A 72089-nucleotide genomic window follows, 5' to 3' on the forward strand; every position below is an offset into this window, starting at 1 on the left:
TGGAATGCTCTGTCTTCTCTCCTCTGAATCTTGGTTTCTTCTGTTTCCTCTGAGACTCATCTTTTATGTCCCTCAAGTTTGTACAAGGAGCCTTTTCTAGGGTTTGGGCTACTAGTGCCTTCTTCTCTCAGAATAGCTTTAGTTTGCATTGTTTTCATCATTTAGTATGCATTGTTGTGTGCACTTAGGTACTTAATATATCCTTATTGACTGGCTAAATAAAATCTCCAGATTTTTCTCAGATGAATTACTTTCAAACCATGTCTATCTCAAGTGGCATTTGTTAAACTGATTTTTGGAACACAAGTGTTAGACCTGGAGTCAGGAAGACCTGGATTTGAATACCTCCTCTGATACTAGCTATGCAACTTTGTGTGTCACTATGACTATTTCGAATTTCAATTTTGTAATCTGCAAAATGGGAATATGTGAAGTGTATATCTTATGGGGTTATTGTGAAGCTCAGAAGATGTGATATACATGATTGCTTTTTAAACCTTAAGGAGCTCTATTAATGTCAGCCTTTATTAGACAACAGATTTAGATCTGGAAGATATCTTGGAGATCCAGTCCTATCATTTTACAAATGAGGAAAATGGAACTTAGCAAAGATAAATGACTTGTCATTAGTTAGAGCAATAATAAAATGATCGAGGTAGGATTCATACCCAGGTCTATGTTACTCTAAGTTCAACATACTATCCACTATGCCACACAGCCTCTCAGACAATGCTTGCTTTTAGCAAAAATTTGAAGTAGTTGAAGGCTTACATAATGATTTCCTCTTCTTTTTTCTATTACTATTTCCCTACTATATTTAATTTCATCCTTGATGGTGTTTAGGTTTCAAGTGTTCTGATGTTTTCTTTACCTTCCCATTAAACCTGATTTTAGGCAGTGTTTAATAATCAACCAACAAGCATTTAAGTGCCTACTACATGTCAGGTGCCCTGTATGAAAGCAAAAATGAAATGATCCCTGCCCTCAAGAAACTTACATTCTATTATTAGTTTATGTCAACTTGTATGTGAATGAATGATAAAGCTACATATATTCTAATTGTGAAATTATAGGCATTAGTGTCAAGTATGGGAGGTGTGGGATGCAGATGGGGACAAGTAAATCTTACTATTTCCCATTAAAAATTAAGTTCGTCTTGATGACTGGACTCTAGGAAGTGAATAATTTCTGTTCCCATTATTGGGAATAGGAAGACCATTGGAAAGGTGTTGCAAAGACTATTGCCCTCATTTCTACCATGATGGAAAAAATGTAGGTGTTTATTACTACTGTCACATCTTTTCCAATGCTCACAGTCACCTATCTATGTGTGTTTTTGTCCCAATGCAAGGGAAGGGAAGACAGTCTTATTGTAGGTTCTTGATCCCACACATTGGTAGATGTGAATTAAACTTGTTGAAAAAGAGAATGTCAGTAATTTCTTGGTCAGCAGGAGTCAACCACTACAGAAGATTCACCTTTCATTTTTTCTTTGAATTGTGCCAAAAAATTCTCCATTTGACTAATTAATAGGAATAATTGGTACTTATTAATCTTACATGTTACTTTCAATGATCCATGAAATATGCACAATGTATCTTCATTATTTCTAAATAGCAAGTTATCTTCTGCTATTCTCTTTCCACTTATACTTTGTTCATTATCAGTTTCAGATGCTTAATTAGTGCTCTGTAAGAATAAAAAGGGCAGGTAGGTGGTAAAGTGGATAGCCCCTGGGCCTGGAGTTGGGAAGATCTGAGTTCAAGTTTGACCTCAGACTCATACTGCTGTGTGACCCTGGACATGTCACTTAACTCCTGTTTCATCATCTGTAAATTGGGAACACACTGGAAAAAGAAACGGCAACTCACTCTAGTATCTTTGCCAAGAAAATGTCATGGAAAAATGTCCATGGGTTCACATGGAGTTAGATACAGCTGAATGAGCAACAACAACAATAAAAAAGAATAAAAAGGGTAAGAATTCTTAGTGAAAAACAATAGCTGTTTAATAATACCCCTCAGATTTGCCTCAAAAAGAACATGATAACTGAATGGAGGGTCTTCCACTAGCTGACATTTTGGTTCTTGGTGTATCTGGATCTCATTAAAGAAGGAAGCAAAGGCGCTTTGGTTATGGAGAAGTAATTGTTCAAGCTAAATGTGGGTTTCACCATCTGCATGAGGGGAGGATACCAAGTTATTTTTTAAAGGCTCTTTAAGGTTTGATTGATCCATATCTATTCCTCCATTATTAGAAAGTCCGGTCTTGTTTTCTTGATATTTTTTCTTCATAGCAATGAATAAGAAGATATAACAGATAATCCCTGATGCTCTTAGTCCCCCAGTCAAGCCAAAGAATCTGTTTCTATAAAAGGAAATTTAGAAAAATATTTTAATGCTAAGAAACCATTATAGACTACTTAAAAGCATTCTTTTAAACTGTATATGTGATAAAAACAATTAGAATCATTTATTCCCCTTTGAATATAAATTTCACCACCAGCAACACATGAAAGAGAAGATTTTTTTAAACCAATGTATGAATTCCTGGGCTTGTCAACTAAACATATTCATTTGAACAAATTTTTAAGGAATTGGCTATAAATATTGTGAACTAGAACTCTTAATGAAGGAGATATATCTGATGATGAGATCTTTTTCCCCTTCCTTCTCTTTCTTCCATATGAGTGAAATGACCATTCATTAAACATTTCTCATTTGAATTTCAATCCAATTCAGGCTGTCCTCAGGAGTTTCACAGCCTGTATGAAGCCAGAAGGCTGCAAATTTACTATATCTGGTGTATTCAATGTTCTAGGAGACCTGGAATAAGAAGGTAAAGAAGAAGGTCTCCCTTAGTTGTGGCCTTCCTTCTTCCCATCAGCTTCAGGAAGACCTGCAAGATGGCAGCCTTCCATCTTGCCCTTTCTTTTCCCCTCCCATGATGCCTGGGTCACCCAAACCTAGAGGGAACAATAATTCTAATGGAAGATGGAGAACCATCAGGCCTTACTATCTGCCACTCTGCCCTAGTGTTCTCCAGGCCTTATCATCTCATCTATTCACTCCATAGTCTCCACCCCTACTCTGTCATTGGGCTTGCTGATGAATTCTGAAATCTGTACCTTGCCATTCACTCTGTCATTGTACCCTTTGGATTTCAAGAACTATCCATCCATCCTGTAGATAAACTTTCTTTTATGTGTTGTCTCCCTTAGTTAGAGTATGTGCTTTATATCTTCACCACTTATCTCAGTGCTTGACACATAAATAGCACCCAATTCTTGTTCATTCATACATTCAGTCATTCAGTTCACCACCTGCCATGCCTGGATCACCAGTCTCTGCTCACTGAAATCATTCACCTCTACCAAGGTTCAGCTCCAGCTCTACTTCCTTCTGTTCATCTCAGCTATGATTAACTGTTCCTTCCCTATCACTTAATTTGACTTTTGTGTACTTCACTTTCTTACTTTGCTATAGTGATTTGTTTAGCCATCTCAACCTTCTTCCTAGTCTATACCAACTATAAGGGCAAGGACTTGTCGTTTATCATCTTTACATCCCCAGAACTTAGTACAGTTTCTTGCATACATGAGATAGTTAGAAATTATTTATTGAATTAATTTGATTCATTAGCAATGCCCTAAGTTATGTGGAGCAGACACATCCGTTTTCAATGATGAGGAAACCTAGACATGGAGAGGTTAAGTAACTTGTTCAAGGTCATATAGTTGGTAGAATTCAGAACAAAACTCAGATGCTTTTGTTACTAGTCTCTTTCTAGGGTTTTTAAATGAGATGATGTATCTAATGTGAAAGTACTTAACATGCTATTTTTTCCATCGGAAGATATTATCTCTTTAAGTCATAGAAAAAATAAGATATTAATCTTTGCTTTTTACAGATCAGTGGCTTTGAGGAATGAATGTTAAAATGGAGTGCTCTATTTACAGCATTTTGTAAATGCTTTCTCCTTTTATCTATGATTCTGGGACAGGGTGCAGGCTAGGCTCAACCTGGTCATTTATCAAGGCTTCAAGAGAATCTATTGATTGAACATGGCTTTCAGTATTAAAAGATAATGTCATTTCATTCTTTTGCTATCAGAATAGTCAATGGAAAAAATCATTTTATGAAATTGCATATCAACTTACCTGAATGAAGCAGGGTCATACATTCTACAAGCTCCTTGATCCCCACAATTATCGGTGTCCCATTTTAGGCATGTTACATCTATTGCTGCTCCATAATAAATAGGAGCTAAAATTCCTCCTGTAATATCAATCAACTAAATGTCAAATTAAAGGAGGAGTTATTAAGCCTTTTTTGTTTCATAGACTTCCTTAGCAGCCTAGTGAAACCTATGGATTTCTTTTTAGAATAACATTTTTAAAAACAGAAAAAAGTACCTAGTATTATAAAGGAAACTAATTATATTGAAAAACATTTATCAAAATTTAAAAAAAAATTCACAGACCTCTGGTTAAGAACCTCTGATTAAATGACAAATTATAGAACCAACTGGATTATATACAAAATGGATAAATTTTAATAAAAAACAAACAGGTTTCTTGCTTCTCACTCCCAAATGGAATCAAAAGGATGAGAAAACTAGAACAACTCATTTTACATTGAAAGTATCTGGAAGTGTAACTAGACTTATTGCATGTGTGATGTAAATAATACTTAGCTAGCTCCCCTATCAAAAATAGCCCACTACCCTGTTATTATGCCTTCATAAAACAGTATTCATGAAAAAAGAAATGAAAGAAAGAAGCAAAGAGAGGATTAAGGAGGGAGAGAGAGAGAGAGAGAGAGAGAGAGAGAGAGAGAGAGAGAGAGAGAGAGAGATTGAGAATATACAGATGGAGAAAGACACTGATGAGTGATTTAAGCAAAGGATGATGGAGATGGAGAGACCACTCACTTTTTCTATTGTGATCAATGACTTCTAAAGGATATTGACATCACTCAGGGTAGAACCAACAAAGACTGTGGCTGATCTAGTTTGCCTGGGATGATGCTGGTGATGATATACATCCAATCCCCTTTTCATCTTTCATTTCTGCTTCTCCTAAGAAGAGCAAGGTCTTATCCAAAGCTTATCTCTGTTTTGTAAGTTATATTTATAATTTCTATTTAATTATCTGTATGTTTCATTTTTTATGAACAGGGTACTGAAAAAAGAGGCAATGAAAAAAAAAAAGAAGCAATGATAATGAAGGACAAAGTATTCAGATGACAACAAGAGGAGTCTGAATAGGGGATTTGAGCTATTGAGAATCTTATTGGCTGGTATTTTTTAATCAGCTTTCCAAAGTAAGTTGAAAAAGAAATGAATCCATTCTCTTTTTTCCCCTAGATTAAAGAAAACAAAAGTTTGAAAACAGCAGTTGGCTTCATGATAGAGGTTTAGGCCATTAGATCAAGTAGCCTCATGCCCAGAGAAATCCTTGTGTAGAAATGGAAGTTGAGACTATATTGTAGTCATACTAGGTAAAAGGATAAAACAGTGGCAAGAAAAGACCTATGATTCTCATACTCCAAGGGTGGTATTTATTGAAAAGAGAGTAGCTAGCATTCCTCCTCTTAATCTTATACAACTAAACTGTATAGATACCAAGTACACCCCCCACATGTTTATTATGCATAATATAGATAGACAGACAGATAGCTAATACAGATGGATAGATATAGCCTCTTATACAATATAAATATCTTGAGCTCATACACTTTCATTTCTTTTCATTGTATCCTTATTGACCGACAGAGTGCCTACAACAATAATTCATTCGTGAAAGACACAAAGATTTCCTGATACTTCAGAAAAGAAGTTAGATCTTCCACTTTCTCAGGTATGGAAGACAAGTTTCTGTAGGATGCTATTAATATGTAAGAAATTATGTAAGTGGGATTTTTCTTAAATTAAAAAACTGACTTTTTCAGACTAATAAACCCATGATCATTAATTTTCATCAAATTAATGTTAACAAAAAGAAGCAGTAATAATATAATGAATATGAAGCTGTTTTGGAGGCAGGATGACCTTTGTTTAAGCCCTGATTTTGATGCATAATAGCTGTGTGACCCTGTGCAAATGATTTAACCTCTTAGTGCTCTAGATAATGTTACAAGGCTGTAAATTGTAGAGTAGGACAATCTTGATTGGTAGAGAGAAATCACAGGTCCTGTCTCTCTTTCTATAATACTAACAAAACTAAAAATAATCTCTCCCCATATCTATTTTAGTTCAATCACTTTATTACCTTAAATTTCATTTATTTGAATCACTAAGAATAGATATCACATTCTATTAGCTTTATTTTTTTATGCCTTTTTTTATAGTCAAAACTATCTGGTATTGGAAAGAATAGTAATATAAAATGTTCATTATTTTTTTCTGAAATGCTTGACATAATGTAAAGAGCACTGGGTTTCAACTAAAAATTTTCTTTCCAAAATATGCTTTATGATCTTAACTGTATGTTCTTGTGCAATTAAATTAATCTCCTAGATTTGCTCCTCATGTAATCAGTGAATTGATAGAGAGATAATGATGCAAACTGTAAACAAACATTTTTAGTAGCAATTTTTGCAATAGCAAACAACTGGGGAAAGATTGGGGAATAGTAAAACAAATAGTGGTGCATTAATGTAATGGAAGATAGTTGTGGTGCAAGAAATTAAGAATATGATAAATTCAGATTAACATTAGGCAGACTTGCATGTAATGATTCATTGCTAAGTAAACGGAACCAGAACAATTTATACAATTACTGAAATAACATAAAGGAAAAAGGAAACATAGAAAAACCTTAGAATTCTGATCAATTCAATGACCAATTATGATTTCAGAACCTGGGGATATTTAGTCTGAGGTCAAAGGGGAGAAGTATTCTATTACTCTGGGAAGAGATTAGACTTGTTCTTTTTGTCTGCAAAGGGCAGAATTGAGAGTAAAGAGCAGAAATTGCAAAGATGGTAATTGAGGCTTGATGTAATGGAAAATTAGATAACAATTCAAGCTAAACTAAATTAAAATAGACCACCAATAATGGTTCCCCCCTTCACTGGATATCTTGAAGTAGATGAAAACTTCAAAAAGTGTAATGTTATAAGGGTAGTTCTTTGAGTATAGGTTAGATTAGTGGCCACTGAGGTCCCTTCAAACTAAGAAATTCTAAGATTAAATAAATCTGCAACTTCACACCTTTCCTCCCTCAGAAGAGAAGCAATGGAGCATGGATGCAGAAGTAGCCATATATTTTCATACATGGTCAATGCATTGCTTTCATTTATCTGTACTTCTTTGTTACAAGGTTATTGTTGTTGTTGTTAGTGATAGGAAAAAGTCATTGGGAAGTGTAAAAAAAGAATATTAAAATATTCATTTTTCAGAAATAGAGACTCATCCAAATGATTCCTCTGGTCCATGTTAGCTCTGACATTCTATAATTGTTTAAACCGCTATTTCACTATTTCTGTTATAATGTTATAATCATCTCTGAGTTATCCAGGTACAATTTTTTTTATCTTTCATTCTCCTCTTTCCATCAATCTGACTTCCAATCAGCTGAGAGCCTTGTTGACTTGACCTCCACATCACTCACATCACACTTTTATCATCTATTGCCTGGATTATTATAATAATCTCCTAATTGGTCTCCTTGCCTCCAGACTCTTCTCCCTAGAACATCCTTCAAATAAATGCTAAAACTAAACCTCCCACTGCATAGATATGACTATGTTAATACCACACTAAAAAAAAACACAAAAAACCCCCAAAACTTTAGAGGCTTTTTGTAGGAGAAAATGCAGTTTTAAGTCTAAGTTTTAAGGCAGTTCATGATATGACCTGAAGCCAACTTTCCATCCTTATTTACACTGCCCCTCTTTGCACTTTTTTGTTTTAGTTAAGTTAGATCACTACCTCTTCTCCTTAATTTTCTTTCTCCAACCTCCATGTATTCAGTAGGTTATCCTCTATGTTTGCAAATTAAATTTCTCTTCATAAAACTATTAAATCATGCTTCAAGACTAAGCCCAAATACCATCTCTTTCACACAGCCCTCATTGAGTTCCCCAGATAAAAAGAGTAGTTTCCCAAACTCTTTGATTTTCCCAGAACACTTTTGAAGCAACATTTTACATTCCATCCCACGCCATTCTATTTTTTATGACATTTATGTACATGAACCACCCTCCCCATATTAATTTATATGTTCCTTAAGGGCAGACAGTATGCCATTTTAAGTCCTATTACCTCTTATTCCTAACACAGTTTCGATCACTTAATGGATATTTCTTGCATTCAGTTTCATAAATATATTAACTAACAAGTTTTTAGTAAAAATAAAAACAAACAAAAAAAACCCCTTCTTACCTAGTGTTCGTATAACCACTGAATTAAAACCCATTGCCAGTGATTTCCGTTCAGGCTCAACAAACCTGAAATAAAGGCAAAGAGCATTGAGACACCTCCAGATTGTCACATTATATAGCAAACATCATTCTTAGTACTTTTCATATGCTTTTAATACTGGCAAATCTTCTGAACATGTAATGTTTTCAAATACTGTAATTTCATTAGCATTTGTAAGATGTGCCTTTAAGCATTTCACAAAGTTTAAGAATGTCTAACGTTTAAAGAAATTGAGAGCTATATCAATATATAGCAATATCAACATAAAACTGGCAGTATTACCAAACTGTAAAGATTTTGAATATGGACAAGGAGATGTGCTATCATATAAAGATAGGATTACCTAAAAATAGATGTGATTGTTATAAAAAATGAATTAGTCTTGTCTTAGTAATTCTTGAAAATATCTACTAAGATAGGGAAAGATTGCAATCTGCTTCAGGGAAGGCAAATGATGAAATATTTCCCTCCTCTTAGTAAAGATGGAAGATTGTGTGAGCAGAATACTGCATATATTGTCTGATAAAGTTATTTTATGGGCATATTTTACTTAACTGTTTTTATTAGAAAAGTTCAGTGAAAAAGACAATTCTAATTACTATAGAATAAGACCAAATAAAAACATCAGAGAAGGAGATGTTATTAGGTACATGGTTGTTGTTGTTGTGTTTGTTCTTTTTTCTTGAAGAGGATTATGACATCAGGGAGATGATAACCTGACTTGCAATTGATTTTGTTTTGAGTGAGGGAGTGCTGTGCAAGGTCACTAGCCTCACTTTTCCCCCCAGAGCCATCTGGATCTAGTGGCCAGAAATTTAGCAGGACAACTGGAGATAGCTCAGAATGCAAGGGGAGACCTGGGCCTTTTTCAACTAATTTCTTTTCAGGTTCTCACTTGGAGTGAGGCAACAGGCATTCAGTGAATAGACCTCCTTAAGAAGTGAGTGAAGGGATGGCCCCTTTAATAATAATAATGATAATGATAATAAAATCAAACTGTGAAGAGAAGACCTTAAGTGATGCTGGCCAAAAGAGAAACCGTTATGATTTATATTCACTCTGAGGCAGAAGGGCCCCAAAATAACCATTAAGTGGTGCTTGGGCAGGGACCTATTGTTGTCCAATCTATAAGTTGCAGAGCAAATTGTGTTTAAGGCTTGGTCTTTGAGGGAGAAATTTAGCCAGTAGTTATAAATAATTCTTTCATTTTTATTTTATTTTATTTTGCATTCAAGTTCAGGGAGAGCAAGAATCCTGGAAAGGGGAAATTTTAAGGAGTATTTTGCAATAAGAATCAGAGACTTCTTCCCCCCCCCACCTTTCTTTTTCTTTTTCTTTTTTTGCTAGGTAATGGGGTTAAGTGACTTGCCTAGGGTCACACAGCTAGTAAGTGTCAAATGTCTGAGGCTGGATTTGCATTTAACTCCTCCTGACTCAAGGGCCAGTGCTCTATCTACTGCACCACTTAGCTGCCCCGATAATTCTTTTGAGCAGTAAATTTACTATAAGTTTCCTGGTTGTTCAACTAAAAAGAGACACATTGACATATTGTAGGCACTGACAAAACCACAATCCACAAGGTTTCAATAAATGCCTATTATGTGCTAAAGACTGTGTTACACATGAGGGATACAAATGAAAAGGATAAAACAATTCCTAATTCCCAAGACCTTATATTTCAATGGAGGTGACCACAATTACTTATATTTTATATTCATATTTTTTCAAAAAGATAACAAATAGAAAAAAAATTAAAGTAGTTAAATACAAGGTAGTATGTGAGGTTTCATGTAAAAGGTGATGCTTCAGTTGTATACCTTCTGAGGATGTATCATAAAACAAAGGGTGCCATTTCTTTTGAAGAGGCAAACTTTCTCTTGGTATTAAATTTATAATATACAAGGGACATTGGTTAAATAATGTATGATTTCTCTAATTGCCATTTTGCAAAAGATAGATGAATCCTATGAACAGCATTTACTATTTATCTACCTTCCATGTGTTAAGAATTAATAATTTTTAAAACTCAAGTAGAAGTGAATGTATGTGTGGATTTTATTAAATATTAAAAGACCTATTAACTCCAATATTATATAATTTGTTTGCAGATATACCACAGAGAATGAAAACATCCTAACAAACTCCTTCTATGAGGTAAAGATGAGATAAAACAGGAAAAGAATACTGTATTCATACAAGACAGTGAATAAAAATATTGAAGAGGGCAGCATGATATAGTGAAGACAGTACTGGCTGTGAAATCAGGAAGAATTGGGTTCAAATTTACCTCAGACACTTATTGTGTGATTTAAAGAAAGTCACTTAATTTCTCTATGCTTCTATTTCCCCATGTATAAAATGAAGGTATTGAACTTAATGGCCTCTAAGGTCACTGTAAGCTCTAAATCTACGATTCTAGGAACATATAAGAAGATTATGATATGTACTGGTTGGATTGCTACTTCAGTTTGGTTCGATTTTAGGAAAACTATAAAAATGATGGAACAAATTGATATTGAAACAATGAGGATCACATGACTGCATCATGTGATTTTAAGAAGATATTAAGGAAAAACAATATCTTTTAGCCCAAAGGTATAATTGGGCCTTTCCTTAGTGTGGTGAACATTATCTTTCTTAAACTAAGCTAGCATTTGTAATGGAGAAATGAGGTCTTTCCAATAATATAAGGGGTAAAGCAAGATGTCCTTTGTTCTAGAAATGTTATTTATTGAAATAAGATAAAGAAATTAAGTAAATAAATGGGGAAAACTAAATTATTGCCATTTATAGATACACTGTTATGCTTAAAGGATGCTAGAGATTCCCCTAAAATTATTGAAACAATAACTTTAAAAGTAAAATAACATGATATAAAATACATATGTAAAACAGCATCAGTTTTTCAATATGTTACTAAAAAGCAGAGAGAGAGAAATAAGCAACGTAAAAAGTATCTGGGAGTCAACTGACTACAATTTATATCATAGGACTAATATGAGTTCAACTACAGAACACTCTCAAAAAATGCAAGAAGATAAATAATTAGAGCAATAATTATTGTTCCTGTTGTGTGACAATGTAATTAAAATGACAATAATTGCCTATTATTTTACAAATTTAGTCTGGTGTCAAATCAAACCTCCAAGAATATAACAATTATAACATTATATAAAATGGTACCTAAATTCATCTAAACCACAGGGGTCCAAACTCTTGGCCTGTTGCCATAATTACAGCAAAAGGAACCTGATTTAAATTTAACTGGGAACTGTTTAACAAAGTAAATAACATGACTAATGTTAATTTGTGGTTTGATGTCACTTTGCCAACCAAGTTTCTTTTTGAGTTTGACACTGCTGATCTAGAGGAATAAAAAATTAAGAATCCTAAGGGCAATATTTACGGAAATTAGAAATGAAAGAATCCTAGCAGTGAAAATTAGATCTCAAAATATTCTGTAAAGTGGGATAAGGAATGTATTCTAAAAAACAAACAAAAAGTACAAAAGCAGCCTGGGAGAGCTGGAAAGCAATAGAGGAAAAAAAAATAGATGTATGTCAACATCTTTCACCTCTAGTTCTCACTTTCTCTCATCTGATATACCCTATCTTACCACACCCACCTACATAACATCTCTCACATCTGATCCCTTTTTTCACACAACCATAACTTTAGTTCAAGTCCTTGTCAAGCTGAACCATGGAAATGTCCTCTTAATTGGGTTCTTTGAAATAAATGTCTACTTATTTTACCTATTTAACCCACCCTTTTCATAGCTGTTTAAGTGATTTTCTTTAAGAAAAGTCTGACCAGCTCATTCCCCTATTCAATAAACCTCAGTGGCTCCCCATTTCCTCTAGGATAAAATATGAGCTCTTCCATTTTTATATTTCTTCTCTATCTGACTTGAACCTGTCTTTCCAGTTTTAGGTTATGTTTCTTCTATTCCTGCATTCTAGTGTAGTACAAACTGACCTTTTGTCTCTTCCTCACAAAAGTTCTACATATCTCATATCTGGGACTTTTCACTGGCCATCCTTCATTCTTGGAATTCTTGGATTTCAACACACCTCCATCACACAAAATTTGTCATTTCCTTTAAGATACAACTCAAGTACCATCGTCTTAAAAAAACAAACTTTCTTGATATACTCAATATCTAATGTAGTGCCTGCTCACCATTTTCTTGTATTTAACTACCCTTCATTTAGTTTACTATATATATGTATATCTCTCTATATATGAAACATAAATATGCATGCGTGCATGCATGTATGTATGTATTTTGCTCTTATATATATATTGCTCCCTTCAGAGATCATAAACTTTTAGGGAAGATGAATTGTTTCATTTTTTGTTACTGTATCCCTAATGCTCAGCAAAATATCTGACACAATAGGTATTCAATAAATGCTCATTGATTGATATAACACAAGCTAAAATGGGCACATTAATTAAATATTAAATGTTATATCATACAAATTTTAAAACAGAAGAGAAAGAGACATCATTCATAACTATGGCTAGGTTAAGAGTTCTTAACTAAATAAGGCAGAGCAATGAGCTAGAAAATTAAAGGAAAATTTCCATTACATAAAATTGATTTTTTCCCCATAGGACAAATTTAATATGTTAGACTTAGAAAGGAAATAATTAATTGAGAAAAAAAATCTTTGCCACCTTTTTTTTTTATCTGATAAAAGCCTGACATCTAAGAACTCCAGGAAATTGATATAGATAAACAAAAGAGAAGTATTATCTAATAGATAAGCTGTAGGATGGTACAAATAAGCAATTTTTAAATGAAGAAATTCAAATTATGCTATGTAAAATGCTCTAAATCAGTTACACAGATCAAATTGACAAAGATCAAAGATGAATGATATTCTAATTTGCAAATCTAATGGCATTTTCTCAATAGTTATTTAAAAAATTTTAAAAAACTTTTTGTACTACATGATACTGCTGATACCCATCTCTTCCTGGATAGAGTTTTTGTGATGTTGCTTTCTCTGTCTCCTACTGGATCACTGTAGGCATGTCTAATTCAACACTTTCCCCACTCCTAAACTTCTATTTCTATTGTGAGCCCCAGTAACTTCTAGTCAACTTGAAGAAAAGTTAGTATGTTTATCCTCTTGTCTATCCTCTCTTCTCCAGAGTGCGAATGCCCAGTTCCTGGATAAGCTGATTTCCAAGAGAATCTCAAATTTCATTCTTAGTGATGTTGCTTGGTGCTCAGCATTTTCAGCACCTTCATTACTATCTTCTTGCTATGTTCATAATGTAAAAACTTGAAATTTCTGAGAAATCTCTCAGGCTTTGGTCATTTTCATACCTTGAAAGGCATATCATATCATAATATAACTGTCAAATGTAAGTAAGAAAACAATAAATTCTACCAGCTAATGTTAACATTAATGCAAATATCACTAATAAAAAACCCAAAACAAAATAAAAACTGTGTGTAAAAAAAGTATATAGCTTTCAAGAATCATTTAATTCTATTAATGCAACATTTCCTTATTATTATGAAAATAAATGAAGTCATTGCTTCATTTTTATCTGTTTGATTCATAATAAAATAATTACTTTTGGATTCATATGCAATGATGATTTTCATATTACTTACTTAAAAATCAAAACTATAGCAGAGGTACCTCCTAGTCCGATGATAAAGGAAGACAAAGAAGATAGTATCATATAATAAATAAAATTTCTTGAACAATCATCTGTCTTTGGACATTTGCCCAAATAAGCTGAGGAATTCCCAGACTGGAAATTGTTGGCTTCAACACAACTACAGTTACGGAACACCTAAAATAAATTTTGAGTTATGATAGAATGTATTTACATAGCACAAAACAGAACATAAAAATGTTTCTTTGAATTTAAAGAATGAAGCATTCATCAACTAAATTAATATTAGAGAATTCTAAAATATCCTTTGGTAGATAACAATAATTCATTTGATCACAGTTTTGGAGTTTGGAGATAATCTAAAATAAACAAATCTTTATTTTGTAGATAAGGAAATTGAAACCTACAGAGGGAAGTGAATTGATCAGGATCACAGAATTAATTAGTAGCAGAAATGGAATTTGAACTCAGATCCTCTGACTCTAAATTCAGTGCTGTTTTCCTCTACAACTGTGCCTAAAGTGAAAGGTAAATTGGTTCCCTAGTATCCTTCTCATGTTCACTTTAGTCTGATCTATCAGTGAAAAAAAAGGGAAGTAATTACTACTTTTTAACTTAGTATATTTAAAAAATAAGGCAGGTCACTGTGAAATGTCTAGAACACAAAGGAAGCAGTATTAGCTGGTCATTTTAAATTGACATTCTGTATTCCTTTTGCTGACAGCAACTCTAAAACCCACTAACCTCACTAACAACTCATTTATTTACTCATGCCTTTCTCTTCCATCCTTTCCTATTATTAAGTAGAACTACTTTCTCATGGTTCTATATCCATTGTTCAATAGTTGTGACTGGATGAAGATTTGGTAAGTATTTATGTATGTTCATAGACATGTATATATATATATATATATATATATATATTATATATATATATATAGTGAATTTATGTCATTATGAGTGTATACAAACAACAAAGTGTTTTTTAAAAATAGTTTTGTATACATGACTTAATATGGAAATGTTTTACATGACTGTACATGTATAACCTATAACAAATTGCTTCTTAAGGAGAAGGGAGATGAAGACAGGAGAGAGTGAGAAAATTTGGAACTCAAAATTTAAAAAAAAATGTTAAAAATTGCTTTTACTTGCAGTTGGGGAAAAGTAACACATTGCATAAATAAGGAGAAAAATAATTTTGTGTGTCTCACACACTAATGTCCCTATCTCTGATGCCTCTCCTCTTTCCCAAAATGAAGTTGTATATATATTTCGTATATACTTATATAGAAGGAAAAAAAGAGTAAAAAAAATTGTTGAGTACTTACTATGTGCCAAGTACAATTCTAGGACTGGGGTTAAAGTAAGAAACGGGAGACACTTTTTGACCTCAAGGAGTTTATATGCTAAGAGAGGGCTACAGAACAGATGAGGGGGTGGTGTTAAAGGAGGGATATTTTGTTCTGAGAAGGTAAAGGGAGCTAGGGTGGAACCATAGAGGAACAGACTGACATATCCCTGTGTCAGAGCTCTGACAGAGATGGCTTGATTATGGTTTGAGAAATAAAAAGGGGAGGGAAGGGCACAGGCTTGGCACCAAGTAGTGAAGTAAAGCATGCTTAGGGCCAGCCCTGGACATAGTGGGCAGCAGAGGGAGCTACTGAGGACAGGGCACTTGGGCAAGAGTTTGAAGGAGGGGACTTAAAGGATTAATTTAGTCCTGTAGGACACATTTTTTTGAAGTCCAGAGGCAAGGCATACATATTTTCTTCTCTAACGGAATACAATCTTGGGAACAGGAATTGTTTCACCTTTTTGTACTTGTATTTCTAGGACCAAGTATAACACCTGGCCCATAGTAAGTGCTTCATAAATGTTTGTTGACTGAATGTTGATAGTCACACTGGGGTCAGGAAGGCAATGGAACTAAATTTCCCAGTAGTGAGTGGGACTAGGAAGCAGGCTAGTCATCAACAGTCTAATAGTTTCTTAGATTCATAGGATTTTGGATTTTAAGAACTAGAAAGAACTTTAGAGACCATGTATCCAAATCCCTTAATTTTGTAGACACTCCTTCTGAGATCCTGTAGGTAGAGATACTTGTTCAGAGTCATAAAGTTAGCTAGTAACATGACAGGAATTGTGTACCAGGTCTGTTGACTCCCAAGTGTAAGTTTTTTTCTCTGCCACATTGCTTCTGTTGTAAGGAAGAAATGGAGTCAAGAAATAATCAAAGCAGAATACTGTATTTCCATAAAGGTAAGATCCAGGATCTGGGAGGTCAGAGAACCTAGGGGTCAGGTACCAGTGCAGCTGAGCTGTGATTGATCCTAGGGTAGAGGCTGTTTTTTTTTTTTTTTGTCTCTCATTTTATACTTTCAGCCTTATAGTCCTGGGCCTACATATGTTAACTGACTCCAGAAAGACAACTGATCAAGACACTGAGAGACACTGGTATCCCTGAGAGGATCTCATTGTGCTCCCTCAGTAGTTCATGGGTAGCTGATGCAGAGAAAGGACAGATTTATGTCAGGAGAGAGTGGCTGCATTTGAATGGTAGGTCCTGATTGGTATTACAGAAACATTAAGTTCTTCAACTCTAGCTTAAATGAAAGTTTCAAGATTGTCCTTTAATATTCTGTGGCTACATAAATGGGTTTCTAAAAATACCCGTAAATAAGTGAATATAGCAGTCAAATGATTGTTTATTTTGAAAATAATGACTTAAATAAATACATTCTCCTCTCTATTCCCATTGAATTCTTCTGTGTAGAAACTGGTGGCAGAGTGGATACGGCATGGGATTTGGAGTCAGCAAGACCTGTGTTCAAATATGATCTCAAGACACTTAGCAGCTGTGCCACTTTGGCCAAATCACTAAAATTCCATTTGCCCACATTTTCTCATCTGTAAAAGGGGGATAATATTAGCACCTATCTCTGAGGGCTGTCATAAGAATCAAATAAAATAATATTTGTATAGGGCTTAGCACAGTCCTGGAACATATCTGAAGTACATAAAATTTAACTACCATTATTGTTATTACTATTATTATTAACTTATTTAGAGCAAATAGCTTTCTTCTCTGGGATAACTGTTTCCCTTTAGTTATGCCAACATATTAATTCCATTTTTTTGGCCTTCTATATCAAGAAGGTAAAATGTCATGATATATTTCTGACAAAATCGAGAAACATATGGTAGGATGGCCTGAGGATTAGTAGTTTAGGTCTAGGAAGGCTGACCTCAGTTTGGACTATCTAAAGATGTCCCTGTATTCAGCAAGAAACAATGTAATTCTCAATGATACTTCTCTTGGGCCTGAGCAATTTACTAAATATCTTGAATATCAATTACCCAACTAAATCTGTGTTGATTATGATACAGAAGAGAGAACAATCCCCATACATACCAAGTCCTTTCCGTGGCCTACTGAATATTTACAACCAGCCAAACAGGGGGACATGTAAGTGAGTCCATCATCTCCACAGACAGGATCCCACACATTGGCATCACAATTACAGTCTGAGTTGCAGAAAGAAAATGGGATGTTTTCAGTTGTCCCTGGGTCATTTCTGCAGTCGAAATGCAGACATTTGTCAGAGAGAAGAGACGTATAAGTGAGTTACCTTCTAAACTGATGAAGAAAACAAAACTGATAAAACAATAAAAAAGGCAACATTTTAAAATTTGGTTTTATTTCTATCTTAAAAAAACTGATTTAACACAATCCACAAATGAAATCTAAGGAGAAAAAACAACGTAATGAGTTAAGAATTGTTGAAGGGAAGCCTTTTTTCTCCGAGGAAAGTGAGGGAGTCACTTAGATCTAGGTCTCAATTCTGCTGCTAACTGCCTATGTCACCCTGGACAACTCATTTTCCTTCTTTGGGATTCAATTTCTTTATCCTTAGCTCAAAAATTCTATGAATTTGTGTGTGTGTGTGTGTGTGTGTGTGTGTGTATACCTACATACACACACATACACATATATACATATAGAGATGTATATAAAATTCGTGTAGCATTCAGCATAGATGCCATCATATTATATAGGCAAATACTCTGAAACACCATTAGATATTATTATCATCAGAATTATAGCTAGCATTTCTATAGATTTTAAGATTCGCAAAATGCTTCATAAATATTATATCATTTTATTCTATGACAACTCTAATGGTAGATGCTATTATTAATTCCTGTTTTATAGATGAGAAAACAGGCAGTCAGAAGTTAAATGACTTGCCCATATCATGTATTGAATTAATTTCTGCTCCTAGATTTGAACTCAGGTCTTCTTGATTCCAGGTCCAGCACTCTGTACCACCTTGCTACCTCATAACAATCTTGAAAAACTAAGGAAGATCGGATGAGGCCAAATGCTCCTGAACAGCATGTTCGGGATCTGTGTGAGTTGATTCTCTTGGTATAGGACCTACTACAATACAATGCCCAATTAATTAATATCTGAAAATAGTGATGTTTCTGTTCCTTTTCTGAGTTGCTGAAGGAAAATGGAATATTTTTGGAGATATTACTTGGTTATTTCTGCAGTCAAGCTATAGGATCAAGACCAGGGAACCCAGAAATCATTTTTAGAACTTTGAAAAAACCACTAGTTTTCACAGCTGACATATGGCCAAGAAGAACATTTATACCAATGGTATCTAGCCAATTATCCCACCTGGGAGATGAGGGTGGCCTGAAATAATAACAAAATAAGTCAATGTTGATTTAGTACCTCCTAACCTAATATTTCCATTAGGAGTTGAGATAGTGAATGTTGTAATGAAATCATTCCTTCCTTTTTGTTTTGTTTCTTATCCAAGTACCCAGGAAATGCAAATTTAGGAAGTCCCTGCTTTTCGTTGAAGATCTGCTCCACTTTCATGATGCTGCTAAAATCACCACCCAGTATTTAATTCTTCATTTCTCATTAGACAATTTCCCCCATTGTCTGAATAGCCAAAAGAAATGATATATTCCAGATTCTACTCTACTGGGTCAGAGAGCTAGCATGTATGGAAGTATGTGAGTCAATTCTGATCCCACACATAATCTGTGTGGCATTCCTGGGCATCAGAAAAAGGCTGGAGAGACAAGGCAAATATGATCCCTAATTGAGGTAGAGACAAAAGTGGGTAACATCCCTTCACAAAGCATTAATTAGCTTAAAAAAGGAAGCTGAAAAGGCAAGAATAGATTTCAGATGTTTGCAGGATAGTCACATAGAGTTAAATTATTAAAGCTTAAAACTTCACTAAGACTTTTGGGATAGTTCCTAGAGACTTTGATATGGCATTTGGAGTCAGGAAAACCTGAGTTTTGTATCCTGTTTTAGCTTTGTTAGCTGTGTGACCCTATGCAAATCATTTAATCCCTCAGCCTGTTTCCTCATCTGAGAAGTGGGGATTATAACAGCACTCAGATCACAGAGCTGTGAGAACTAAATGAGGTAAAACATATAAAATGCTTTGTAAAGTTTGAAGTGCTATATAAATGTTAGGCATGTATTATTATTATATCTTCTAGTAAAAATAATATTTGAAATTGAACTAGCTCATAGAATTAGGGAGTTTGGTTCAATATGATGAATTTTTTCCTTATAATGGAAGTTGTTAAATATCGGAATGGACTAATACTCAGGCCATGGAATCTCCTTTTGAAGTCTCTAAAAAGATGACAGCTATTCATGTGACTACATTGGGTGCTATAAAGGAAAGTAATACAATGAAATGTTGTCAAAGTCACATCCATTTCTATAATTGAATGTTTAAGGAATAGGTCCTTCTGAAATTCCTCCTGATTTTAAATATTTTAAGTAAATAGAAAGTTTGCTCCATGGTTCTTGTATAGTCTTTTGTGCCAAACACACATATTTTTACATAGTTGATTAGTAATAGCTACATACCCCGTGTAGGTTACTGTTAAGCCAGCTATTGGCTGTTTTCCACAATTTAAAAACCACAGAAATGCTAGGAAAGTTGAGCTGCCAATGTTGGTAATAAAAAATAGTTTGGCAATTCCCATCACACTCAATTTTAATTTTTTAGAAATATATCCTCCTAGTAAAAGTGAAATAGCAACAAAAGGCATTGTTGTTGTTCCTGGAAAGAAAAGAAGGGGGAAGAAAAACTCAGATTATGCAACCATAGTTCTCTGATGCATGTTGATCAATACAAGCTATTTTCTACTACATTTGCTTAATCTCTAAAAAGACATATGAGCCTTTAGCTTAACTGACTTTTTCATATAGGTAAGGGAGTCATCTATTAAATTTGATAATAATAAATATAGGGCATACCTTTCTAATTGGCAGGAAGGGGTTATTTGTGTCTTCCAGTAAAAGGTTTACACTAAGAGCAGCAATATTGGTATTGCTACTGAACTTTTCCTGGGCCATTCTCTTTTGTTGTTTTTGCTGTTGTTGTTTTTTCTTTGTTCTCAAAGAGGACCATGACATCAGGGAGCTGATGACATGACATGCAAATGAATTGGATTTAAGTGAGAGAGAGCTATGCAAAGTCACCAGCCTCACTTTCTCCTTCAGAGTCATCTTGGTCCAGTGACCAGATATAGATCAGAACAGCTGGAGATGGCCTAGGATGCAGTCTCTAAGCCCTGTGTTGTCCCACCCAGTTCTTCATCCTCTTTTCATTTTCCCTATCCTCATGCTATCTATACATAAAACCTCCTATTCCAATATTTTTCCTTAGGCAAGACTTAAATTGCTTGAATTAACACAAGTCAGTTAGGCAACAAGCATGAAGCATTTACTATGTACCAGGCTAAGCAAATATAAACAAAAAGAAAGACAAGCCCCTGGCTTCAAGGATCTTACATGTTATTAGAGTATGACCACTCATAAAAAGAAGCTGAAAAGGAGTGGGGTATGGAGGAAACAGCAGCTCACTACCATTATTATTGAAATAAACAAATAACTATGAGATAAAGGTCCCTAATTATTTTATACTGTATGGTTTAGAATTAATCAATTGATAAAACAAAACCTATTAAGCATTTACTATATACCATCCTTTAGCTACTCAGGGGTATGCAAATAAAAAACATAAAAGCAATCCTTGTCATCAAAGAGCTTACATAATTAATGAGACAGACAACATATGTATCTATACATACACATACATACATACATACATACATACATACATACATACATACATGTACCTAAAAGGTATGTAAAAAGTAACTTTATAATAGAAGGTTCTAGAACCTGGTGGGATAGGGAAAGGAAACAGGTGACATTTGAGCTGAGTCTTCTGTTTTGCTGGCATATATAACATGCAAGCCAAATACATTGATGAAGACGGTACTCAAAGAAAGGAAATGGTGGGAACATCAATTAGGTGTTGGGAGGACGGTCAGACCATCATTTAGAATTATTTTATTTTCTACCTTTTTTTAAATCAGATCGGCTAAATATTTACCAATTTTATTAGTCTTTTCAAAGGACTAGTTTTTAGTTTGATCATTTCGATAGATTTTGGGGGGTTTCCATTTTATCTAATTTCCTTAATTTTTTTAATATCTTTTCATGTGTGCTTATTTTACATTTGTTTATTTGCTGGCTTTTGCCATTTTTAAAATGCATTTTCGGTTCATTAGTATTCTATCTTTTTTTTTGTTGTTAACGCACGTTTGTGGGGTTATGATTTTTCCTCTGACTTATTTTAGTTGCGTCCCAGAAATTTTGGTATATTGTTTAATCACCATTATTTTCTTTCACATTAATTGTTTATATGATTTGTTCTTTGAGCCATTCATTATTTAGATTTCATTGTCTCTATGTGAGTTTGTGTCTTTTGATTTCTGATTCCTGAACCAATGATAATTTGTATTGTGTTATGGTCTATAAGTGATGTATTCATTCTTTTTGCCTTTTTAATATGCAAAATAGCCTTGCATTACTTAATTTTATTTTCCATTGTATTTGGAGGTCTTTCTCCTTATACCTTGCAGAATTTGTTATTTCTGAATTGAATTGTTTAGTTTAACCACCATGTGTCTTAGAGTTTTTTTTTTTCAATTTATTCTTCTTCTCTTTTCCTGAGGCAATCCATGAATTCTTTCGATAGCCATTGGGTTTTCTGGGTTTAGAAGTTATGGGGAGTTTTGCTCTATTATTTCTTGCATTTTACTGTTCAGGTTTTCTGACTTATCATGTTTGTCTGGGAGACCCATTCTACACTTAGTTTGTCTCTATGCATTCTCTCTGAGATCAATATGTTCTGCTGAAATGCAGAACATGTTTTCTTTTGATATTATTGTTTTTTTCTTTTGTTTTTTAGATTGTCCTTCACATCTACTTATATTATCAATATGTCATTGTTGTTTTCTCTCTCTCTCTCTCTGAAACTTGCCATCATAGATTTGAGCTTTACTATTTTGCCAATTATTTCTACTGTGCAGGTCATAAACTCTGCTTGGGCAATTCTCATTTCTCTTTTAAGCCACATAGGAACAGCATGTTATTGTTCCATGTTCTTTTCAAAATCCATGGGGTCCTCTGTCCCATCCAGTGTTAATTCATTTTCCTTTGTTTTGCAGTATTTATTCACGGATGTATGAACTCATTTACTAGGTTTGGAGGCCATGTTGCCTTTTGCTCTTAATATTTTCTCTATTATTTTATCTGCTTTTTCTCAAGGTCTTTGACTTTTTTTTTCCTCCTGAGATCTTTGGTAATTTTAGTTATTGCCCCCTTCTCATGTCTTTTTTTTTACTCCTTCCCTTCTGATGGTTGTTTCCAATGGGACTAGATCTTAAGCATCTCAATTTCCTCCCACACTTAGCATTCAGGGTCCACCAGCTTAGGTCTTTGTCCCAAATGACGTTCAGGGGACAGAACTGAAACTAACTACTTTAGGCTTCATGGAGTACCACAAAGCACCTGCCCTTAACACCCTGCCTCCACAGCATCCAGACCTCAGTTCTCTGGCCCAGAAATTCACAGTGCTGTCATACTTGTGTTATTCCAGGCTGGGATGATTCTGGAGTTTAGATCTTTCATCTCTATGAGAAGAAGGAGGGGGTGTTGGGTTGAGCTCTATTTTCAAGGCCAAGCATGTGTTTTGTCCCTTTCCCTTTGCACCTCCATTATCCTGTAGAGATCTTTTGCAGCACAAAATATTGGCTATTGAGACATCAACATAATCTTGCAATTTGGAGTTAGGGTTTCAAAGGCCTTGGAAAGGTAGTGGTGGTGGTGGAGGAAGGTGACCAAAGTGTGGATTTGTTTTGTTGTCGACTGATGAATTTGGACACCTTGTGCAGCCTTATTGAAGGTATCTGGTGGGTAGCATAGGAGGGAGTACTGAGTGAGCATGAGTTCATTGAGCATTTTTTTTAATGGTCATTTTGGTTTCGTTTCCTAGACTATGGAGACATTAAAGTTGCTATATCTTTGACACATAATGTCTGCTTTGAAGACATTTAAGAGGTTGTGAGGATCAGAAAAAACATCTGGTCCTCTAGCTTGTTGGTTGTGTGACTTGGTCAACAACTTTGTTTTAATGCTCTCTTTTTACTACAGTGAAGTAGGTGCAGAATTGGCCTAGTGTTTTTTTTTTAATTAATCTCACCAATATATTACCATTTGTGTATCCCATTGCTGGGCAGCTAGGTGGCACAGTATATAGAACACTGGGCTTGGAATCAGGAAGTTTCATTTTCATGAATTCAAATCCAGCCTCAGACACTTACTAGGTGTGTAACCCTGAGCAAGTCACTTAGCCCTGTTCGCCTTAATTCTCACCTATGAAGTAAGCTGGAGAAGGAAATGGCAAATCACTTTCAGTATCTTTGCCAAGAAAATCCCAAGATGGGGTCATGAAGAATTGGACACAATTGCGCAACAACAACAATCATAACTCATTGCCATTCCAACCATGAGAACAGTAGACTCTTTCAATGTATCTGAAACTACCATTAAAAATGAATTTTGTAATGAAAATGTTGATAGATTGAAACACATTGTGTTTTAAGAAACAAATAGTATACTTGAAAGAAATGCTTAAATTGTTCTCTAATACTATGTGTGTGTGAACATAGGTAGTATGTCATAAAGAATACAACTTTTAGAAACTTTTCCTTTTTAAGTATAAGAATTTCCTGATTTCAAAATACATAATTTAGAAGGTGAAGATTTGAATGGCAAACAACTTAGCACTTTACAAAAGGATTTTATAAAGATTTCATCATAAAAATAATTAGCTAGTTCAATATAAAAAAATTGCATTTCCCTCGCAACTTTTCAGGAATGCATTCTTTGAGGTGAAATATTTTATATTGCCTTCAAGACTATAATGAATCAAAACACATTTATTAGGGTCAAATCATATGCAAAAGAATGTAGTGAGTACCAAGGAATCATAGATAAAAATGACATAGTTTCTCTCCTAAAAGTTTACATTCTATTAGAGAAGACAACATAAATAATTTAAGTGTATACAAAATATAAGCACAAAAAGAAAAGCATTTTTCTTTTTTGGAGGAGTACTTGTTGCTGAGACAATCAAGAAAGAATTTATGTAATAGATGACATTTGAGCTGAGTTTTGAAGGAAAGAAAGGATTTCTTGAGCTGGAGGTGAGTAGGAAGTGCATCGCAGTCTTGGGGGATGGCCAGTGCACAGGAAAAGAGAGACATCCAGTTTGGTTGAACCATAGATTGTGGAAAGCACATGTACGATGAAGACGAAAAGAGAAGATACAGAGTAGTTTACATTTGATCCTAGAGGCAACAGGAAGCTACTTAGTACTCATTGCATAGAGAGATGACCTTGTTAGACCTTCCTAAGGAACAGTGGACAGAGTGCTGTGCCTGGAGTTGGGAAGATCTGAGTTGAAATCTAGTATCATACACTTAGTAGTTGTGTGACCCTGGGCAAGTTACTTTATATTTGCCTCAGTTTCTTCAACTATGAAATAAAGATAATAGTAGTACTTATCTCATATAGGGTTGATGTGAGAATCAAATGAAATAATATCTGTAAAGCCTTTATTACAGTGCCTGCCATTCTGTAAGAGCCTAATGAATTCTTGTGTTGTATCTTTCCCCTGCCCTATTTGGAAAATCACTTTTGGCAGCTGTTTCAAAGGTAGGTTGGGGTGGAGAGATAGATATTGTTACAATATTATTACAGTAAGACCAAATAATAGGTACCTGAAATAACTCAGGCCAGACAAGATGAAAGCCTAAACTAATGTGTTATTCACATAAATAGAGATACAAAAGATATTGTAGTGATAGAAATTAGAAGTTTTATAACTAACTGGATATATAGAGTGAAGAAGAGTGAATAGTCAAGAATAATGCTAAGCTTGTGAGCCTGGATACTTGAGATCATGGTGGCCTTAACAAAAATAATTTTCTGGAAAAGTGGTTTTGGGATAAAGATAATGCATTTCATTTTGTTCTTACTATATTTGAGGTCTTTGTGTAATACTCAGTTTGGAATAACCAATAGGAAGATGGAGATTTACAACTAAAGCTTGGGAGAGAGACTAGAACTTGATATATAGGTCTGGGAGCCATCTACACCCAGATAATTAAACCCAGTATATATAGAGAGAAGAGAATAAGATCCAAAAGAGCCTTGGGTCATCCCCATAAATGAGAGAATTTTATGTATAATGAACCAACAAAGAAGCATGAGGACTAGTTAAGAAACATAGAAAGAGAAGAAAGGGAGAGGGAGGAGGAGGAAGAGACAGAGACAGAGAGACAGAGAAAGAGAGAGAGACAGAGAGAGATAGCAAACAGTGTCATTAGGATTTTAAGGTGGTAAATAGAGCTACATGCTACTGGTAGGTTGAGAAGGATGAGGATTGGGGAAAAGCTACCAGATTTGGTCATGAAAATATTGCTGATAAATTTGGAGAGGGCTGATAAATTTGGAGAGAGTTTTAGCTGGGTAATGTGATCAGAAGCCATATTGTAGAGGTTTGAGAAGCAAGTGAAAGGAGAGGACATGGAGTCAACAAGTGTAGACAGTTTTTTCCCCCCTAGAAGTTTATCTATAAAGGGGAAGAAAGTTGTAAGACAAACAACTTCAGAGGATGGTAGGGTCTAGTGAGGGATTTGTAAAGATATAGGAATCTCAGGCATGTCAGTAGACTCTAGGGAAAGAGATGGTAGATACAAACATGTGGAAGAGTGAAGGGAGTTGGTTGTGGAGTAATTTGATTCATTTTGTAGTTCATTAAATGAACAAACACTCATTAAGTACTTTCTATATGAAAGCAATATGCAACATTTAGATAAAATGATGCCCCTGCCTTCATGCAGCTTAAAGTCTACTATGGGAATGAGGCATTAATATAGATAGCTATACTGTACAATATCATGTAAATGAATCATAGAAGTATGAGACAGATACTATGTGAGGTTGGAGCTAGGAGGTCATTACTGACCAAAGAGATAAAGCTTCCTAAGGAAGTGGCATTTGAGTTGGACTTTAAAGAACAAGTTGGAATTTAATGCATTTAAATGGGGAAAGGAGGATATTACAGGTATAGGGAAGGGATAGAGTAAAGACACAGAGAAAGGGTAGTACAAAAATGTTAGGAAAAGAATTATATATTTGATCTAGAACATAAACTTTTTGGAAAGGAGTAACATGAGGTAAAGTTAGAGAGATAGGGTGGTGACACATTTTGGATAATCTTGAATACTAAGGAAAAAAGTTTAAATTTTACTCAATAAGCAATGGTTCATTGTAAGTGATATAATAAAAGTCAAATAGTAAGACTTACCCAGAAGAAAGTTAGATTTAGCCATGGACATGCCATACTCCAGTTCTAAATATTTTGGAATATAGGTAATGCTTCCAATAAAACTACTAACAGTCATCAATGTTGAAATCAAGAACAAAATGTACACCTTGTTAGTAATGATACATTTCAAAGAGTAGAAAAAACCTAGAAGAAAAAATATGTATAGTTATATTGGCGGGTATGTATTAGACTTTTGGATAAAAACAATTGATCATACAATGCTAGATTTAGAAAATCACCAATGCTATCTCATTTTATAGATGACAAGGATGGGGTCCAGAAGTGACATAATTTGCTCAGTGTCATAATAGTTTTAAAAATCTAGCTCTTCTGACTCACTCCATTGCTCTTGTTGCAATATGATGCTGCCTCATTGGATATTTCTGTCATTTCTCAGAGGGTAGTCATCTGAATGGTGGCAGTGTATTGCTTATTACTGCAATACTTGTTCAATATTTCCATAGATCTATGATTTTATTTATGTTGATATTCCTGTCACCAATATAGTGTCTATTGTGAGAGGCTTTCTTATTCTGTGAGCTGGTCATGTTCTTTTCTAGCTCCAGAGGGTTCAGCCAATGCACTCCTGGCTTTCCTTTAGGCCATTTTGCATTTTGTGGATCCTAGTACAGCATGTTGGCTTTTCATACCTTGTGCTCACCACATGACTAGTCCCCCCTATTTGGGTGGTATACATTTCTTTGATTTTTTTTTTATTTCTTGATCACTGAAAATACACTGTAGCCCAATCAAACCCATTATACAATGGTTCAATGCCATGCAATCACCCACTATTATGCTAATATTAAAACAGTCAGATGTACAGCATCCTTGGCAAAGAATATAGATGTCTAATGTGTATGTCTCTGTGTGTAGCAGGTGGGTTGGGGAGAAGAAGGAAAAGAGCAGGAGCAGGGGGGATACCTTTGTATAATTACAACTGGAACAAGGTACAAGGACTATGGTATCTGATTTTTTCAAAAAAGGTATTGGTGTTTGGGAAATGTACAGAGAAAGGAATAATGATATGGACTAAGCAAAATTTGTCCATATTGTTGTTCAGTAATTTTTTAGTCATGTCCTACCTTTGTGACCCCATTTGGGGTTTTCTCAGCAAAGATACTGGGGTGGTTTGCCATTTCCTTCTCCAGCTTATTTTACAGATCAGGAACTGAAGCAAACAGGGTAAAATGACTTTCCCAGGGTCAGGTGGCTAGTGATTTAAACTCAGGAAGATAAGTCTTCCTGACTCCAGGCTGGTGATCTATCCACTCTGCCACCTGGATTCCCCTAAATTTGTCCATAGATGTTAATATATGGACTATGGTCAGAGAAATTAGAGGTTGAATTAAACAAAACTGTACCTAGGAATGTTTTATGATTTCCCCTGTATTTGAAGTCAGAGAACCTGAATTTAAATCAAATTCTACCATGTGTCATCTTGTGCAAGTCATTTCCTGCCTTGGATCCTCAGTTTCCTAATCTCTAAAATTATGGGATGGGACTAGGTGACATCTATAATCCCTTTCAACTCTAAATCCTATGATCCAATGAATATATATATATATATATATATACATATATACATATATGTAATATATATATACATAGTATGTATATTTTTATATATTTTAAACATCATATATATCTTTACATATTTTAAACAAACTATATCTCCCTTGGCTTCAACAAATTTACAAAAAAGAAACATAATAGAGCAGGGGAGGGGAAACAGGGCAAAGCTTTTGCTAGCATTTAAGGAAATCTATAACCTACAATATAACAGTTCTTTGATCCATTTTTCCTTTTAGCTTGTTTTACTTGAATCATGAGACTTGGATTCTTGTCCTGGCTTAGCCACTAATTCTTTGTGTCTTTAGAGAGACCATTTTCAATCCTTTGGATCTCAGTTTTCTCATTTATGAAATGAAGACTGTACTATATCACCTTAAAGTTCCTTTCAGCTCTAAGACCATTTGATCTGTCTTTTGTGTGTATGTTACACATGCAATGAGAATAATTTTTCTTACTCTAAGCTATTCAATGAAAACATATATTTTCCCTCTCTATTTCCACCTGTCACACACATTCAAATTAATTTCAATAGGCACCTCAAAGAAACCATCATAGCCAGAAGATCTAATTTTGGAAATCATTATGATACTGGATTTCTACATTGAAATTTTATTGATATTCAAATTAAGTGTAAAGGAGGACAGTCTTTGTTACACTTAGTTTGCACAGACCAACAAGAGTTATTTACATTTGTGAACTACTCACCTGCCAAGCCATTACGCTTTGTTTGCTCAGAATCTTTAAAATTTAACTTCTGGCCTCCATTTTCCTTGGTACTGGGTGCATCCAAAGGTGTTGGACCTGTACTTTGCTTTCTTGCTTTCTTCAGATTTTTAGGAAAGTAAAAGAATGGTATCCCAGAAGCAATATTAAGGGATCCTGCTACAAGAAAGCCAAGCCACCAAGCACCAACCCAACGGGAATCATTTGGGTTAATTGTTATAGAATATGATAAAAATATTTAAAAAATCAATTAAAAAGTTACAATGTGAACATGTATTATTTCAAGATTTGCTACCACTTGCTCTCATTGAAGTTTAAATCATTCCATTTATCTTCATCCAATGAGAAAACTTATTCACACAAGAAAATAAAATATTAAAAATAGGTTAGTGAGGAACACAAAAAGCAATGGAATTGATGAGAAATAACTAATACTAGTAAAACTAGCAAAATAGATCAAAACCCTCTGGGAATAGAGGTGAATAATTCTATTTATGAAATTAATTTCAATACAATGTAGAACAACAAACATTGATAACCTACTATGTGCAAGCAACTGTGCTATAATAACAATTTGCCAAATTTCGGAATACAAAGATGAAATTAGGTCCAGACCCTGTCTTCAAGTGTTTGAGGTTCAGGCTAATTGGAAGCTAACCCCTTCATCCCTAAAAGGCCTGGGTAGGGTGGTGGTGGGGAATGAATATCAATTTATGGCACAGAATGAACCTTTAAGACCTACTGTAAGTACATCTTGAATTAAATGTATAATAATACATTGATATACTTTAGAAATGCAGTATGTCATAGTTTATTTGAGGCCTGATCTAATAGTCAGATGTATATTGACTAAGACCCTAGCTAAGTCACAATTTCTCAGTGCCTTTGGCAGCCTTCACAGATTATAAATTGAAGAACAGTTTCTGATCTGAATTGACTAGAATTTTCTCACAAAGATTCCCTGTACCAATTTAATATCAGGTATGGAAAACTCCCTTACCCCTCTTTCAATGTCTTTGATATTTAGAAAGTGCCTTTCTCACAACAATCCTCATAAGCTAGGAGTACAAATATTATGATCCCCAAATTACATATGTGAGAAAATTTATGGAGGTGAAACATTTGATTCTGGGTCACAAAGTGTTGGAACTGGATGTAGAATTCATGTTTCCTGAGTCCAGATCAGTTGCACCCCCCAATATTCAATTTGTGGTAGGATCCTGATATACCAACTCCTCTCCGCAAAGTATTTAAAGCCATTTGCTTACTTAAAGATAAGAATACTTTCCTTAAGATTTGATTATTCCAGGGGTCTAATAATAATGCTGAAATTAGTTATCCAGAAATTAATTATTTGTAGATAAATGCTTCCCCCCCATAGTATGGGAGGAGTCATAAGACTTTCAGAGCCAGAAGAGACTTTAGAGGTTATCTAGTTTAACTCACTAGAGGTTACCAAACTGAGTCTAGAGATTGACTCTCCCAAGGTGATTATATACACACACGCACATACAATATACATACATACATACATACATACATACATACATACATATTTACATATACATATACATACACATGCACACATATAGGTTTGGGAGTAGAAAGTGTATTTTCCAACGCACAGTTAGATGTCCTTCCCTAAAGACAGGAAATGAAGCAAAATTTCCCAAGCACAAGTATCATCATAAATATTTATTAGAATCATATTGTGTGCTTGACCAATATTGTCATCTGGAAAGAATCAAGCTTTTATTATGAAAGTAATAATTAGTTCTGGAATGCGTAATCAATACTGCACCCATATCACACTTGAAAAGTGGATCACAATATGACAGACACTCAGGTTTCATCCTGCTCTAAATATTCATCATGATGACCCAGGACTCTTAATAGCCATACCAACACTGGAAAATTCTACCAAGCCAAAAGTTCTTCAATTTAGAGCCCATTGAAGGACTATTTTTCTGCTTACCAAGGACCAGTTTCACTAAGTTTATAGAAGCTTATCACAGAGAAATAGCCACCAATTAATGATTTCTATAACAACTAGACCATAGTGCCCATGAATTTTATGAGGTCAGTGACAATATTTTAGTTCAATTTTGTATCTTCTCCATCATCTAGCACAGTGCTCTGCACACAGTAGTTGCTTAAGGATGCACAATGAATTTAGTTAACTTGGAACTAGAAGTCAGATGATCTGGATTGCCCAAGATTAGTCACTAGTGAACAAGTTGCTTTAAACTATATGTAAAATAACTTGATCAGTTTCTTTTTGGAAATAATTGGGTTTTTTTGTACATTGATATATACCACAGGAAAAATGTTATAGCAAGTAAATATGTTTTGGATAAACTCATCAACAACCTATTATCAAGTATTTACTTTTACCCTTCTGAACTGTGGGATCAGCAGACAGAGGAATCTATCTGCAAACTTATATTAGTCTAAAATTTGCTATCTAGGAGGTAGATCCAAGATGGTAGAGAGAAGCCAGGAAGTTGACTGATCTCTCCCCAGTTTCTCTCAGAAATAACATTAAATCAAGCCTCTAAAAGTATTCTGGAGTGACAGAGTCCATGAAAAGACAGAGTGAAACAATTTACAGCCCAAGATAATTAGAAGGACTTCAGGAAAGGTCTGTCTCACTTGGATAAAAGGGGAAGGCAGCCCAGTGTAGGCACTGTCTGCACAAGCCAGTGGAAGGTTCTTAGCCACAGCACAGATCAGCAACTGAGGTCTGGCAGTTCTGGCTCAGCTGGCCAGTGGCACAGTGGGCCAGCTTTGAGGCCTGCAGCCTCAGTGCAGTAGACAAACTGCCAGCCCTGGAAAGGGAGAGGCAGAATAGGGTAAATTATGTCCTGTGAAGAGGGCATGACCTATTACAGTACAGAGAAAGAAGGGAGGGGTTGAGCATTGTTTGAACATTATTCTCATTATATTTGGTTCAAAGACGGAATAACATATGCATTTGGGCAGAGAAATCTATCTTACCCTACAGGGAAGTAGAAGGGGAGAGGGAAAAGAAAAGTGAGGGGGCAGATGATAGAAGAGAGAGCATATTGGGGGAAGTGGTGCTCAGAAGGAAAACACTGGTGAGAAGGGACAGGATGAAAATCCTACAGTATGTTGTTTATAAGAAACACATTTGAAACAGAGAGACGCACACAGCATAAAGGTAAAAGGCTGAAGTAGAACATATTGCGCTTCACCTGAAGTAAAAAAAACAGGGGTAGCAATCTAGATCTCAGGCAAAGTAAATACAAAAACGTATCCAATTAAAAGATATAAGGAAGGAAACTACTTCTTGCTAAAAGGTACCATAGACAATGAAGTAATATAAAATACTAAACACATATGCACCAAACAGTATAGCATCTAAATTCTTAGAGAAGTTAAGTGAATTACATGAAAAAATAGACCACAATACTATAATAATGGGGGACCTCAACCTCCACTTCTCAGAAGTAGATAAATCTAACCACAAATAAATAAGAAAGAAGTTAAGGAGGTGAAAAGAATTTTAGAACAGTTAGTTATGACAGACCTCTGGAGAAAATTGAATGGAAATAGAAAGGAATGTACATTTTTCTCAGTGGTAAATGATACCTACACAAAAATTGACCATGTATTAGGGCATAGAAACCTCACAATCAAATGCAGAAAGGCAGAAATATTAAATGCATCTTCTTCAGATCATGATTCAATAAAATTACGTGAAATAAAAACCCATAGAAAGATAGAGTAAAAATTAATTAGAAGCCAATTAGTTTAATGCTAAAGAATGGGTGGATCAAACAACAAATCATATGAAGAATCAATAATTTCATCAAAGAGAATGACAATAATGAGAGAACTTACCAAACCTTATGGGATGTAGCCAAAGCAGTGTTTAGGGGAAATTTTATCTCTCTAAATACTTACATGAATAAAACAGAGAAAGAGCAGATCATTGAATTGGGCATGCAATTAAAAAAAGTAGAAAAAAGAACAAAATAAAAATCCCCAACTAAATACCAAATTAGAAATTCTGAAAATTAAAAGGGAGATTTAGAAAACAAATTATTGAACTAACAAATAAAACTAAGAGTTGGTTTTATGAAAAAAGCCAAAAAAAAGATAACCTTTGGTTAATTTGATTAAAAAAAGAAAGAAAACCAAATTATTAGTGTCAAATATCAATACTAGTGTTACTAACATCAAATAGCAAAGAATATATCAAAGGCAAGGGTGAATTTACCACCAATGAAGAGGATATTAAAGCAATAATTAGGAGCTATTTTGCCCAACTGTATGCCAATAAAACTGACAATCTAAGTGAAATGGATGAATATTTACCAAAAATATAAATTACCCACATTAACAGAAGAGGAAATAAGATACTTAAATAGCTGTATTTCAGAAAAAGAAGTTGAACAAGCCATCAATGAACTTTCTAAGAAAAAATCTCCAGGACCAGATGGATTTACAAGTGAATTCTTCCAAACATTTAAAGAACAATTAATTCCAATACTATACAAACTATTTGGGAAAACAGGCAAAAAAGGAGCTCTACCAAGTTCCTTTTATGACACAAATATGTTGCTGATACCTAAACCAAGAACAGCCAAAACAGAGAAAGAAAATTATAGATCAATTTTCCTAATGAATATTGATGAAAAAATTTAAATAAAATTATGGAACTATGCTCAAACTAATGGAACTATGCTCAAAGGACAATCAAACTGTGCATACCTCTTGATCCAGCAATACCACTACCAGGTCTGTATCCCAAAGATACCATAAAAATGGAAAAAGGACCTACATCTACAAAACTATTTATAGCAGCCCTTTTTGTGGTGACAAATAATTGGATATTAAGGGGGCACCCATCAATTGGGGAATGGCTGAAAGAGTTGTGATACATAAACATAATGGAATACTATGGTACTGTAAGAAATGATGACCAGGCAGAATTTGGAAAACTTTACATGAACTGATGCTGAGTGAACTGATCAGAACCCAGAAAACATTGTATACACTAATAGCAACATTGTACAATGATCAGCTTTGATTGACTTTGCTCTTCTCAGCAATACAATGATCTAAGACAATTCCAAAAGACTCATGATGGAAAATATTATCCACATCCAAAGAAAGAACTATTTCACTTTTTTGCTGGCTTTTCCTTTCTGTTCTGTTTATTTTTTCACAACACGACTAACGTGGAAATATGTTTACATTATTGCACATGTATAACCAATATCAGATTGCTTGCCATCTTGGGGAGGGAGAAGAATTTTTGGTTTCTTAAGGTTTTTACAAGATTTCTCAACCAACAAAGACTCCTTTCTTGAATGGTAGCTTTGTGTATGAAAGCCATAAGAATTAAGGAGACTACCTTTTAAATCTTTCCCACTTTGCTTTTCTTTCCCTTCTTCCTCCCAAATAAATCTATGAGCTCCCATTGCATCCTGGGCCATCTCTAGTCATCCTGATGCATATCTGGCCACTGGACCCAGATGCCTGCAGAGGAGAAAGTGAGGCTTGTGACCTTGCACAGCCCTCCTGCACTCAAAATAAAGTCAGTTGCAGGTTGTGTTATCATCTCCGTTATGTCATAGTCCTCTTTGAGAATGAAGGGCAAACACAACAACCCAGATAAATGTTTCCTGAAGCTTTGGGAGGAAGGGAGGGAGAAAAAAAATTGAAACTCAAATTTTTATAAAAATGAATGTTGAAAACTCTCTTTACATGTAATTGGAAAAATAAAATACTATAAAGCCCTCTCCTCCCAAAATTTTGCTAACTGCTTTTTTAAAACCATGGATGCAAAGCAGTTAATCTCTAGGTTTGTCTCACAGAAGCATCCCAGGGCAGTATCTCTTTAAGGAAAACCTAGACCTTTGAAAGGGATGTTCTGCTCAGTGGACCCAGCCTGTCAGTCCTGTGATTGAGGGCTTGCTTGTTAAGGAGTCATCACTGCATGTTCTGAATAGGATTGCTCTAGAGACCATCCCATGTGAAACTGTTTCAAAAAGAGGCCCTGAGGAAACAGGAATCCACATAATCCAGGCTATATAACATCAAAGGAGAAGACTGCTTTGATTTTCTTTGATTCACTTATGGAGACTATTCTCCACACTAACTTTAAAAGAAGAAAAATATATGTACCTTTCATTTAACTCCATTCATTAGTCTGCCATAAACTTCACAGGAAGATCTAAGTGTGAAAATTATCTAAGCCTATTCATTTTCTTAATGTGTATAAAATCCTTCAGTTTTAATGAAATAGATGGTAAAATTGTGCAAGCTAGTTGAAACTGAAATGAAACATGTTGGGCATTTTGTCAACCAACAAATTAAATAATTTCATTATGATTTTTACTTTCCAAAAGAACCATTTTTTTTTTTGGCTAGGCAGTGGGGTTAAGTGACTTGCCCAAGGTCACACAGCTAGTAAGTGTTATGTGTTTGAAGCTGGCTTTGAACTCAGGTCCTCCAGGGCCAGTGCTCTATCCACTGCACCACCTATCTGCCCCCTAAAAGAACCGTTTATTCAGACAAATGTTTAGTCAGTTCAAGGTAAAAAAAAACTTTCCAAATTATGGAAACATTTTAAGAAAACCAAATGATTATTTGAACAATTTACTTGAAACTGGTTTTGTTATGTATGTATACACAGAACAGAAAATCTCTTCTTGTTACTATTTGCCATGGTTTACCTACTTATAAACTAGAAAAAAAATCTTCTTGTATCAAAATACTAAGATACTGTGAAGTGGTTTAAGATAATTAATTCCTTGAAAGAATGATGACCAGTGAATAAACTTCTAGAATTATTGATTTCATCTGGTTGTACTTACTTAGGTCTACAGATCCAAAGTCCACATACAGTTTTGCACATAAAGATCCCAACAGATATCCTATTGTTGGGCCAATCATTGAAATTGAATGCAAAATGCCTGAAAAATTACAAAATAATTAAATCATTCCAAGTAATATAGTTTCATTATATCTTCAACATATCATTTTTATGAATATAATACTATATAATTATCTACAGGCAATCTGTAAAATGATTCTTTGTTCCTTTAAAACAATTATATATTCACTAAAAGAATGTATTGATGAAAGGGGGAGTCAAAGATGAACAGATTTAAAACATTGATAACTATTACACATTTTAGTGCTGTGATGCTAAACTCCCATTATTGGTGGGAAAATTCACTGGTATGATTTACTGCATAGTTAAGGATGTGAACATTAGAGAGGAAAATGGAAAAGGAGGGGAAATGAAGGGCCATTTCAATCATGGGGTCACTAGATTTATCTTATGGTCTTATGCCACTTGGCCTTTAGAAAGTAAGGTATGTGGGGACCAGTCTACAATGGCAAATAGAGGAAATTTGTTTTCAGTGAACACAGCCACCTATTAACAAATGAGCTATGTGATTTGCTTCAATCAGAATCAAGCTAAGGGAAAAAAATCCTGCAACTCTGACATCAACAACTTCAGGAGATGCTGGTAGATGACTATCAAAAGTTAGTACAAAGAAGTATGCAGCTTAGGTCTTTAATTTCCTTTTTCATCCAGAGTATCAGGAGCAAGGCTATAACTTTCTTAGGTTTTTATTGGGACAAGGGATGAGAAGTTGATTTTGAGATATTTTTAGGCTAGAGGCCTAAGAAACATTTACCTAGGAGCAAGAAGGAAAAGAAAGGCAAAGTGAGACAAATTTAAAAGATAGTCTACCTAATTCTTGTGGCTTTAATACCCAAAGCTATAGTTCAAGATATGAGTCTTTGTTCATTGAGAAACCTTGTAGAAATCTTATGAAACTGAGAAACTTTATGAAATTGAGTTACTATCACTTCAAATCCTAGGACTATATTTAACATTTAGCCCATATAGGATTGAGATTGCTAAAACCAGATAAATGAACAATATGGATGAGGGAGGAAGGTGAAGAAGAATTTTGAAAGAATAGACTTTTTCTAAATATAGAACTTCATATAGGATCTGCATACAGGACCAAAATTGTTACTTTGTCCTTGTAAATTTAACTGCCAATATATTTCTTCATCTAATGTGATCACAAAATCCCTTAAATATTCACAGTCTCTTCCTACAAAAATGTTCTGGTTTTTAGGGATAAGGGTAAGAGGAAAGCTCTACTCTCACTGATCTGAGTTAGCTCATCACAATGGGGGTTAGTTTGAGGATTTGTTCCTGGAAGAAAGGAAAAGAATTAAAGGATATAACAGGGCCAAAGATCACAAAATTACATTACCCATATAAAAAGTAGAATGTCCTTCTTTAGCAAAATTATCAATGTATGTGAGTCCCAGGGGTCCAATCGGACTTTCCCCAATCCCACGTAACAGGTTTCCAACGAAGACATATATCCACATGAATGAATGAGACTCACTTTTGCAACCTTTGAACATAAAAGTTTTGGAGTTTTTAGCATAATATGCTAATGCATTTGCATCATTTTCTCCTTGAATATTTATATGATTGTTTATATCTCTTTCATTTGACTTTATTTTTGTTGGTTCAATTAGTACTAGATGTATTTTCCTACTCAAATAATTTACCTTAGGGAAGAGAGATACGTATGACATGGAAACATTTTCTTAAATACTTATTTTTTCATCAACAATCATCAGTCCTTACCTGACTCTAATAATAAGGATGATCTGTTGTTGCCAGCTGAATTGACATCAGTTGAGCAAGGAGTGTAGGTTACTGTCGAATTGTCAAGTGGGTTAGCATTTATTATCGAGTCATACCTGTAACTATGATAATATATTTGGAATATTAAAAAAAGACTGACAAAATAAGTTATTCATAATTTGTGTATGCCAACATTCTATAAACCAACTTTGCAATGCCCTACTTTCTCCACAAAACACACTTTCAAATAGACTTTACTCCAATGATTTTCTGTTTCATTGCTCAGCAGACTTGGTGGGTAACAATGGATTAAGAATTCCCCTCAGGAATAATAATAGTAGAATCAGACACTAAGGAGTAAAAGAGGTCTTTTAATATGGGGGAGTAGGTGAAAAACACAATTCCTTTTCTGTATATTATGTGTGTGTGTGTGTATGTGTGTGCATGTGTGTTTGCACTTCACCTTATATATATATGAAAATATGACCAAGGACATAGACACACATAGCTTATTATAGGAATATTTTAGTTGCTGTTTAAATATTAAGTTGATCAGAAAGGTAAATCTTAATCACTTAGACATTGAGAGGGAAACACAGTTTTCCCAGGTGGAGTTCACAATAACTAGAAGACAAAAAAACCATAGGAAGAAAAGTGAAAATAGTTTTATGCCCTGTCCAAAATTTTATTTGCTTTACTTTACGTAGGCAAATTAGATATGCTCCTTGTTGCCTAAAAGATGAAGAGAGGGAACTTTCAAAGAGACAAGAGTCACTGATGAGTATCTAACTCAATCAACAAAAATGTATCATGTCTACTACATGTCAGGTATTGGGAGCACGGAGTCAACAATGAAACAATTTCTGTCCTCAAGGATTTTGCTTTTTATTAGGGTAAGCAACATGTACACGTATAAGTGTATACAAAAAATATACAAAATATAAACAAGGTAATTTGAGAGTGGGGAGGGAGATACTGGCAGCCAATTCTCATCAACTGGTATATCTATCTATCTATCTATCTATCTATCTATCTATCTATCTATCTGTCTACTATGTATCTACTATGTATGTATGCATGTATGTATGTATGTATGTATGTATATATGTATCTATCTATCCATCCATTCATCCATCTACCTGTATATGTATATATGTGACACATATATACATATATCTCAGCCAATTTTCAACAACCATTTGTGTGCATAATGTGCTCTGTGAGTGTGTGTGTGTGTGTGTGTGTGTGTGTGTGTGTGTGTGCATGAATTCACTTCCTCCAATAAAATCTAAAGGAGGAATTTGGATGGTAGTGATATGGCAGTATTCACACATCTTGTATATTTCTTGTATGAGCTATCAATAAGCCTCATAGATACATCAATTATCTATGGCCCTTGAAATCCTGACCCCAGACTAAGAGAGAAAAACCAAACAAAAACTCCTCTACCAGATTCTACCATGCCTTTGAGGTCTGCTCCTAGGTCTTTCTTCCTTTACTCCACTAAACTGTAAAAGAAGCTATCTACAATCTTAGCCTCCATTGTCTTTCTTCCCAATTATTCCTAAATCCTTTGCAATCTGCATTTGGATCTCATTATTCAAATTAAACCATTCTCTCCAAAGTCAACAATGAGCTCTTAATAAAGCTGATGGTATTTTCTGGGTCTTCTTCACATATCTACATTTGACATTGCTGTTAGTCAACTCCTCCTGGATGTGCTCTCAATCTCTGAGTTTTTATGAAATTACTTTTTCCTGATAATCTTCCTGTCTGACAGCTCTTCCACAGTCTTCTTTGCTGGCTTATCATCTCTATGTCTGGGCCCTCTTCTTTTTTTATAATCTTTCTTTTGATGACTTCATAGGCTCCCTAGGGTTTGTATTCCCAATTTCAAAAGTCTCTCCCATGGACACTATTGATAACATTACTATATGAATAAGAGGAATGGGATCTTGGAGAATTGCAATTTACCTGGCATTTGGGTATATAAAGAAAGTGGCAAATTAGCTTTCATTCTTGCATCAATTTGAATTGTTGAGGCTGGAGAAAGACAGCATTTAACAGACAGGACCAAGACAACATCCTTCCTGAGAAACTGAGTTTTCCAGTTGTTGAAGAGAAAGTATCTGAAGACATTTTTAGAGAGCTGAATAGTGGGACTTCCTTTCCAGAGTTGATGGTTAGAGATATTTTTGCTATTAACATTCTCTCACCTATTTCATTATAAATAACAATTTATGTATTTATTTTATTGTTATGCTGTGAATAAATTGTATAGCTAATAACTATTATGTGTATCTCAATCTAGAAAATGAAAAATTATTATATATGGAGAGATGAGTAAATTCTTATAAGAAAAGAGATTTTTTCCACATTAAATAAACAGAGCTTAGAGCTATTTCAGTAATTTGCGAGGAATTGCCAGAAAGAACCTTTTGGTTTGTTTAAAGAACAAGGTGACAATTAATTATCAAGTAAAATAGCATGTAGAGAGAGGTGGTCATCCCTCTTACACATAGGTAATAGCTTCTAATTGTGATAGCTGTAATTGTCATCTGCATGTCCACAACTCAATGATCTATATGGCCAGTCTTTTTCCTGAGTTCTAATCCTCCACCACCAACTGCAAATTGAACGTTTCAAACTGAATGTCCCAGAGACATCTCAAATTCAAGATGTCCTAAACAGAAATCATTAGCTTTCCCCAAAACTTTCCTCTCTTCTAAACTTCCTATTTCTGTTGAGGACATGACATTTTTTCAATCAGCCAGGTTCATGACTTTATGCTTTCTTTGATTTCTCCCATTTCTTCTCCCCATATATTCTGGTATAGTGGATAATGTGCTGTATTTGGGCTAAGGAAGAACTGAGTTTGAATCCTGCCTCAGATACTTAATAGTTATTTGGCCTTGGGCACATTACTTAGTCTCTCAGCCTCAACTTTCTCATCCATAAAAATATAAAATGTAATAGTACCTCACAGTATTATTGTGAAGCTCAAATGAGATAATATAGGTAAAGTGCATTATGTGCCTCAAAGTACTTTATAAATGCTATCTATTGCTATAACTAATCAGTTGTAAAATCTTGCAATTTCTGTTTTGACAACTTCTCTTCTGTCCAGCCACTTCTTTCTACTCACCCAGGTACCACCATAGTTCAAGCCCTCATCGCCTCTCCTCTAGACTATTGTAATGGTCTCCTATTTGATCTTCCTGTCTCAAGTCTCTCCCCATGCCAATCCATTCTCCACATATACGCCAAATTGATATTCCCTAAGTGCAGATCTGACCATGTCATTCTGCTACCCAATAAACTCCAAGAGCTCCCTATTTTTTTTTCTAGGATAGAATATAAATTCCCCTATCTGTCTTCTAAAGTCTTTCAGAACTTGGTATTACTCATCTTCTCACCAAAATAAACTACTCTGCTCCTTATACATAGCACTCAGTCTTAGTCTTCCTCTCTGGGCTACCAGCTATGCCTGGAATGCACTCCCTTTTCACGTCCATCTTATACAATCCTTCACTTAGTTCAATATGTAGCTCAATCATAACCTTTTATCCAATGCTTTTGCTGATCCCTAAAACTTCTAGTTTCCCTTCTTCCTAAATGCCTGGTAATTATTTTGGATTTATTCCGCATTACTTATATATGTACATGTTTCTTCCCTGGAATGAATGTAAGCTCCTCGAAGGCAGGGACTCTCATTTTCTTCCCCCTCCTCCATATCTTCTGTTCCAGAACAGCAACTGGCATAATTGTGAATAAGTGGTCATGGTGGATTGATTGACAAACAGAAAACTAATTCCCTTTGTTATGGGAATATGTTTTGCCAGTGGGAGTTTATTTTTCAAACTGTGGTTTCCTGCTCATTGGGGTTCATGAGGGTGGCATAACCTGAAATTCAGTACAAAAGAAAAAGTGCACAAACTGGGAGATTTTTTAATGGCACATTACTCAATGAAGTTTAGAATACTATATTTAAAAGTACTCCCAAAATCTTACACTGAAGAAAATATGAAACCATCAGTACAAACATTTCAGTCTATTTCATGCAGAGAATATTAGAGATGGCAGGAATCTTGTAGATTATCCAGTTACCCCATCTAACCATTTAATTTTAAATATGAGGATCTGAAACTGAGAGAGGTATAGGGTCTTGGCCAAAGTTACATGGCTGGTAAAGGCAGGTCCAAGACTTGAATCCTGGACTCTTGACTATGGACCTAGTGTTCTTTATAGTACATGCTGCTCTTTTGTTCTACAATATTTGCAAAGATAATTTGGAGGATTCTTTTACCACTTATGATAATAAACATCACCAGATAGACTCATCACCAGGAAACATCATCATGGAAATTGCTTCAGCACTCATAACTCATCAATATCCTTAGTTGCTTCTGCCTCTCTGATTGTAGGGCAGAACAAAAAAAAATGTTCCCCTAGACACATTTGTAAATGACTCTAAATAATAGCTATCTATTCCTTTGTCACTGGCTGCTCTGCTTGGTTTTGATTCTTCCATCATTCTTATAATTTTGCTTTGCTGGGTACCTTCCAGCGCACCTCCAGCACCAGCTTTTCAGTTTCCTTTTGTGTTTTCTCTTCTTCTGTTAATTACATAGTAAGCTACCTGAGGACATGGATTGCCTGTCTTTTTCTTATTTGTAGCCTCAGCATATAGCACAGTGCCTGGCACATAGTTGGGGCTTAATAAATGTTTACCATATTTTTTTATTGTATATTGATGTAATCCAGAGATTAATATATCTGTGAAACTTATTGTTAGAGTTCCGATAGCATTTTTATTATCATATCATTAACAGGGAGGAGCTAGTTCGTTCATGAGCCATATCGCTAGTCAGTAGAGAAGTCTAAGTTAAAGGTTTGAGATAAAGGCAAGATCAAATCATTCTAATCTGGCATTTTTAGTAAAAGAAAAATAGAGACTGTGGCATCTGAAAAAGAACTTCTTACTCCCTAGAAAACAGCTGCATCACAACTTTCATATTTAAAAAAATGAGAGGTATTATTGGATAACAGATAAAAGTTTAACTTTGGAGTCCAGACAATCAATATTTGTGATATATACTGATACATACTGGTTCTGTGATCCAGAACAAGTCAGTGAACTTCAATTTGCCCTTAGCTAGTCTTGAAGATTAAAAATTTCAAAGCAATTACCAGGTGGAAGGAATTTCCTCATTGGGTGTTTCCTAAACCAATGAGATCCTAGATTCATTTGTTTTAAACAGTTAAGAAAATTTAAGGACTTTGATGGTTTTTACATAGACCATGCCTATTTTGGAGTTACAAAATAACCATATGCTAAGCCAGAATTTCAGCTTTTTATTTTTCCCTTAGTCATGCTCTCTAATACATGCAAAATATAAATTTGATTGTTAATTAATCTGTTCAACTGATGCTTTCCCTCCTCTCCTCACCCAGCTGATAAAAATATTGGTTATTATAGCACCCTGTGAACACATATAAGAAGTACATGTCAGATGGAAAGTTATAAATATTTTATTCACTTTCCTGGTTTTTCTCAAACTTTTTTCTTTGTTCCTTAACCTTGGCAGGTAAAAACAGCTGTGTCACTTATACTAATATATATGGAAAGTTTACCCCATATTTTCACAATCTTAGTGAGCTTTCTGAAAAAGAAATTATTTTAATGTCTAAAGATTGGGAATTTCAATGCCATACTTGCAAATGATTATTGTTTAATACTTACGGTCCCATGAAAAAGTGAGGTAAAGCAGTTAAAAAACTTCCAATTCCCATAATGAAACACCCAATTCCAATTAATCTTGGTATGTGTGATTTGGCTCCAAAATGACTTACCAGTGTAATCACCAGTAAATTGCCTAGAAGTAGAATAATTGCATTTAAGTATAATTCAATTCACTAAGTATGACCTGAGCATTAGCTATGTGAAGGCTTTGTTTTTGGTAGGCATTGGAAAGAATATAAATGAGTATAAAATACTGCAGCTATTATTTCTGTCCTCAAGGAGCTTAGAATCTACCTGAGGAGACAAAACTAACAGAAATTAAACAGAACAATTGTTTAACTGTGTTGTCTTAAGTATAATAATAAAATTGCATAGTCAGAGTTTAAATAAGGGAAAGGATAATTATGGAAATATTCATGGAGATGGCAACATTCAAACTGAGTCTTGAAGTTATAACAGGATTTATTTAAAGAGAAAGGAAGAAAGGACATTAGGATAGGTTCATGAAAAAGATGAGAAGGAAGATGACATATTATTTGGTGACCAAATAGTTCAACTCGGTGCATTTGAGCAAGGAATGCCAAGTCAATAAACAGCCAAAGTCTGCGGGTAGACTAATTCACCTGGCCAAATTATGATGGTATAATACATACTGGTATAATACATACTATAATACATAGGATCAGTAGCACCAAAACTGAAGGAAAGATGTAATTGAAAGTGAAAAACAATGCCAGAATGTGAAATGAGTGAGCTATTCAATGGACACAGAGAAGGTAAGAGGCAGAAGGAAAACCTGTAGTTAGAAAGCAAGTGGAAGAAACAAAGTAGATTTATTCTCTTTAACCTTTAATTGGCAGCTAGTGGCACAGTGGATAGAGTGATGGGCCTTTCATCAGAAAAAACAAGAATTCCTCAACTGTAAAATGCAAATAATAATAGCATCTATATCAAAGGGTTGTTATGAAGATCAAGTAAAATATTTGTTTTTTTTTAAACCATTTAGCACAGTTTCTGGAACTTAGTAAGTACTATACAAATGTTTTTTCCCTTCTTTTCCTCACTTTGTCATATATTTGACACTGCTGAGAACTTCCCTGAATCCTGAAACTTAGTCATGTGGTATATCAGGAGGTCTAGATTCTAATTCTGTTCCAGAAAAGAAGAAGTTCTATGATTTCAAGTAAGTCATGTAACTTGTTAAGTATCTTCATCTGTAAACTGGAGGAATTGGACTAGATGATATCTCAAGTGACTTCCAGATACATTTCTAGGAATCTATACTGCCAGGGTTTTCTTTTCACCTTTTTTGACCATTTCATCAAGGCCATACAGATAGCAAGTGTCTGAAGCCAGATTTGAATTCATGTTTTTCTGATGAAAGGCCCATCACTCTATCCACTGTGCCACTAGCTGCCGATAAAAGGTTAAAGAGAATGAATATATAAATGTGTGTGTATGTATATGCATATATACATATATGTATATATGTGAGTATATACCTACATATACATATATGTACACATACACACATATATATGTACATATATATACGTATATATGTACACACACACATATATGTACACACACATACATACATATATATATATATATATATATAATATATATATATATATATATATGTATACACACGTATATATAGAGGAGATCCTTGACAGCTCACTTGCCAGGGGCTTAAATCTACTTCTGAGAAAAGTAGTTACTGAATTAAATTTATCATAACAGACCTATGATTTATCTCAGAGTTCTATGCCTACGCCTATGCCTGTGTTTACCTCAGAGTTCTAAGGAAAGCAGCTGCTGAGTTACATCTAATTCAGAGCTCTGAGACAGTAGTCACTCTTTTTCATACGACAAGTTTTAGAAAGAACATTGAAATACATGGCATATGTAATCTGCTTCAGTGATTTGCTTATGAAGAATTGGAGAATTTTTTATTTAGGTTAATCGCTAGTAGTAATAAAAGCTACCATTTTATCATGGTTTAATGTTCAACAAATATTTTATTTCCTCTATTTATTTTCTTTTAGCAAATATTATCTTATTTTATCCTCACAACCACAATTGGGAAATAGGGGCTATTTTTGTCTCCATTTTATTTTATTTTATTTTATTTTATTTATTTATTTTTAGTTTTCAACATTCACTTTCATGTGATTTTGAGTCCCAAATTTTCTCCCCATCTCATCCCTCCCCAACCCCAAGACAGCATGCATTCTGCATATTCCTTCCCCTAATCTGGCCTCCCTTCTATCTCTCCCCCCCCTTCTCTTATCCCCTTCCCCTTCTATTTTCCTGTAGGGCAGGATAGATTTCTATACTCCATTTCCTGTATTTCTTATTTCCCAGTTGCATGTAAAAACAATTTTTTTAACAGGTGTTTTTAAAACTTTAGGTCCCAAATTTTTTCCCTTCCTTCCTCTCCACTTATCCTCATTGAAAAGTCAAGCAGCTCAATACAGGTTATACATGTGCAGTCATGCAAAACACTTCCATAGTAGTCATGTTGTGAAAAACTATGAATGTTTCCCCTCATCCTATACTATCCCCCATTTATTCTATTTTCTCTTTTGACCCTGTCCCTCCTCAGAAGTGTTTGCTTCTGCTTACCCCCTCCCCCAATCTACCCTTCCCTCTATCATCCCCCTGCTCTCTTGTCCTCTTCCCCCCACCCCCATTTTCCTGTAGGGTAAGATAGATTTCCATACGCAATTGAGTGTATATGTTATTCCCTCCTTAAGCCAAATCTGATGAGAATAAGATTCACTCATTACCTCTCACCTTCCCCAATTTCCCCTCCCCTATAAAAGTCTTTTCTTGTCTGTTTCACATGAGATAATTTACCTCATTCTACCTCTCCCTTTCTCTCTCATCCCTTAATTTTATTCTCCAGATACCATCCCTTCATCTTCAACTCACCCTGTGCCATCTATCTATCTATCTATCTATCTATCTATCTATCTATCTATCTATCTATCTATCTATCCATCCATCCATCCATCCATCTATCTATCTATCTATCTATCTACATACACATAATTTTCCCCTCCAACTACCCTAATACTGGCAAAATTCATGAGTTAAAAATATCATCTTTCCATGTAGGAATGTAAACAATTCAACTTTAATAAGTCCCTTAAGATTTCTCTTTCCTGTTTATCTTTTCATGTCTTTCTGGATTCCTGTACTTGAAAGTAAAATTTTCTATTCAGCTCTGGTCTTTTCATCAAGAATGCTGGAAAGTCTTCTATTTCACTGAATGTCCATGTTTTTCCCTGAAGGATTATACTCAGTTTTGCTGGGTAGGTGATTCTTGGTTGTGATCCTATCTCCTTTCCCCTCTGGAATATCATATTCCATGCCCTCTGGTCCCTTAACATAGAAGCTGCTAAATCTTGTGTTATCCTGATTGTGTTTCCACAATACTTGAATTTTTTCTTTCTGGGTGCTTGCAATATTTTCTCCTTGACCTTGGAACTCTGGAATTTGGCTACAATATTCCTAGGAGTTTTCCTTTGGGGATTTCTTTTAGGAGGCAATTGGTGGATTCTTTTAATTTCTATTTTGCCCTCTGGTTCTAAAATATCGGGGCAGTTTTCCTTGATAATTTCTTGAAAGATGATGTCTAGGCTCTTTCTGTGATCATGGCTTTCAGATAGTCCAATAATTTTGAAATTCTCTCTCCTGGATCTATTTTCCAGGTCAGTTGTTTTTCCAATGAGATATTTCACATCATTTTCTATTTTTTCATTCTTTTGGTTTGGTTTTTACAGTGTCTTCATTTCTCATAAAGTCACTAGCTTCCAATTTCTCCATTCTGGTTTTTAAGGAAGTATTTCATTCAGTAAACTTTTGGACTTCCTTTTCCATTTGTCCAATTTGGTTTTTAGGGCATTCTCCTTATTGGCTTTTTGGACCTCCTTTGACATTTGGGTTAGGCTATCTTCAGGTTTTTTTGGGTCTCCTTTAGCAATCTGTTGACTTGTTTTTCATGATTTTCTTGCATCACTCTCATTTATCTTCCCAGTTTTTCCTCTATTTCTCTTACTTGTTTCTCAAAATCCCTTTTAAGCTCTTCCATGGCCTGGGACTGATTGATATTTTTATTGGAGGCTTTGGATGTAGGAGCTTTGACTTTGTTGTCTTCTTCTGATTGTATGTTTTGATCTTCTTTGTCACCAAAGAAAGATTCTATGGTCTAACTCTTTTTGTGCTGCTTGCTCATGATGTCAGCCAACGACTTGAGTTATAAACTCTTTGTTAAGGCAGGGGTATGCTTCCAGTGTGGAGAATATACTGTCCCAAGCTCCAGGGTTTTGTGCAGCTGTTTTCAGAGATACTTCTAGGGACCTATAAATTTTCAGTTCTTCTAAGGTGGTATGATAAGGGGCGAGGTGTTTACTCCTTTCCTGGCCAGTGCTCTGGTCTATCAGAGACCACAAGCACTCTTTTCTGCCTTGGAACTGTGAGAAGGATTTTCTCCTTACCACCACTACAAGCTCCACCACACCAGCACTCCTTCCCCCAAGACTGCCATCCAGAAGTGTGACCCAGATCCGGGCACAGACAAAGCAAGAGAATCCTGCACAATCACCCTCTTATCAGCTACTGGATTCACCCTCAGTCTGTGGCCTGGAAGCTCTGGAAGCAGCCACTGCCCTGGGGCCATGCTTGGGGACTGAGGCTGGGACTGTGCTTTTCTCTCTCATCACAGTCACAGACTTTTCCCATTGTCCTTCTAAACTGTCTTTGGTATTTGTGGGTTGAGAAATCTGGAAACCACCACAGCTGTTCTTGATTCAGTCCTCTGAGGCCTGCTACAGGTTCACTGAGGCCTGGTTTGCCTGCACGCCTATGCTGAACTGCATTCCTCTCCCCGCCTGGTGTGATATACCTTTCTGATTAACCATGCAGGCTGTCTTGGGCTGGAAATTTGTTTAGCTCTGTCTTTTTGTGGGTTCTGCTGTTTTAGAATCTGTTTAGAACCATTTTTTGTAGGTATTTGAAGGAGTTTGGGGGAGAGCTCAAGCAAATCACTGTTTTTACTCTGCCATCTTGGTTTCACCACCCATCCCTATTTTAAAGAAGAGGAAATGGAGACAGATGGAAGTTGCTCAGAATCATACAACTGGTAATTGTCTGAGGTAGGATTTGAATTCAGGTCTTCTCAACTCCAGGTCTAGCACACTGTCTGCTGAGCAGTCTACCTATATTATTCTATGGTTATGGGTCAAATATAATTTACCTGAGTATAGACAGAAAATGAGAATTTGGCTAAAGTGAAGTGAGTCATAGAGATGATCTAAGTAATGAATTAAGCTTTAAGGAAGGTGAATAAATAGATTTTAGCCACTCTGTCCAAGAAAGAGTGTAACTCTCTGCTCCTTGATATTGTGGCTAATCAGATTGTCTGGCCAATAAGAGACCGGAGTGCTCTGTTGCCCTTTGATCCTGAGGAAGATGAAAAATATTTTTATACTGGACTCTGAATCTAAGAGGTGGAAGAGACCTCAGAGGTGAACTAGTCCAACCCATACTTAGATAAGTAATTCCTTTACTATGTACTTTACATAGACCATTGAGTCTGCTTGTAAATTGCCAGTGAAATGAAGACAAATTACCTTCTGAGGCAACCCAAATCAATTATGGACAGTTCTAATTGTTAGAAAAGCCATCTTTATATCAAGGCTAAGCCTGCCAGTTGTCAATTTTCAAAATTCATTTATGAAGTGTGCTATTAATAAAAAGGAGAAATATATTTTGGCTTTAGTATGAAATAAAGAGATTTCCTATTAATATGTGGGTCTGCATATTTGATGGAAGAGGAAGAAGAAGAAGAAGCAGCAGAAGAGAGAGTTAAGAATTGACTTTGAAACTAGACAGCAATTAATTTATTAACTACTAGAAATAGTTATTTTGCTTTTCAAGATCCAAGACTAGCTACTAAATGAAATAAAATTACCTACTTTTTTTTGGCAATTGGGGTTAAGTGACTTGCACAGGGTCACACAGCTAGTTGTGTGTCAAGTGTTTGGTCTGAGGCTGGATTTGAAGTCAGGTCCTCCTGACCAGGGATGATGCTCTATCCATTGTGCCACCTAGCTGCCCCATAAAATTACCTATTTCAAAGCTTCCGTCAATGAAACCAGCTTCAGATGTTGTTATACCAAATCTTCTTTCTATCTGAGTGATGGAACTTTTCATGATAACTCCTGATAGTGCTTTGCAAGTAAAGCTGAATGTTAGAGCCACCATGAACATCTGGTCAAGGGACAGAATGGAAAGGAAAGTATGGTTAAATAAAAGGCCACAAGATTTTCTCTGTTAGTATATATTAACTTTACTCTTCAGCTTTCATAAATGTTATTTTTACCTTTCTCATAATTTTCAACCTTGGTATAAGGCTTTAGTATAATAACATTAATCATAGCATCAGCATGTTCGCAAAGGACTCTGTTGGCTCAAGTTTCACAACTTCAAGGCAGAGAGAGACCAAGGTGAAGACTTTTTTTTTTAGATTTATGCCTACTCTTTTTATTTAAATTTTTAAAAATGAAGACATTTTGAAATCATTTTTTAATAATTCTTAGGCAATTAGATGCAATAGCCTATAATAATGATAAAATAAGCAATATTTTCTTTTTAAGATCAATGTATTAACCGAAGCTCATAACTGGGCAGGGAAGCTGCAATCACACACATAAGTAGAAGCCAAGAAGCAACTAGGTACTTGTCTCTGGCAGTATTCAATAAGAGTTTGTTAGGGAAATTACAGAAGGTTACAGTTTCAACTGATAAGAAGCCAAGGCTAAGGGAACTGTCTCAATGCTATTCAGGTTAGGTACTACTGCTTTTACAGCCTGTGGCCCACAGGCCATGTGTGCTATAAATGCAATCATATATCCCCATCAGAGGAGTGGGCAAAAGAGCTTGAGAAATGCCTCTCTAAATATTGGGTTATTTGAGAAAGTCTATGGTTTCTTGATGAGAGGGGTAATATAATCAAGGATCAGAGATTTAGAACTGGAAGAGATTTTAGAAATCAACTGGTTCATCCTCCTCATTTTAAAAATGAAAAATCTAAGGCCCAGAGAAATGAAGTGCAAGATCATACAGATTATAAGTTACAAATAGAGATAGAATTCAACCTAGAAGTGAGCTAGAAAGAAAAAAATGCTAATGAGGGATCATATATAGAATACTAACATTGGAAAGATTCTCAAGGACCACCCTCATCAAGATCAGAAGGAAAGCAGAAAACTGGGGAAAAATTATAAATAGTTTCTCATATAAAGATTTCATATCTCAAGTATATAAAGAATTTTGTCAAATCTATAAGAATATGAGTATTTCTCAATTGATAAATGGTCAAAAGATATGAACAGGCAGTTTTTAGATAAAATAATCAAAAGAATTTAGAGTCATATGAGAAAAATGTTCTAAATCATTATTGATTAGAGAAATGCAAATTCAAACAACCTTGAGACATCATTTTACACCTATCGTATCAGTTAAAATGATTGAAGGGGAGAGCAATGAATGTTGGAGGAGATATGGAAAAATTGGGACACTAATGCATTGTTAGTGGAATTGTAAACTGATCCAACCATTTTGGAGAGCAATCTGGAATTATGCCCAAAGTTTGCTTATACCTCTTGACCTGGCAATACTGTTACTAGATCTATTTTCAAAGATGATTATGGAAAAAGAAAAAAGAACCTATATATTCTAATATATTCATGGCAGCTCTCTTTGTGGTATCAAAGAACTGGTAATTGTGGATGCCCATTAATTGAAGAATGCCTAAACAAGTTGTGCCATATGAATACGATAGAATAGTAATGCGCTATAAGAAATGATAAGCTCAATGATCTTATAAAAATGTGGATAGACTTGCATGAAATAATGAAGAGCAAAATAAGCAGAACCATATAGTAAGAGCAAGATTGTTTTAAGAGCAACTTTGAGTGACTAAGTCATTTTGACTATTATAAATACTCAAATTAGCTACAAAGGTTGTACAAAGGAAGATGCTATCTATATCCAGAGACAGAAGTGATAGAGTTATGTATAGAATGATTTTATACACACACACACACACATACACACACACACACACACACACACAATTTGTGTCTAATGGTAACCATCTCTAAGGTGGGGGAAGGGAAAAAGGAAAAAAAGTAATTTACATGATAACTTTATACATTTAAAAGGAATAAAAAATAAAATGAATATCAAGTTGTACATAATAGATTTGCAGTTTCATGTGCAATCATCTTTGCATTATACTGTTATGGAAATACTTGTTTTATTCCATAAATTAAAAATTAAATACATAAAAAATTAAAAAATAAGAACCATACTTTTAAAATTATTTGTGAAATTATTTGGATTCAAAGAATCTGAGCTCAAACTTCAATTCTGCTGCTTAATATTTACAGCATGACCTCGAACAAGTCACTTTCCTTATTTTTACCTCATTCTCCTCATTTGTAAAATAAGGACTTAGGCTAGTTGAACCTATAAGTTACCTTCCAACTTTAAACCCTAATGTCCAATGAAAGAAAAAGTAATAGTGAAGTATTTCATTGGGGCCATAGAAAAAGGCATAAAGCTTTTTTTTTTTTTCAGGAAGGGTGAATATGGCACTTTTAAATGATTGCTTTTCTCCACAATGAATTATTCCTCAACTCTTTTCCCCCTCTCTACTTCATCCTCCATTCTGTTGCCAAAGTCACCACTCCCTTAATAAGCTCCAAGATCAATTATAAAAGTCTTTGGCATTCGAGACCTTTCATAACCTCTTCTCCCATCCAAATTTTCCAGTCTTCTTAGATCTTATACCTTGCTCCCCTAACTACCTGAAGTACTCTGTGATCTAATGATATTGACCTTGTTGTTCCTTGATAAATTCATTCTATCTCCCAACACTTGGCATTCTCATTGCTTTTCCCACAAAGCCTAGAATGCCTTCCCTCCTTATCTCTTCCTGGCTACTTTGGCTTCCTTTAATTCTGAGCTGAAATCCTACCTTATATAGGAAGTAGTGAAAGAGAGATTGAAACACCAAATAATATGAACTGGGACTACATGTAGCTCATAATGAATAAATGAAAGCTAAATTAAAGAAAAATAATAGTCTGTTATCTAAAATGATCTTACTGAGCATTTATGGATTGCAGATAAATTGGCTCTTTCAGATACATTTATGTCCTTGAACACATAATTTAAAAAAAGAGAAAAAGAGAGGCCTAATTAAGTGATTACGAAATTTAAAAATAAAAGCAAAAAGTGTTACCTCCAAACATCCTAACTTTGAGGTCAGCTGAAATCCCATCAACTACATGAATCTTTGCCTGATTCCCTTTTAATGTTAATGCTTTCCCTCTATGGGTTATTTCCAATTGCTGTGTGTATTTTGTTTGTACTTTATTGTTTGCATGTTGTCTCCTCAATCATATTATAAGCTCTGTGAGAGCAAGGACTTGAAAAATTCTTCGTATTTTCAGAGTTTAACATAGTGCCTGGCAGATAGTAGGTATTTAATAAATGTTATTGTCTGACTGATTGCAAAGATTAGATCTTATAACTTGTGTAGAGTTTTTTTGTCCATTTAAAGTTTTTGTTTTTTGATGATCTTCTGATAAATTTCCTTTCACTTCTGGATATTTGTATTCCAAATTTGTTGTTTTCCCTTTCAGGGCCTATGTCCTTCAACTGGATCTCTATTCTTTTCTAAGCTCTGTATTCTGCTGTTTGTCTTTTAAATTCTGCTTTAAGAATTCTAATTAACAAACTAATTTCATTCCCAATATCTCTTTTTAAATGTCTTATTTCTATGTTAAACAACTCTAGTGTATCTTAATTTTTTCCATGATGTCTGAAGAATCTATAGAATTCATGCAATTGTTACTTTCCCCAGACAACCTGATATTTTACTTAGCATTAAAGAATCAACTAAAACTAATTAAAACTATAACTTCAAAAAAGTTGCAGGATACAACCAAATCCAAAAAGATCATAAACTTTTCTCCATATGATTACTAAAACACAATGGGAAAAGGTAGAAACATATATTCTACTAAACATAGCTTTAAGAATATATATAGTATCTTGGATCCCGATACAAAGATATACACCAGACTTACAAAAATACAACTATCAAACTTTCATTACAGATTAAAAAGATAGACATAAATAATTGGAGAGATATTGATTGCTGATGGCTGAACTATGCTGACATAATAAAAATGACAATCCTACCTAAATTGGTTTGGAAATTGAGTGTTATACCAATCAGCCCACCAAAGGGTTACTTCATAGATCAAGAAAAATTAACAAAACTCATCTAAGAGAAAGAAAAGTTCAAGAATATCATGAGGAATACTTTTTTAAAATGTGGAGAGTATAGGGGTCTCCCAGCAGTAGGTCTTAAAAATGTAATAAAAGTAGTAATCATCAAAATGATTTGCTAGTGGTGAAAAATGGAAAATTTGATAAGGAGAATCTATCGGGATCACAAGACACAGAAACAATCAAACATAGCAGCACACTATTTAATAAACACAAAGACTCCAAGAATTGGAGTAAGGACTCATTAGTCAACACAACCTTCTGGGAAAACTTAAAAGGCTGTCTGTCATGTTAGATGTCAGCTAACCTCACACTGCATATGGATGGATGACCTAGATGGAAAAGGTCATACTATAAATAAATTAGTGGACAAAGGAAGGAGATAAGTTTTAGAACTATATTTTGCAAAAATGTTCTTGATCAAAGAATAGAGACATGACCAAAAAAGATAAAATGAACAATTTTGAAAATACAAAATCAGGGTTTTTTGTACATACAAAATGAATACACTTAAGTAGAAATCAAACAATAATTTTGAGAGGTCATAAATCTTTATAACAAGTTTCTATAATAAAATCTATGTATCCAAGATATACAGGGAATTGATTCAGATTTACAAAAACAAAAGTCATTCATCAAAAGATAAAGAACCAAAGGATGTGAATAGGCAGCTCATAGCAAAAGAAATGCAAGTCATCAATAACCATATGAAAAAGCTCCCAAACTCTAACATAAAGAGAAATGCATACTAAACAATTATAATATTCTACTTCATGTTCATCAGATTGGCAAAGATGATCAAAAAGGAAAATGGCAATTTTTGGTGGTTTGTGGGAGAACAGGTAGGTAGAAAAATGCATAGGTAGTGGAGCTGTGAATTTGTCCAACCATTCAGAAACTATTTTGAACCATACCCCAAAGTAGTTAAACCATCCACACACCCTTTGACCCAGTAATACCACTACTACACATAAATTTAAAAGAGAATAAAGAAAAAGGGAAATTACCCACAAGTATGAAAGTATTTATAGTGCTACTCTATTGTAGCAAAGACCTGTGAATAAAATAAGTGCCTATGAATTGGGGAAGGGCTGATCAAATTATGGTACATGAATATAATGGGATATTGTTGTCATAAGAAATGATGAAATATTCAGAAAAAATGTGGGAGTTGGTATGACACTGAATGAAGTGAGAAGAACTAGGAGAATAATACATGTAATAGCTACAACATCATAAAGGAAAAGAGTGGCAAAAAAATTAAGAGCTATGATTAATCCAACGACTGAGAAGGACTCCAGAAGATTAATGATCAATTATTCTTTCCACCTCTTGGCAGAGAGGTAATAGAATCTATGTACAGAATAAGATGAATGTTTTCAGACAGAACTTATATATGAATTTGTTTTGTGTAACTGTCCTGATGAGAAAGCTTTTCTTTTTATTTATTCGGGGATATTTGGCATGGGTTAGTATTTATGATACTTAAAGAAAAAAGAGTGTTACTGAATCATTTTGAAGTACACATAAGAGGGGAAGAGGAAATTCAGGGGGCAGCTAGGTGGCACAGTGGATAGGGCTTCAGCCTTGGAGTCAGGAGGACCTGAACTCAAATCTGGCCTCAGACACTTTACACTTACTAGCTGTGTGACCCCGGGAAAGTCGCTTAACCCCAACTGCACCACCAAAAAGAAAAAAAAAAGAAATTCAGAAAGTGACATGGACAATTAGGGCAGTGTTAATTTATGCTACATTCAAAATATTTTTAAAAGCCAAGTTGTAAGTAATAGAAATTAAAGGTTTCATATGACATTCTTTTACTGTCCTTATTTGCATAGGGAAATGTTAGGAGTTTTTTTATGTATGTGAAGTTCTAACAATAAAGGCCATAAGGGACCTGGCCAGTCTTTTACCAGCAAATATCCAGCTCCTTATCTGATTGCAATCAAGAAAAGATCATTCTTTGTGAAGGAGCAAAACACAGACATTCTTTAGCACTTAGGTCAAAATAATAACAACACCATCATAATGCATCTCTTTTCTATCCCATAGTATGGATTCAGTTATTCACCTACCTGGGCAGTGCAGCGCAGCCTATGGATATGGCCCATGCTGGGCCATATGGACCTCCCTTCTTTCCTGCTGCAATGACACATTCTAATCTGTTTTCACACCAACAAGTCTTAGGGTTTTTCCAGAGTGTTTGTATGTGGGAGCTTACCATGAGCATGGGACTAACACCAAACTCTCTCCTCTCTTCTCCTTTCCTCAAGGTACTCAGTAGAAGTCAAAAGTTAAATAATTATAACATTTACTCAATAGAAGACCAGAGAAGAATTAATCACAATACAGTAAGAGTCAACCCATAATTCTGAGTCACAATTCCCACCAAGGTATGCAGGATCTATGATTTTATCAATATAAGAAGCTCCCATTGAGCAATTTCCTCTTCTCATGTAGATCAACAACTTCTTTGCAACTTAGAGTGTTGGAAAGTTTTCCAGGTTGATGCAGGTAGTATGTGTCAGAAGTAGGACTTGAATCCAGGGCTTTCTGACTCTTAGATTAATTCTCATTCAATTCTGCAACATTGCCTTTCCTGAAAAGTATTATTCCTCTCAAATTAGAAACTTCTTTCCCCCTAACAATTAAAGTTCTAATTTGTTGTTGTTCAGTTATTTCAGTTACATCTAACTCCTCAAGACCCTATTTGGGGTTTTCTTGGCAAAGGTACTGGAGTAATTTGCCATTTCCTTCTCTAGCTCATTTTACATACGAGGAACTGAGGGAAACAGGGTTAAGTGACTTGTTCAGGGTCAAGAAGCTAGTAAGTGTCTGAGGGAAGATTTGAACTCAGGAAGATGAATATTCCAAACTCCAGAACCAGCACTCTATCCACTGTGCTACCTTGCTACCCCCAAAATTTTAATTAATTATTTAAGAAAATATATCTCAACGAACCTTCAGGACATCGCAGCACTTAGTTTTCTTCTTGACTGATGATGCCATAGCTATTTGCTTGGTTGAGTATTGACTTGAGCCTTTCTTGGAATCTGAGATATCTGTTTGTCCTGCTTTGTTTTCTTGTCTTGAATTTATTACCTGGGGAAGAAGATCAGATTTATTTGTTTTCTCTTTTTAATGTGTGAAATGAGCATGACTTTCCCAGTTCCCCAAACCCAGCTTGTAAAACATTGCTCTGTAATGTATTATAGGAATTTCAAATGCTAGCAGTGAGTGGGATGTTTGAGATTACCTACTTAAACCCTTTCATTTTATAAATGAAGAACTGAGACTCAAAGAGATGAAGTAGCTTAAAGAGGACACTTAGTTAAGTTGGAATGAAACCCAGAGTTCCCCCCACCCCACTATATTTTGCTGTAGTTGTTATCTATACATCAATCAAATATCCAGAATTATCTTCACAGATCCAATTGGTGAACAGTAGGATACTGAGAAAGAACACTGGTAAAAGGACTTTGGGTTTTTTTCTATAATTTGTCATTATTTCTCTGACCTTGTGCCATATACAACGACATTTGATTTTTTTGGTTCTCAGTTTCCACATCTATAAAATGATAGAGTTAAATTATCTAAATTATCTAAAATGAGGTAATATTTGTGAAACACTAAGCCCAGCACCTGGCACAGTGCAGGCATTACTAAAAAGCTAGTTTTAAAAAGCTGGTGATGATGATGATGATGATGATGATGATGATAATTTATGTCTAAGGGTACTTCCAAATAAAATGCTCTTTGGCTCAGGGCCTGTCTTTTTTTAATCCTCAGTGCCAAACATAATGCCTTTTACACAGTAGGTACCTAATAATTATTGAAAAAAAGAGATTTCCAGTTCTTAAAATTCTATGACTCAATGGACTCAAGGGAATTATAAGATAACATTCCTGACCTTGGGTAATTTATAAATTAGATGGAAAGAAAATGTTTATGTACAAGAAGCAACAGGATAGTATAACAATGCTTAATACTGTTTGCTAGGTTGTGTAATGAAGACTTGAAATCATACTGGAATTTAGTGAAAAGGATTATCAGTGTAGGCTTAAGTAGACTTAATGGAGGAGGTGGAATTTTAATTGATCTTTGACATTTGGGTAAGATTTGAATAAACAGAAAAGAGGGAGAAGGATATTAAAAACATTTCTCATACCACACCACAATTATCAGACTGGCTAACATGACAAAAAAGGAAAATGATAAATGTTAGAGCAGATGTGAAAAAATTGCAACACGTATATTGTTCGTGGAGTTATGAACTGATCCAACCATTCTGGAGAGCAATTTGGAGCTATGCTCAAAGGGCTGTAAAACTGTGCATACCCTTTGATCCAGCAATACCACTACCAGGTCTATATCTTGAAAAGATCATAAAAATTGAAAAAGGACCCATATGTACAAAAAATATTTATGGCAGCTCTTTCTGTGGTGGCAAAGAATTGGAAATTGAGGAGATGCCCATCAAATGGGAAATGGCTGAACAAGTTGTGGCATATGAAGGTAATGGAATACTATTGTTCCATAAGAAATGATGAACATCGTGATGGAAAATGCTATCCACATCCAAAGAAAGAACTATGGAGTTTGAATGCAGATCGGAGTATACTATTTGCTATTTTTTTTCTTCTGTTGAGTTTTGTTTCCTCTTTCTGGTGGTTCCTCCTATTGGTTATAATTCTTAGTTACAACATCACTAATGTGAAAATATGTCTAATAGGAATGTATTTGTATAGCCTATACCAGATTGTGTGCTGTCTTGGGGAGGGTGGTGGGGAGGAAGGGGGAGAAAAATTTTAAACTCAAAATCATATGGAAGTGATTGCTGATAAATCAAAATAAATTAATTTTAAAATAAAATAAAATAAAATAAAAAATAAAAAAGTCCTTATCCCACTAAAAAAAAAGAAATGATGAACAGGCAGATTTCAGAAAAACCTGGAAAGACCTGCATGAACTGATACAGAGTAAACTAAGCAGAACCAGGAAACATTGTACGCAGTAATAGTAACATTGTGTGATCACCAACCTTGATAGACTTAACTTTTCTCAGCAGTACAATGATCTAAGTCAACTCCAAAAGAGTCATGATAGAAAATGCTATCCACATCCAGAGGAAGAACTAAAGAATCTGAATCATAGAATACCATTTTCTATTTTTTTCTTTCCTGTGGTCTTCTCCTGTTGTTCTGGTCCTTCTTTCACAACATTACTAATTTGGAAATGTGTATAATATGGTTGCACATGTTTAGCCTATATCAGATTGCATGCTGTCTTGGGAAGGGTGAGGGGAAAGAGGGAGGAATTTGGAACTCAAAATCTTGTAAAACAGAATGTTGAAAACTAAAACTAATGAAATAAATACATTTAAAAAAGGAACATACCTCAAAGGGAGGTTCTGGATTAAAGTCTTATACATCATGGGTCCAAATTCAAGGCTATATAAATGCCTCTCAAACCTTGCTAATCTTGGTGCCCTTGATTTGCCAAGAATATAAAACTTTCACTGTATTGTATAAAACATTTTTTCATTTAATGTTCTTTTAATGTGGATTACCATCCTTATGCCTGATATGTGACCTTGGGTTAAGTCACTTAAACACTATTTGTTTCAGTTTCCTTAAGTATAAAATAGGAATAATAATACGTACGACTTAAGAATTGTGAGGATCAAATGATATAATATTTGTGAAGTACTTAGCATAGTGCCTTGCACATAGCAGGTGATATGCAAAACATTATTATTATTATTATTATTATTATTATTATTATTATTATTATTATTATTATCCCCATACATTCACATACATATACTTTTCTATCTCTTACTTTTTTTGAGGCAATCAAGGTTAAGTGACTTGCCCAGGATCACATAGCTATTAAGTATCTAAGTCCAGATTTGAAGTCAGGAATCTTCCTAATTCCAGGCATAGCACTCCATCCACTGTGTTGGCCCAAGGGAATTATAGTGTATTGGAGAGCTAACTGGATTTGAAATCAAATGACCTGCCTAGGTCCCCACTTTTTCTCACAGAAACTAGGCAGAGACCAATATTTCCCACTGTATACCAAGATAAGGTCAAAATGGGCACCTGATTTAGATGTAAAGGGAGATATCATTAGCAAATTAGGTGAGCATGGAAAATTTGCCTGTCAAATCTATATATAAAGGAAGCATTGATGATCAAACAAGAGATAGAGAGTATCACAAATTTAAAATGAAAAATTTTGATTATATGAAATTAAAAAAGGTTTTGCACAAAGAAAACCAATGCAATTGGAATTAAAAGGAAAGCAGGACACTGGGAAAAATTACACCAAGTTTCTCTTATAAAGGTCTAATTTCTCAAATATATAAGGAACTGAGTAAAATCTATAAGAATAAGAGCCATTCTCTAATTGATAAATGGTTAAAGGACATGAACACGCAATTTTCAGAAAAAGAAATTGAAGCTATCTCTACTCAGATGAAAAAATTCTCTAAACCACTAATAATTTAAAAAATGCAAATCAAAACAACTCTGAACTACCATCTCACATATACCAGATTGGTTAAATGACATAAAAGCAAAATTACAAATGCTGGAGGAGATGTGGAAAAATAGGGGAAACTAATGTGGTATGGGTAGAGTTGTGAACCACTTCATATATTCTAGAGAATAATTTGGATCTATTTCCTTAAAGCTATAAAACTGCACATACCCTTTGACCCAAGATACCACTACATGCTCTGTATCCTAAAGAGACAAAGAAAAGAGAAAAGAACCTATATGTACAAAAAATATTTATAGGAACTCTTTTTGTGGTGATAAAGAATTGGAAATTGAGGGGCTTTCCATCAAGTGGGGAATGGCTGAACAAGTTGTGGTATATAATTTTGATGGGATACTTTTGTTCAGTAAAAAATGATGAGGGGAATGGTTTCAGGAAAAAAAAAACCTTAGGAAGACATATATGAACTTATGCAAAGTGAAGTGAGCAGAATGAGAAAGACTTTGTACACAACAGGCCTGCACAACCTGAAGCTGTGTGGCCCTTGGGCTGCTTGCAACACTACAAAGGATTTCAGACAGTCTGTGAAAAATGTAGAGGAAAACATCCTTTGTATGTAGAAGAAATCCTTTGGCATGCCCACAAGTGACAGGTTGTGCAGGCCTGGTACATAGTAACAGCAATGCTGTAAGGATGATCAACTGTGAAAGACTTAGCTATTCTGATCAAGACAGTGATCCCAAAACAATTCCAAAGGATCTGTGATGAAAAATATCTACCTCCAGAGAGAGAAGTAATAAACTCTGAATGCAGATTTAAACATATATGTTCATTTTGTTCCCCCCCTTTTTTGCAAAGTGGCTAATACAGAATTATTTTGTATAATTTCACATGTACAATGGGTATTATATTGCTTGGCTTCTCAAATAGATAGGGCAGGAACTTAGGGAAGGGAAAGAATTTGGAATTCAAAATTTTAAGAAGTGAATGTTAAAAAATGTAAAAAAAAATTGTGACAAACAAGAAAGAATCCCCACTCCGTTACTTACTTCCTTATGAAATGTAAGTTGCTTAATCTTTTTTGGGCTTGGTTTCCTCACCTCTAAAATGAAGTGACATTGAACTAGATAATGTGTATGGACCCTTTAAGGTCTAAATCTATAATCTTATGTATAGATGCCATTTTTCTTATGTCTTGAAGTATAATTAGATTTTTAAAAAGCAGAGGTATCAAATCTTGTTCAATGAACAACATATAAAGCATAACCTTTGGAGTTAGAAATACCTGGGTTTGAATCTTGCCTCAGTCATATACTGGCTCTGTGGCAACGGGCCAGTCACTTAACTTCTCAGTGTGCCAGGAAATTTTCTAGGACTGTAATTTGCAAAGTTGGTGCTGATCTGAGTACACATACACATACACACACACACACACACACACACACACACACACACACATATACATATACATACACATACATTACATATATATACTGGTAGTGTATTTGGTTTAGAACTGTTACTTCATATATAAATATATCATGACTTGTAACTGGATATGTATGTATGTGTATCAGTGCATAAAATACATGCACATATAAATTCAAATATATTCAATTACATGTAGATATAACATTTCTGTTCATATTTATAACTATATACTTTAATATATGATTTGTTGCTGTTCAGTTGTGTCTAACTTCTTGTGACCCCATTTGGAATTTTCTTGGCCAATATACTGGAGTAGTTTTCCATTTCCTTCTCCAGATCATTTTACAGATGAGGAAAGTTAAGTCAAACTGGGTTTACTGACTTGCTCAGAATCACACAGATGTGCCAATGTATGATACTATATTAACATTGTAACATCAATCAATTATATTATAAACTAAATACTTGTATTAATTATTGATATTATATGATAATAACTTCATGTTTCAATCCTTATATAATTTCTATCTGTGATCTCATTGAAGTATGAATAATGTGATCTTACTCATCTATGCCTTTTCATATAGCATATAATAATGTGAAAAGGCATAGGTGAGTATAGATCACCAGAGCACAGGAACATGTAAAACAAACTTTGAGTAAATAGAACAAAAATCTTAAAATAAACTCCTTGTAGAAAAATGGTAACATTTTCCTATGATCATTTACAACGTTTGTGCAACTTTGTAAGGGTTAAAAAATATTTAAATTAACAAATCCAGAAGGTTCTTACCTAGACTTAGAATCCAACTTCAGCAATATTATGTTTATTCCTAAATTTGTTGATATTGGAAAAATGGTCTTTAAATAGTCAGGATTTAAAAAAAAATGTTTTTTTTATCAGTCTAGTGATGATTAACTATCTTATCTGCCCATTGTCCTGGATAAATAGAAGTAAATTTCCAAGTTAACACAAACTTTCAGAAAACCAATATTCCTTTTACATTTCTTGTAAACATATAAAATGATGACATTGATATTTTCAAAAAAATTTAAAACTACATTAATTATAATTAAAGTTATATTGATAGTATTACAACTCATTAAGTGTATTAAAGTTTGCACCAACCTTAACACTGTGAAAAGATTGTTGGCTTGCCTTGATTTCACCTCTGAGAATTATTTGTAGGCCTGTTTAATCATTTAAGATAGTCACCATGTATTTTTTCTCCAGGAGGGTGTTTCACTCAGATTCTTCTATGTATTTTGAGCTATTCAACATAGAAAAAAACTGAAGATAATCTACAACAAAACAAATGCTTTTGCAGGTTTTGTTATATTTTAAGAAGATAAAATCCATTCTTTTTCTTAATACTAGAATATAGGGGATTTTAGCCACTTTTGTGTTATAGACACCTTTTGCAGTTTGATGAAGCCTATGGGATTCCATCTTAATAAATGTTTTTAAGTGCATAAAACAAAGAACAACATATTATAAAGGAAATAGATTATATCAGAATATAGTTATAAACTTTTTTTAAAAAATCTGGTCAAGGACTAATTTTTCAGCAGTTCCAATGGTTAATCTCATGCTGATAAAAACTGGATATCCCTGTATGTAAGTGTGTTTAGCCATGTGATTTGCTCTTCAATTACCAAGCAACAATTCTCAGAAACTTGGCCAAAATAAAGAGAACTTTGCCTCATTAATTTACCATGTTACCAAATGGGAATAAATGGAGAACAGAAACTTGGACTGTGTCTAGCCCTTGATAATTAGTTTGATATATTTAATAATTTTTAGTTTTAGGGATAAATTTTAAACAAACAGATAAATACATACATTTTTCAGACACTAAAATTTAACTAGTATGACTGCCAAAGAAATATTGGGAATTAAAAATAATATAAGCTCACATTAATATAGTGCATTCTAAGTTATGTAATGTCTTTCTCATACCCATATGAACCTACTGAATCTCCCAAACATGGAAAGCCAACCAAGTTGAACATTGTCAGGAACTTTCAGAGTTGAGACTAAATGAGCAATGAGAAAACCTTGCCCTGAAACATGTCATTTTGGGAGCATTGAAGGTTTACAGGTCCTTATTCTGACTTGTGAAAGAAGAAGATGAAGGAAGATAGAAGCTCAGACATTTCCCCAGAAGTGTGTGGAGCTCCACGTCTAGGAACCAAGATAGTAGAGTAAGAAGTAAATCACTCTCACCCTCCCTTATTGACATCTGAAAGCCCAGAAAATACCACCCTGGGAAAAACCCTGCAACAGCTGAACTAGCAGAAAGACAGGGCATAGTAGTCTTGTAGCCCAGGAAGAGTAGGGGATTAATAGGAAAGGACCGTCCCACTCTGGGGGAGGGTGAGCAGGACAGAATGAGAGGCATCCCAGCAAGCTAGCTGTAAGCCCCACCTCAGAATACTGGGGGAGATCCTAAATACCAGGGTGGTGGAGCAGACAAGAACCAACACCAGGACCATCAAGTAACTGATGGGAACCTATGGACACTGGCTCAGAAAACCACCACATGCCATGGCTCTCTCTGGCAGCAAAGTCTCCCAGTATGCTGGCAAAATTCTGGGAAGCATAACTCCAAAAAGTAAAGCTCCAGGCTGAGGGACATCCTCCAGCAGCAAAGCATCTCTGTGCAGGCCTGGGTGAGCAGGAGCCAAAGAAAGGAGTGTAAGCCCTAGGTGAGCAGGTGTCCTCCAGAGGCCAGACTCCCCACCTCTACTTCTAGAGTACCAGTGTTGCTGATTCCAGCCCAACACCCGGGTAAGTTGCCAGAACCCTACAGCCTCCAACTGCCAGCATCTGAGGACTGAGCACACAAAGCCAGGCCTCAGGCTCCCAGCACAAGAAGCTTGGATCAGTGCCCCATGCTCTCCAGTAGGAGAGCTCAATTTATTTTAAAAGTCAGGAAATAAGCAAACACCATGAGCAAGAAATGACCATAGATTCTTATGGGGACAGGGAAGATCAAGGAAGAAATTTAGAAGAGGACAACATTGTCAATATCCGCAACCTTGAAAAGGAATATGAACAGGTCTCAAGCTCAAAAAGTCTTCTTGGAAGAGCTCAAGATGAATTTTAAAAGTCAAATAAGAGAGGTAGAAGAAAAATTGGGAAAATAAATGAGAGGTATGCAAGAGAGAATTAATAGCTTAGAAAAGGAAGGACAAAATTTAACTTTAGAAAACAAGTCATTAAAAATACAATTGGCCAAATGGAAAAGGAGGCACAAAAACTCACTGAGGAGAACTCCTTAAAAAGTAAAGTGAACCAAATGGAAAAGGAAGTACAAAATCTAATAGAAGAAAACAATTTGTTAAAAATTACAATTGGGCATGTGGAAGCTAATGACTCTATGAGAGAATGAGAATCAGTCAAATAGAAATCAGAAACAGAAAAGCATGAAAAAATAGATGAAAATGTACAGTATCTCATTCATAAAACAACTGACCTGGAAAATAGACCCAGGAGAGACAATTTAAAAATTATTGGTCTAACTGAAGATCATGATGAAAAAAGAGCATGGACAGCACTTGCCAAGAAATCATCAAGGAAAACTGCCCTGAGGTCCTAGAAAAAGAAGGTAAAGAAGTCCTCTAAATAATCCACTGTTCCGCTTCTGGGAGCCAAGATGGTGGAGTAAAAAGGTATTTCGCTCTCACCCTCCCCTATCTACCTCTGAAAACCCAGAAAAAATCACCCCAGGAAAAAAAAACCCTGGAACAGCTGAACTAGAAGAAAGACGGGGAACAGCAGTGCAGCAGCCCAACAAACGGGTCTCCCAGTGCCTCAGCAAAAATAAGGAAAGCAGCACTACTAAGGGCCCCAGGTGGACAAGCACCCTGAAGCATTCATCTGAAAGGAGCTGAAGAAAGCAACTTAGAGTCTTCCTAAAGTCCCAGCCTTGCTGATTTCAACCCTACACCAGGTAAGCTGTCAGAACCCTACAGCCTCCAACTGTCAACCAGGGAGAGATCCTGAAGCCCAGGTGGTAAAGCAGGCAAATGCCAACACCTGGACCTCTGAGTGCCTCAGTGAGGGTGGGGGAACTGGTGGAAACCAGCTTGGAAAACCACCAGGTGCCTCGGCACTTTACCACAAAGTGAACTAGCAGAAACAAGGGAGGCAACATTGCAAGGGGCCCCAGGCAGATAAACACACTGCAGCACCCATCTAAAAGGAACTGAAGAAAGCTAAAGGAAAAGAAAAGCAGACAACCTAGAATTGCCTGAAAGTGCCAGCCTTGCTGATTCCAGCCCAACATGAGGTAGGCTGCCAAAACCTTGCAGCCTTCAATTGCCAAGATAAGAGGCCCCAGCGCACAAAGCCAGTGACCAAGACCTAGGCTCCCAACACAAGAAGCTTGGATCAGTGCCCTCTGTTCCCCAGCAGGAAAGCTCAATCTCTTTAACTGCCAGGGAATAAAGAAACACAATGAGTAAAAAGAAACATACCATAGAGTCATATTATGAGAAGAGTGAAGATTAAGACAGAAATTCTGAAGAGGACAACATTGTCAACAAACCCGCATCTGCAACATCAAAAGGGAATATGAACTGGTTGGAAGCCCAAAAAGCCTTCTTAGAAGAGCTCAAGAAGGAATTTAAAAGTCAAATGAGAGAGGTAGAAGAGTCCTTAAAAAATACAATTGGCCAATTGGAAACAAATACACTGAAGAAAACAAGTCTCTAAAAAACACAATTGGCAAACTGGAAAAAAAGTACACTGAAGAAAAGAGACTCTTAAAAATACAATTGGCCAATTGGAGAAGGAAGTACAAAAACTAACAGAAGAAAACTCTGTTAAGAACTAAATTGGATAAATGGAAACTAATGACTCTATGAGAGAGCAAGAATCAGTCAAACAGAAACAGAAAAATGAAAAAATGGATGAAAACTTAAAATAGCTCATTGGTAAAACAACCCACCTGGAAAATCAATCTAGAGAGAAACAATTTAAAAATCAATGGACTACCTGAAAATCATGATGAAAAAAAGAGCCTGGGCAGTATCTTTCAGGAAATCATAAAGGAAAACTGCCTGGAATCCTAGAACCAAAAGGTAAAAAACCATAGAAAGAATACACTGCTCAACACCTGAAAGAGATCCTAAATTGACAATGCCAAGGAATATGATAGCAAAATTCCAAAACTGCCAGATGAAAGAGAAGGTACTCCAAGCAGCCAGAAAGAAACAATTTAAATATCATGGAACCACAGTCAGGATTACACAGGACCTTGCAGCTTCTACATTAAAAGACTGCAGGGCATGGAACATGATATTCTGTAAGGCAAAGGAGCTTGGATTGCAGCCAAGGATCAACTACCCTGAAAAAATGAGTATGATTTTTCAAGGGAGAAGGTGGATATTCAACAAAATAGGGGACTTCCAAGTATTCCTGAGAAAAAGGCCAGAGCTCAACAAAAAATCTGATCTTCAAGTCCAAGATTCAAGAAAGACATAAAAAGGTAAATGGGACAGAAAGATACAAAATGTTGTTAATGAAGGTGGACTGTTTACATCCCTACAAAGGAAGATGACCCTTGCAACTCTTGAGAACTGTATTGTTATTACACCATGTTAAAGGAGTATACAAAAAGGGGGTGGATATTAGTTGACTGATATAATGATAAAAAAAAAATCTAATCAAGTGGGTTAAAGGATCCAAGTAAGTGGATTAGTCTGATCTTAGAAAATGTACTGAGAAAGGAGGAGTCATACAAGGGTGAATTACGTTACAGGAAAAGACAAAATCCTATTACAACAGAAGGAAAGGGGGGGTGAGTATTGTTTGAACCTTACTGTCATCAGACTTGGCTCAAGAAGGGAATAACATAATCAGTTAGGTATAGAAATCTAAATTTCCATATAGGCAATAGGAAGGAAAAGGGGAAAGAAAAGGGAGGGAGGATGGAAGGGAGGGAAGAAGCAGTAAGGGCAAAGGGAAATAAAAGGTAAAGGGATAATAGAAGGGAGGAGATACTGAAGGAGGCGGTGGTCAAAAGCAAAACACTAGTGAGGTGGGGAAGGAGAAAGGAGAAAGAAAAGCATAAACAGGGGGACAAAATGATGGAGAAAAAGACACAGATAGTAATCATAACTGTGAATGTGATTTTGTTTCTCTTCTGTTGAGTTTTGTTTCCTCTTTCTGATGGTTCCTCCTATTGGTTTTAATTTTTACTTACAACTTCACTAATGTGAAAATATGTTTAATAGGAATGTAAATGTATAGCCTTTATCAGATTGTGCACCATCTTGGGGAGGGTGGTGGGGAGGAAGGGGGAGAAAAATTTTAAACTCAAAAGCATATGGAAGTGATTGTTGATAAATCAAAATAAATTAATAAAAAAAGGAAAAAGAAAAAGAATCCACTGATCATCTCCTGAAAGAGATCCTAAATTGAAAATGTCAAGGAATATATTACCCAAATTTCAGAATTGCCAGGTCAAAGAGAAAATATTGCAAGCAGCCAGAAAGAAACAATTTAAATATCATGGAACCACAGTCAGTATTACACAGGGCCTTGCAGCTTCTCCCTTAAAAGATCAGAGGGCATGGAATACGATATTCAGTAAGGCAAAGGACTTTGAATTACAACCAAGGATCAACTACCTAGCAAAATTAAGCATAATCTTTCTCAGGAGGAGATGGCCATTCAACAAAATAGGGGTTTTCCAAACCTTCCTGATGAAAAGACCAGAGCACAATGGAAAATTTGATCTTCAAATACAATATTTAAGAGATGCATAAAAAGGTAAACAGGACAGAAAACAACAACAACATGTTATTAATAAGGGGAAACTGTTTACATCCCTACAAGGGAAGATGAAACTTGTAACTCTTGAGAACTGTATTGTTATTATACCAATTAAAAAGGGTATACATAGACAGAGGGTTGGGTATAAGTTGACTTTTATGTAATGATAGAAAAATCTAATTAAGTGGGTTAAGTGGGTTAAGTGCATCTAATTAAGGGATTGTACTGGGAGAAAACGAAAGAAGATGGCAGACAAGGGTAAGTTACATTACATGAAAAGGCACTAAAACCTGTTACAGTAGAGGGAAAGAAGGGAAGGAGATGAGAATTGTTTGAACCTTACTCTCATCAGGTTTGATTCAAAGAAGGAATAACACAATCACTTAGGTATAGAAATCTAATTTACCTTATAGGAAGTAGGAGAGGAAAGGGAAAAGAAAAGGCAGGAGGTGAATAGAAGGGAGGAAGGAGTAGTAAGGGTAAAGGGGAAGAAAAGGGAGGGGGCTAATATAAGGGAGAGCAGACTGAGTGAGGCAGTGGTCAAAAGTAAAACTTTAGTGGGGAGGGAAAGGGAGAAAAGGAGAAAGAAAGTATAAATGGGGGGATAATATGGAGAGAAAGACACATATAGTAATCATAACTGTGAATATGAATGTGATGAACTCTCCCATAAAACAGAAATAGCAGAATGGATTAAAAACCATAATCCTACAATATTTTATTTACAAGAAACACATTTGAAAAAGGATACACACAGGATAAAGGTAAAAGGCTGGAATATATTACATTATGCTTCAGCTGAAGTAAAAAAAAGCAGGGTTAGCAATACTGATCTCAGACAAAGCAAAAGCAAAAATAGGTCTTATTAAAAGAGATAAGGAAGGAAACTACATCTTGCTAAAAGGCACCATAGACAATGAAGTAATATTTTTACTAAACATATATGCACCAAGTGGGATAGCATCCAAGTTCTTAGAGAAGTTCAGGGAGTTACAGGAATAAACAGACAACAAAACTATACTGGTGGGGAACCTCAACCTCTCCATCTCTGAATCAGATAAATCTAACCACAAAATAAACAAAAAAGAAGTTGAGTGGGTGAATAGAATTTTATAAAAGTTAGATATGGTAGACCCCTCTAGAGAAAATTAAATGGGCATAGAAAAGAATATACTTTTTTTTGTCAGCAGCACATGGCACCTACACAAAAATTGACTATGTACTAGGGCATAAAAAACTCGCAATCCAATGCAGAAAGGCAGAAATGTTGAAATCATCCTTTTAAGATCATGATGCAATAAAAATTACATGTAATAAAGGCCATGGAAAGATAGACTAAAAATAATTGGAAACTAAATAATCTAATCCTAAAAAATGATTGGGTCAAACAACAAATCATAGAAACAATCATAATTTCATTCAAGAGAATGACAATAATGAGACAACATACCAAAACTATGGATGCAGCGAAAGCAGTTCTTAGGGAAGTTTTATATCTCTAAATGCTTACATAAATAAAATAGAAAAAGAGGAGATTAATGAATTGGGCATACAACTAAAAAAACTAGAAAAAGAACAAATTAAAAATCCTCAACTAAACACCAAATTAGAAATATTGAAAACCAAAGGAAAAATTAATAAAATTGAAATTAAGAAAACTATTAAACTAATACATAAAACTAAGAGCTGGTTTTATGAAAAAACAATAAAATAGAAACCTTTGGTTAATTTTTTAAAAAAGAAAGAAGAAAACCAAATTACTAGTATCAAAATGAAAAGGGCTCACCACAAGAGGGAAATTAAAACAATAATTAGGAATTATTTTGCCCAACTATATGCCAACAAATTTGACAATCTTAGTGAAATGGATACATATTTACAAAAATATAAATTGCCCAGATTAACAAAAGAGGAAGTAAAATACTTAAATAACCCCATCTCAGAAAAAGAAATTGAACAAGCCATTGATGAACTCCCTAGGAAAAAATCTCCAGGGCCAGATGGATTTACATGAATTCTATCAAACATTTAAAGAACAATTAATTCCAATACTATATAGACTATTTGGGAAAATAGGTGAAGAAGGAGTCTTACCAAATTCTTTTTATGATACAAATATGGTGCTGATACCTAAACAGGAAGAGTCAAAATAGAGAAAGAAAATTATAGACCAATTTCTCTAATGAATATAGATGCAAAAATTTTAAAATATTAGCAAATAGATTATAGCAACTTATCACAAGAATAATACACTATGACCAGGTAGGATTTATACCAGGAATGCAGGGTTGGTTCAATATTAGGAAAACTATCAGCATAATTGAGCATATCAACACCAAAACCAACAGAAACCACATGATCATCTCAATAGATGCAGAAAAAGCTTTTGACAAAATACAACACCCATTCCTATTAAAAACACTAGAAAGCATAGGTATAAATGGAGTCTTCCTTAAAATAATAAATAGCATCTATCTAAAACCTTCAGCAAGCATTATATGTAATGGGGAAGAAGCAAATAAGATGGGGTGAAACAAGGATGTCCATTATCACCACTGTTATTCAATATTGTACTGGAAACTTAGCTTTAGCAATAAGAGAAGAAAAAAAATTGAAGGTATTAGAATAGGCAAAGAAGAAACAAAGCTATCACTCTTTGCAGATGACATGATGATATACTTAGAGAATCCTAGAGAATCAAGTAAAAAACTACTTGAAATAATAAACAACTTTAGCAAAGTTGCAGGCTATAAAATAAACCCACATAAATCATTGGCATTTCTATATATTACCAAGAAAGCTCAACAGCAAGAGGTAGAAAGAGAAAATCCATTTAAACTTACTGTAGACATTATAAATATTTAGGAGTCTACCTCCAAAACAAACCCAGGAACTCTATGAACACAATTAAAACACTTTTCAACAAATAAATCAGATCTAAATAATTGGAAAAACATCAGTTGTTCATGAGAAGGCTGAGCTAATATATAAAAATTACAATTCTACCTAAATTAATTTACTTATTCAGTGCCTTACCAATCAAAGTACCAAAATTATTTTATAGAACTAGAAAAAATAATGATTCATTTGGAAGAACAAAAAGTCCAGAATATCAAGGGACTAATGAAAAGAAATGCTAGCGAAGGTGGCCTAGCCATACCAGATTTTAAATTGTATTTAAAGCAGCAATCATCAAAACTACTTGGTACTGGCTAAGAAATAGAGTGGTGGATCGCTGGAATAGGATAAGTATGCAAGACACAGTAGTCAATGCCTATAAACTGCTGTTTGATAAACCTAAATACCTCAGCTTCTGGGATAAGAACTTACTATTTGACAAAAACTACTGGGACAACTGGAAAATAGTATGGCAGAAAGTAGACATAGACCAAATCTTATAGCATATACCAAAATAAA

General features: G+C 34.9%; 1 protein-coding gene across 1 annotated transcript; it reads right to left on the reverse strand.

The window, feature by feature from the left end:
• Nucleotides 1–286: 286 nt before the first annotated feature.
• LOC110213821 (solute carrier organic anion transporter family member 1B1-like) lies at nt 287–59384 on the reverse strand. The gene is made up of 16 exons (XM_078150043.1): nt 59350–59384; nt 58122–58143; nt 56915–57055; nt 49717–49858; nt 43577–43709; nt 37834–37955; nt 37448–37594; nt 36017–36118; nt 29154–29393; nt 26853–27017; nt 19988–20183; nt 17486–17648; nt 14063–14247; nt 8389–8453; nt 4160–4277; nt 287–2367 (listed from the first exon to the last, which is right to left on the reverse strand). Exons 1-16 carry the CDS (start codon nt 59382–59384, stop codon nt 2157–2159), a joined length of 2187 nt encoding a protein of 728 aa, XP_078006169.1. The 3' UTR covers nt 287–2156.
• Between the last annotated feature and the right edge of the window lie 12705 nt (nt 59385–72089).

The sequence above is a fragment of the Phascolarctos cinereus genome, unplaced genomic scaffold (assembly GCF_003287225.1).
Source record: "Phascolarctos cinereus isolate Bilbo 61053 unplaced genomic scaffold, phaCin_HiC Scaffold_1;HRSCAF=81, whole genome shotgun sequence".
Taxonomy (NCBI): domain Eukaryota; kingdom Metazoa; phylum Chordata; class Mammalia; order Diprotodontia; family Phascolarctidae; genus Phascolarctos; species Phascolarctos cinereus.

What these genes read in the sequence shown, in the direction of transcription:
- LOC110213821 (XM_078150043.1), bottom strand. Translation starts at nt 59,384, where the DNA reads ATGTATAAGACTTTAATCCAGAACCTCCCTTTGAG. An exon ending in TGACGGAAGCTTTGAAATAG is followed by an intron (nt 43,710 to 49,716) that starts GTAATTTTATGG and finishes TTCTACTTCTAG; the next exon opens with GCAATTTACTGGTGATTACA. An exon ending in GCTATAGTTTTGATTTTTAA is followed by an intron (nt 8,454 to 14,062) that starts GTAAGTAATATG and finishes CCTTTATTTCAG; the next exon opens with GTTTGTTGAGCCTGAACGGA.